The following is a 60948-nucleotide window of genomic DNA, read 5'->3' on the forward strand; positions in this document are numbered from 1 at the left end:
ATATTGTCCCTTGCATTTTATATAAGTTGCCCATCTCAACAATGACATCCACAAAATTTATGTCTACAAGTTTATGAAACCACAGAACTTTTAAGGTGGGATTTGGGGGCTTTTAGACGTTCAAAGTGCTACTTTCTAAGTAAAGAAAATTAGCCTACAATTTAATGGCAGCTAAGTGACTAAGATGACATCTTTAATGGTTTTTATGAAGTCAACTATACATTGCTTTTTAGAGGGTGTTTTTAACATGTTTTTTTAAATAAACAAATGTATATAACAACGATTTGGTCTTTGTGTTTTTATTAACAATCTCTTAATTTGCTCCAGTGTAGAAACTTAGACCCACTGTTTTATTTTTTTTTAGTACAGTTAAAAAATGTTTAACAGCATAGATTCTCAAATGGGGGGATATAAGCACATACTGTGTCTGCTTCTACCTTTCCTTTCACCAGTTGTGCTTGTATTGTAAGGATACACATACATTCCATGTCACTGATCCTATATCAACAGAATGTATATTTATTCTTGGGGGCAAAAGTGGTCATCCTACTATACTGTAGCTGCAAACAATCTTATTATCGCCAATCTATTGCCAGTAATCTATTCGGGCGTTGGATCCTTTTGTTTCAGGTCTCAGGTGACTCCACAAGGTAAGTTTTTAATGTTATCTGTCGCATTAAATCTTCACTTTATCCGGTCCCATTCAGGTGTCCGCCTATCAATATGTGGGGGAAATATTAGCAGCTTTGCATAACAAAAGGTAGTAAGAAAAAAGTAATTAATTTTGAAAGGATGGCAATTAAAGAGTTAAGAGATAACAATCACAATGTTATTAGACAGGCGGAGGAATTATGTCACTCAAAATACCCTAACCTTGCTTTTTAGATTTACCTGATTTGTTTCAGGTAATTGAGAAGGGTTTAACTAATGCCGTGATAACATCTACAAATGGCAGACATTGTAATAGTACATACACCAGCTACACCAATGTTATTATTATTATTTTTTTTTTTTACATAAAGTTTTTGAGTTTAAGTTCTTTAAATTAACATCTTTCAAAATGTATTGATGGGCAATTGCAGCCCTTAGCGGTATGTTATACGCCAGATATAAAAACATGATTTGATTTAAATTTAGCAAAATAGCAAGGGGGGGGCTATATTACCTCCCCTTGTTTTTTTAACCTATATGTGGGTTGGTTTGGGGAGACCTACATTTTTGGAGGTGATTGTTCCCGAGTTTTCTGATCATGCCATTTTCTTTGAGATATAATGATGATGTGCTCTTGGTCTTTTTTAGAATTCCCAAACCCCAATTTTATTGTGTGTGGGGGGGGGGTGAATACCTGTTACATGCCAATTTTGCCATCTTCCACATTTGATGAAATCTATTGCTAAGTGTATATAGCGACACAAAAACACTCGCGTGAACATCTGAAAGCCAAAATATGGAGGTGGTCACAAAAAAAGTTTTAGTTTTCTGGAAAAGAAGGGCATTCAGCTATTGTTGCAACATAACGTTAAGTAAAATGTAATACCATAGTTTATCATTTTTTTTCTTTTCTTCATGTTTTATGTTGGAAGGGGCAATCATGGCACAGACCAGCTGGATGAGGGCTAGTATGGCACAGGCAGAGTGTTTGGGGTTGCACAATACCTAGGTATTAAGTGGAGTACCTCAGGGGGTCTATCCTTGGACCTCTTCTTTTTAATTTGTTTATCAATGTTCTCCCATGCTGCGTTGAGAGCCATGTCTCGGTCTTTGATGAGCCAAAATTAGTAGGGGAATACAGTCTAACCTTGATGTTCTTTCTCTGCAGGAGGATTTAGACAGAGTGGGGGACTGGACAGGGAAGTGGCAAATGAGGTTCAATACAGGAAAAATAACAACAATGCAACATAGATTTTAAATGGTAACTTCTTGGGAAAAAAATACTAAGACCAATTCATTAGACTTATGCATTTAGGCTTATACGAATTGCAAGTTTTTTTGTCAATTCGTACGTATCAAGAACTCCGAATTGTCATCAGAAATTTGCGGACTTTACAAAAATCTATGGGTCTCCTGTTAAACACCACTGAGTTTGCAATAACCGTTACGGATTAGAAATTACTTTTTGAACAATTAGAAACAGGTACAGGCAACTTTGAGAATTGGCGATTATTTCAAGGAAAAAATAGTGAAATGAAAAAAATATGAAAATTTCTATTTCTCTCCTTTTTGCCACTGTTGTTGCCTCCCTATCTCTCTTGGCTTTTTACTCAAGCAGAGAGAGAGTTATTCTGGATATATATATATATATATATATATATATATATAAAGAGAAATAGTTAACACTTAACACTGTTCCTATGATTGTAGTATGGTGGTAATGGCATTTAGTGAAATGCCATTTGGTTTCATTCTGATTTGATGTACATATACAGTATCCTTTTTGGGGTATTAAATATTTTCAATATTATCCATATATATATATATATATATATATATATATATATATATATGTATATATATGTATTTTCAACCTTATTAATCAAATACATTATATTACAATAGATTTACAATCATGAATTCATTATAAACGATATGTTATTATCTGTATTCTATTCATTCACAACTGATTTGCCTGAATGCAGTTATTGTATATACTTTGTTTTGTGTTTGTGTGGTTATTTTGTATTATATTCTAATTTTGTATTCAATACACTGTGTGTTCATTGTATACTTGTTGATAAAGATAGTCTGATTGCACAATCGTGCGAATGCCTTTACGCTACATGACTATGTCACCAGAGCACGATGGGGCAGCCATCCATTTACAATTTCCACTGACTGGCAACAGGTATTTGTTTTTATACAAGGGTTTAGATCTATGTGGTGGTTTAGATCTAAGGGATATGCGATGCAGAACCTTTAACAAAACACTTCAGAAATAAAACGCATAACAGCAAGCTGGATGAAATGAGGCTCTGGTCTTTTATTTAGTTTTAAACCTGGACAACCACCATGAAAGCCAGCAGGCAGTGGCGTAACTACAGGAGGGCGATTTAAAATAGTTTAGAAAGGGCCCTTCCAAGACAGGAACATCCCAGGGTTAAGATGGGTCACTTGACACTGAGGTGAAATCCAGGCTACCGGTGACAGCTGCAGGAGCGGTGAGAGGTAAGTGGGAGTGGACGCTTACAAGCTGTTTAGGGGGGCCCAGGGCTATTATCGCACCAGGGCGGTTTATAGTTACACCCCTGCTAGCAGGCTATACGTATCTTTTAACCAGTTCACCAATCCATCCTTCAACCAAACCACAGCCTGTTTAACCAACAAACCTTATTCAATACACCTACCAAACCTTGCAGCACTTCTTGCGTCTAGTTTTTACACCACGCTACCTTAACCTTTTAAAATTCTTAAAGGACTGGTTTTCTACCTGATACTTTTAAGAAAAAGGAAACCTTTAACAAATACCTGTCTATCAGTGACCTTGACAATTCCTTTATTAAATCCTAAACAAACTCCAAGCCCCTTTCACACATCTAGTACAGCATATGTCCCATTGCTATATACTGAGTCAGACACTGACGGTGGTGCAGCATAACTCCCCCTATCACATCAGTATATTAATATCACATTTTAATTATATGTGCTGGGCCATTGGTGCAAGTTCCCCTAGTTTTTTACAAGTAGCTGTAGGTAAAACGCGTGTCGAATAATTATACATTATTAAGGATCAGTTAAAATTTATAAAAGGACCAGCTAGAAGAAAGGTTGGCCTATCAGAATGTACAATTAAGAATATGGACATTGATTTAACACAGTTGCATACACAGGACCATACCTGGGAACTTCTCACCCGGCAATTTCCGGGTCAAACCCAGAGAGTTCCCAGGTATGCACAGGACTCGCCCAGCACCCAGGTTGTACTTATAGGACTTGCATCCACAGAACTTGTCCCGGCACCAAGATTGCTCTCAGAGAACTTGCCCTTGCACCCCTCCTTTTCTCATTATCTACCTTCACCCCCTCCCTTTTTCGCTATCTACCTCTCCCCTTTCTCACTAGCTATTTCTCCACCCTTGTGGGCAGAAAGAAACAGAAGTTTCTTAAGATATTATTTATTTGTTGTTAACTATTAACTTTTGACCTTTATATTCCCTAACATAATGACCTCTCAATAATATATTTATCCCAACAAGCACATGCTGCCTTGTACCATTTGTACAAGAGCACTTTTAACCCTTGAGGAAGGCATTTTAATAAAACGCGAGGAACCCACATAGGCGGTCAACCTGTCCTGTACTAGTGCAGTTTTTGCCTTGTTTATTTTGGAATTGTGTATATAGTTACTGTTATACACAATAAACAAACATATCACATGTTTTTCTCCTGTTTGGTGTACATGCTTAGAATTCAACATACTTTTGGCATTGTTTGGTGCCTAGATATGTGCAGTTCTAATTTTTTAATTTCTTTTCTTTCACCCACCTGCCTTTCATTCTCCATTTTTCACCTCCTTCTGGATTTCATGTTGTAGGTATACATTAACTAAATAGTTGGAGGCATTCTGACAATAGAATAGCAGATACCTTTTTCCAACTATTGAAAGATCTACCTGGGCAGAATGCCAAATCTCTCTCTTTTACAGAGGTGATGAAGCAGGAGGTATTAGAAGGTGTAAAATTAAATATTTGACTTGGTGGGTGAGATGTTTAACAGATTATTGGAAAGTACACCACATTCCTTTTGAAACTTTTATTTTTACTAAAGGCTCTCAAGTTTTAATGCAGGTAAGCCTACAGTTTAGTTAGCTGCAATTTCATTAACATATTAACCTAACTAACTTAATTTGGAAGAATAATCATACAGAACAAGAAGTGAATATAGCTGTTCCTATAGCATACACATAGGCTGGGTTCCTAATAGATAGAGATAAAGGGAAAATCAAGATCAGATAGGACCCTGAGATAACAAGGATCCAAGGGGCCCCTGCAATTACACACATATATGTAATGTTATTTCCCCCCCCCCCCCCCCTGGAAACTTGGGCATTGATAAATTCATATGGCGGGGGTTCTGCAGCCTCTATGCTTTGCGATTGGGAGAAAACCATAGCTGTGGGAACACTCTGCTATTATATGAATTTAAGGGCATGTGACGGCTAGTGCCAGGAGCGTACCTAGAGTGTTTGGCACCCAGGGTGGCACCCACAAAAAATGAATGTTGGGAATATTTTTTCACAAATTTGTATACTGTATGTGACCTGGAAAAAACTAGAAATCTACTCACTCTTGACTGCTGTATTCAGAATAAAGTCCACATTTCTTAGTATGACATCATAGACCCCGCATCACCCACTTGCTGCCCTGTTCATCACAGAAGCCTAAGATTTATTCACCTCTGGCTGACACAGCACCCCCATCTTCAACCACAGCACTTATATCTCCAATCTCCCTGTATCTCCTGCCCCCAGTCCATTGAGTTGGTTTACTTGCTTCACTTTTATGCAAGCAACACCGACAGGTTACACGTGACATATTTAAACAAAGAAAGAAGAGAGGGAAAGCTTACAGTCAGCGGGAAATGACAACCACACTGTGCAAGCAGTGAAGAAAAGTGATGAAGGAAGGAGGGAGGGAGAAAGTGTAGAAGTGTTTGTGAGCATGCATGCATGTATGTGTGTTTGTGAGCATGGATGTGTATGTGTGGACATGGATGTGTAAGTGTGTGTGACCATGTATGTGTATATAAAAGGGAGAGGTAGGGAGATAGAAAGAGAAGGTGAGAAAGAGGAGGAGAGAAAAGGAGGGGAGATATACAAGATGAAAAAAGAAAGGAAAGAGACAGACAGAACATATAAAGAGAATGAGGAGGAGATATAATGAGAAGGGGCAGATAAAGAAAAAGGAGAGATGAAGAGAAATGAGAGAGGTAGAAAATGGAGAGATAGAGGGAAAGAAGAGAAGAACTAATGAGCAAAAAGAGAACTAATGAGAAGGATCATGGGGAAACCAATGTGAATGCAATGTGAGTGTCGGGTAAGTCCTGCGAATGCAATCCAGGTGCTGGGGAAAGGCCTTATGTACATATTATAAAGTTAAAATTCGATTCTAAAGCAGATTGACTTGGTTGCATATTTCACAATTGTTGTTGCAAATGAAGAAATCAAAATTGTGTTAATTTATAAATGTTTAGGAAATATTGGTGTGTGTATGTATGTATGTATGTTTGTGTATGTACAGTGTGCAAAGTGACTACTCCCAAAGCAGACTCCACTGCTATCAAATCTGCTGCAGATCTTTTGGAGACCTAGCAATGCCCCTGACGTAGGCTTTTCATGGTACAAAACACTTTGACATGTAGCCTCTCGAGTCGGATGCCTATTTATGTAGTATCTGTGTTAGAACAAGTCCACGAGGTCCCAGACAAGGTCACAAAGTTAATAACACTTCAACCTCATGTTTCAAAGGACAGATGGCAAGAGAGACAATGCAAAGGAACCTGAAACCTGCCGGCACTTATCCTAATTACTGCCTCAAGTCATGTATCAGTCACCGGAGGGCATGACTTTTGGTGGCAGGAGGCTTAACCTGTCATCACCCGGGAATCTTTTAAGCTGTCACGTTGGGCAGGTAATGTGGGCAGAGGAGCAGCGCAGCTCAGCGGAACAGGCCTCTACAGAGCTAGGAGGAGGGCTTTAATGTTACAAGGCCTGGGGTTGGTTACAGGGTTTAGTAGGTGGGGTCTTTTTGAGTGCTATAAATGGGCAGACATTTTAGATAACGGTCACATTTAATTTGAGCCTCTTACCTGCTTTTGTCCCAGCCTCCCTCCCTGAATTTTGGTTTTGCTCTGGCTTCGCTTTGTCACAGCGGTGGGGCTGGATTGGTAAGGTGGGGGGTAGAATTGGGATGTTTTGGTTGGTTATGGTAGGTTTTGAGCTGGTCTGTGGCTCAGAACCCATGGGTGTAGGGGTGTCACGGTATGCCCATACTGTTGGTTTGGTAAGGTATGGTGATGTTTGTTGTTATATCAGTTATCTGGGGGGCTCATTGTCTATGTGTTATTGACATGTGGCAAATTTTTTCCAACGTATTGGTGTGGTCTCATTTATTGAGTTGATGGTTGGGGGTTTTTTTTTTTCACGTGACATTCAATTCAGAGACAAAATACATGTGCCAAGCCAAGGGTCATTTCAGAACATATGAGACAATTATAATGCCTTATCAAACTGAGCTGCATGACTACCACATCTTACAGACTTGCAGATACTCCGGGGATCTGTACATATCCCAAAGACAAATATTATTGTATTGCGACATCATCAAATGGGTAACCATAAAAAAAAATAAAAATAAAAAAATACATGGGAACTATCGAAAGGATAGCTTTTTGAATTACCAATGCATTACACTGCATGCGTTTCCCAGATTGCCGTATTCCTGTTGAGAAAGTTGCTTTTGTCGACAGACCAAATACCCCGAGGATCTATTTGGGCAGAGGGTCGGAATATGGCATTGTCTAGCAGCACTATACTCCAAACCTCTCTCCATCCTGCCACCAGTACAATGTATAAATAAGCACACTATAGTTGAAGAAAATATTGGCAAAACAATTTTGGTAAGTTTCTATAAAATAAACCATAAAAAAAATAAGTATGGTTAGCATTATGTTCCAATAAGCTTACTTCATCTGCAAACCCCAAAATTGCCGATGTGATACCATGCAAGCTAGCAGCCATGGAGATCTTTACCCAACGTATTTGTTTGTCTTAGGTAGATATTCTAGTTTTGCCATACTTTTTGAATATTTGTACGAAGTGCTTCGTAAATTGAGGGCTCTATATTTTGGGTAATTCCTCCTGCTGAAACACCACTGCAAGTTGACTTTGTGGCAATGCTATGAAGTCCATACATAGTCATCCAGCCAACCACTGACTAATGAAAGTCTAAGACTGAGCCATTCTAGCGTTTATAACAGGCAGTATAATAAGGGTACTCGTCACAGAAATTGGCGCATTAAAGCATTATATCACACAAAAACTAGAACTATTTCAAGAAAACAGCACAATATTTTGGAAAACAAAACACTAATAATAAAAAAAAAATGGGAGTTTCCTTTTAATGACATCAGAGATTGAAATGACATCAGAATCTGCTTTTTATTTGTAGACTCACCTTCTCCTGTAGGGGTAGGAATGACATGACTTTACGGTGTCTTCCAAAGCACATCAGCGTTTATTTACTGAGCCTCACTCAGCCTTTACCGAGCCTCACATTTTGGACTTTCCTATGTAATACAAAGGGCTGGCCGCAGAGAGATTCTTGATGGATTATATCTGTATAATACAGTTAGTGAAGTCATTTTATATTAACTATGAATTACAGCCGGCCACTTATTCTCTCAGAAACTTTTTTTGTTTTGGCCCTTCGTACATGTTTTTTTTCCCCAAGGTCAGCGAGATGAAAATCAACACGTAGCTTAGTGAATACATCCCGTTACTGCACAAGCTCCTCAGAACAATGAAGACATGGGGAAGGCTTAAAACTGAATTATAGCATATTTAAAAACTCTGAAAAATATATAAACATACTGAAAGTAAGGTTTACAGATGAAAGCCACCTCTCTTCCTGCCCTCTTAAATGCAATCAAGGTACCCATGGCAGGGCATCTGAACTCACTGCCCCTCAACTCAACAAGGGGCAAGGTGCGCATTGGACACATATAAAATTGTCTTGGTTTAACAGTTGTATTTTGTTTATGTTCTCTATTTTGTGCCGATTGCATTTGTTTTACTCTCTTCATTTTCTCTCCACGACAGTGATGGTTCTCTCACATGCCAACCTCTGATGTTTAAAACTAATATATCAGTGTGAGGAGGCTGAATAACCTAAATAAAAGGAGGGTTGCGTTGGAAGCAGCAAGAAGGGGCCAAGGTCTTTCCAGGAAACTCCGACAGGACAAACTGCAATACAATCTATGTATTCCAAACATTACTGAACAAAGACTACACAAACAATAGCCTGATTTAAAATGGCTCAGAAGGCTATCAATCACCTTCTAAGCTTAATCGGTATTGCTGAAATGTCTCGATAGCGAGGCATTCAGCGACACCAAAACCCACACAGTCCCCTCCACTTTACCCAACAGAATTTGGGCAGTTTAGCCCCCCCCCACAAGCTGCCAGTCCTGTCTGTCTTACATGCTGACCACTGACAAGACCAGGGATCTATGTCCCTGTGGGCCCGGCTACTAGTAGCACATTAACCACGCAGAGATCTCAGTAACTTATTAGAAACCTAGGGATTTTCACCTTTCCCCTCAAGAGTATTTTACATTAACAAAGCGGTATCTCTCAGGTTGCTGAGTAACAGCTTCTAACCACGCTAAGCAAACCTAATCTCAGGAGGCTGTTGGTTGATTCCATTCCAGCTTTAGTATACTTATTCAAACAATGTTTTATCAGTGTAATTGCCATGAAAATTAAGACGTTCAGCCATAGACCTTGAACAGCAGAAAAGGCACCACATTTAAAGCAAGGCGATGTGAATAAACTGATCCAAAACCCAAGATCCTGGTCATTTTTCCTTTTCAAAAAACTGCTAACACATTTTAATCTGTAAACAGCATTATACAGCTTTATTTAGTATACAGAGCTGTAAGTAGCATGGAATATATACTTCAGAGGCCACCAATAACCAGCCATCATAGACTAGCTAAACTCTTTTCGAGGTGTCGTGCTTCTCTTGGGTGTGCTCCGTGAATCTTGTGAAAGACGCAGCGAAGCTCAGGTCCGTCGATAGACTGTCGCTCGGCAATCCCCCATGGAATATGCCAGAGCTTTTTCCTCCCCACCCCGGCCGAGGCCTGCAGGAGGGTCGGATCTTCGTGGTTCCCTCCGAAAAGGAGAACCTCTATAGGGAAAAAGGTGGGTAGCCAAAAGACTTCTCCCACCTCTCCCAACAGGCGACTGGAAACCAGTCCTCACTGCGATACAGTGATCCAAAAACGTCAAAACTGAAATCGTATCCAAAGAAAAACCATTTGACAGGCCGTGATCAAAAAAAACTGTGATCCATCCTAATTAATAGGCACAAGTGCACCAACGGAAAGTGCAAATAGTGATAATAAATAAGTGTCCAGCCATTTTCCGTGAGGCCGAAAAATAAAAAATTATCCACACACATGCCCGTATGGGTCTTGGAGTGAAAAGTGCTTCATCTGTAGCATTGGCCTTCAGTGCTCCTCGTGCTCACACATTTCACAACTGCAGTGCAAAGTTGTGAAAGTGACGCCAGAATTTCTCTGGGGCTCAAGTGGACACCTCGGGCTCCATGCTACCTCGGCCCCAAGGCCAGAGGATCAGCATAGTCCCCCCCCCCCCCGAAGGGAACTACACTTGATCTTAGCCAAAAGGCCGAGAAGCGATCATAGACTAGCTAAACTGTCCCTATCTGCATTTACCGAGGCATTTCCCGTCAAGATGTGTTTGGCTGTTATCAGATCAGCAATGCTGGCAGCTTGCTCGTCATGGATATGGACTAAGTATACTTAGACATGTATCGGGTTCTATTTTAAGATAGACATGTCATATTATAGACCATTCATGTCCTAATTTTAAACATTTTACTTTAATACTCTGCCAAACCATCTCAGTATCAGATGACCAAGTTGAACACCGTAATACATCATGGCCTGTATTGATTGTGCTGCAGTTCTTTAATGATCTTTGAAGCAAGCTCAGAACCTAGCTGTCTTCCGCTTTTAAACCCTATGGTCTTTGCGCCTTTTACCTTCATTGAGGCATACTACCATAGCTTCAAATGAACATCTAGCTTTGAGACATGCCAGTGATGGTATAACAGAGGCAACACATCTTTCCACACATTGGCCAAGGACCATGCCTTTGTGCTACTTCCATCAGTCTCCATGTTTGTTTTATATGTAGAAGCAGAGGTGTCAAGGTCCCCCTCCTACCCATACTGCCATCACATAAAAGTTAAGACAAAATTAAGTTGAGATATATTTTATTTCAGGGAAACAAAAGTCCAGCGAGATGCTTGCACCGTTATTGCACCCTGCTTCAACACGTACAATCCCCAGTAGTTTCAGCAGAGAGCAGCTTATCTGGAGAGGAGATAAAGAACATGAGCACAAATTAAACTAAACTCATACCGACTGCCACTTATTCGTCACTACAAGTTAAACTGTATTTGGAGCCTCAGTAAGAATGTGTCCCTCAGATGAAGTTTCAGACAGGGATAACAAATAATCATCGGCTCTAGAAAATTAATTAAACTCCACTTACCAGACTCACTACGCAGATGCCTGGCACACAGCTACTGCCCTGGAGGAACAGGAACAGTGTGTTACTATTACTATTAACAGAATGCAAATAGAAAGACATTAATAAATATGTACAACTCAGAGCAGGAAAGTTCTCATCAGTTATCGCATCTGACGGCACTTCCTATATCCTGAATCTCATCATGTGAAAGTATGGGCTGGGAGCACCCCCAGCAGGTAGTAGCCAAAAATTACAGGAAACAAGCCAGATTTTCAAGCTCTACACAAGTTTAAAACCCCACAATCATGCGATTCTTTAACCCCTTCAGTACCGGGACGTACCTGGTACTTCCTGGTTAACAGTCACCGGTAGACCGGGACGTACCAGGTACATCTCCTCCAAAAAACGCCCCCACATCACCACAATCGCGGTGATCGTGGGGGCGCTGCTGCTGCCCAGGAGTCCTGGGCAGACAGCACAGCCTGTCTAAGCCTGCCCCCAAGCCGACGATCACTCCCACGGAGTGATTCTCTAGGCAGAAACTGCGATTGCAGAAAAATCTGCAATCGTGGTTTCAGCTGCCACAGGCAGCTTCAGGGAAGGGTGGGGGGGTATTGAATGGGTCCCCACACAAGTGTGGGGACCTGATCCAACACCCCCCTGCTGCCTGATCGCTCCATGAGAGCGTCAGTGCAGCGTTAATTCCCGTTTTTTAGGGGGTTCTGCTGCTGGTGGTCTGCCTGGAAGCCCAGGCAGACCAGCAACAGCTAAAACGAGCCCCCAGAAGTCCTCTGATCAGTCCTGTAGGACTGATCAGAGAGACTCCTCCCCTACAATCTCCAGTCTATTGGAGATTGTGTCCCAGCTGCCAGAGGCAGCTTCAGGGACAGGGAGACAGGGTTCTTTGGTCTCCACATGAGTGTGGAGACCAGACCTCCCCCACCCTTCCTCAGTTAACCCCTACCCCCCCCTCTTCCTCAATTAACCCCTTCAATGCTGCGATTGTGTATGACCCCCATCGCAGCATTGCAGGGGTTAATATTAGTCCCCACAAGCTTGTGGGGACTAAATATCAATCAATGCTGTGCTTCAATGGAGCATCAGCATTGAAAGAGTTAAAAAAAAATGTAAAAAATAATAATAATCATTAAAAAATGTTTTTAAAAAATAAATTAAAAAAAAAAAATAAAAAAAAAAAACAACAGCACTGACCTGAAAGTCCAGGGTGCTTCCAGGTCAAATGCTGGGCTGATCAGATCACTCCTGGCCAATAGGAGTGATCGGATCATTATGGCAGCCCATGGATGACCCTGCTCTACAAAGAGAGAGGGGTCATCTAGGGTAATTATGAAAAAACACAAATTATTAATAAATGAAACAATCATAATTATTACCTGATCACTTGTCGGTGACATTTTAAGTCGCTGATTATTGATCGGTCTCCCTGATTGATGTCAGCGGCCTAAACCTGTCACTTACAAGTAATCTGATGAAAAAAATATTTTAAAAAATGTGAATGCGCATGTTCCAGTTTTGCCCTCATACCTTCCTCAAAAAATACATGAACCATGCATGTGAGGCCTTGTTGGAACCTGGGGGTGTTGGTGAACAAAACGTGGTGTTTTTTTTCCAGTGTTACACATATGCTGTGCAAGAAATAAATTGCAACATTGAAATGTATGCGTTAAAAACGCAATAAAATAATTTCCCTGTGAAGTTTGGCAGACATCAGTGAAGAAATGGCTGGCTGAAAACTGTCAAAACTACCCTAGTTGAACACCTTGACTCGTCTACTGTTCATAAATATATACTTTTATGGGGTAATTTACAGTGGGGGGGCTTCCAAAATGTCCCAAATGGGATATGGGCCCAGGAAACCAATTTCTGAAAACTTGCGCATGTTCCAGTTATGGCCTCATGGCTTCCTCAAAAAATGCATGAACCATGCATGTGAGGCCGTGTTGGAACCGGGGGGTGTTGGTGAACAAAATGTGGTGCTTTCTTCCACTGTTGCACATATGCTGTGCAAGAAATAAATGTTAACATTGAAATGTATTTGTTAAACGCAATAAAATAAATTTTCCGTGAACTTTGGCAGACATCAGTGAAGAAAAGGCTAGCTGAAAACTGTCAAAACTACCCTAGTTGAACACCTTGACTTGTCTACTGTTCATAAATATATACTTTTATGGGGTAATTTACAGCAGGGGGCTTCCAAAATGTCCCAAATGGGATATGGGCCCAGGAAACCAATTTCTGAAAATTCCAAATGTGAAAACGAAAATGCGCATGTTCCAGTTTTGCCCTCATAGCTTCCTCAAAAAATGCATGAACCATGCATGCGAGGCCTTGTTGGAACCGGGGGATGTTGGTGAACACAATTTGGTGTTTTGTTCTGCAGTTGCACATATTCTATACAAAATATAATATAAAATCTAAAGCAACATTGCAACATATGCAAAAAAAACCCCCCAAAATATAAAAATACCTCAAAATTTGGCAGCAATTGGCGATAAAATCCCTGTTTGAAAAGTGTCAAAATGACCCTAGTTGTACACCTTGACTTATCTACTTTTCATAAACATAATTTTGGGGGGATAATCAGTATTTGTGACAACTATTGCAGTTATTAGACTACCATGCCAAATTTGAAAAAAATTACATTTCAAAAACGTGATGCATGCCTTGCAATATTTGCCCTATACTGGTCAAAATAGATAAAAATCCTGGCCATGTTGGGTGGTTTCCAAATCAGGACAAGTTAATGAATATATTTGGGATAATTTTCCCATTGGTTTAATGTGTGTACAATTTGTATGTATACAAAACTGTAAAAAAATGCGTTTTTTTTTCATTTTTTTCCCCCAGTTTTTTTCAAACAAAACAATGTACTACCCAGCTTACTATGGTTTCAAATGAAAGCCCTACTTGTGCTGAAAAAAACAATATATGATTTGTGTGGGTGCACCAATTGATAAGAGAAATTACAGTTGAAGAAAGACATGCCAAAAACACAAAAACGGCTCCGGTCCTTTAGCGACAGCCTAGCTTAAAAATCCCGGTCCTGAAGGGGTTAAACTTACATGACAAGCGATCAGTCCGTTATGTCCGCCATTTGCCCCAATACCATCCTAGACAGGAACAATAGAACGTTAGTACATTTGTATGAAGATCAAACACCATGCACATTTTCCAGTAGGTGTGCGTCAGAGAGAACCATCTCACCACCTGCAGTCTGCCGGTAATTCCAGCTCTTTTCAGGTTAATATCATCACCACCACACGTTTGTTGCCAATTAAGATACTGGAAGAGTAACAAATAACTAGGTATTGACACGAATCATAGGAGCTTTATGTTAAGCGAATATTAGTTATTGAATAGGTATCAAGAAGTGTGATCAAGTAGTAAACCAGTGGATTAATAAATGCATGTGCATAACATGCTCATCATGTGCAGAAAAGCCTATCGGGCGTTAACTTACTACAGGCACAGTACAATACACCCTTTATTTCTCTTCCAATATCTATGCCCTCTATTTTTGGCATATATGAAGGTTACTTACCATTAAGAAATTCTTGATCAGCTTTTGCAGCAGATCCTGATGCGTTCCATCATCTAAGATAGATAAAAGCCAGATTGATATGGAGAATGCAAGCAATAACTGTACAAACAGGATTTGAGGGTGCACTCAGATCAACTCTTCTCACCACTTGCAGTCTGCCGGTAATTCCAGCTATTTTGAGTTTAACCTCATCATTGCACACATTCATTGCAAATTAAGACATTGGGAAGCAACAGATCACTAGGTACTTGCTATAATATGAATCATGTGTTTTAAATTAAGCTGCCATTGTGCATCTTTTACTACTTTTTGGGGTAATGTTATTGCCATTGAATAGTTATCAAGAAGTACAATAAAGTAACCTAGTTGACTAATAATGCACTTGTGCATAACATACTCAGCGTGCAGCAATACCCTATCCCATGTTAACGTACTACAGGCACAATACAACCTTTGTTTCACTTCCAATATCTATGCCCTCTATATTTGGCATATATGAAGGTTAATTACCATTAAGAGATCCTTGATCAGCTTTTGCAACAAATTCTGATGCGTTCCATCATCTAAAGTAGAGAACAAAGCCAGATTGATATGGAGAATGCAAGCAATACAAGAATAAACAGGATTTGAGGGTGCACTCAGATCAACGCTTCTCACCACTTGCAGTCTGCCGGTAATTCCAGCTATTTTGTGTTTAATCTCATCATCGTGCACATTCATTGCAGATTTAATACATTGGAAGGTAACATCACTAGGTACTTGCTATAATATGAATCATAGGTGATTTAAATTAAGCTGCCATTGTGCGCATCTGCGTTACTACTTTGAGGTTGGGTTATTCGTGTCATTGAGTAGGTATCGAGAAGTGTGATATAGTAACCTAGCCGACTAATAACACACTAGGCCATAAGCATGTTCTCATGCTGTGCCATAATATCCATTACACTAAGCTTACAGGCATGGTACAATGCAGTTGTGCCAAAATAGGGCACAGATATTGGGGACATGTAGAAAAAAAAAAAAAAAAAAAAGTCTTTACCATTAAATCCTAAATCAGTTTCTGAAACAAATAGAGTCGCCACATCACCTAAAAGAGAACAAGACCAGATTGATACAAAGAATGCAAGCAATAACTGTACAGAGCTACGGAATTTGATGGCGCTACATAAAACAATAAATATTTGCTTTTGCACTCAGATCAACCTTTCTCAACACTTGCAGTCTGCCGGTAATTCCAGCTATTTTATGGTTTACCTCATCATCGTGCAGTCATTCACATGAATTACAGCATAGCGGGTAGTAAGAATGGTTCTCAGCCAAGTCAATGCATTGTATATTTCCAAGCAGTTTACCACACTACTGTATTACATGAGCGCCCGAGGGTTAACAGCACTGCCAGGTAAAAGTGCTCATTAATTACAAATATGAAAACCTTAAATCTCCATTTACGCAAGTTGTACGCAGTGGAGGTTTGACTTCTTGCAAGCGTTAACGATATCGTATGCTTCACAGGCATCTTATGAATGTTTAATATACTGGGCAGTGCCAGGAGCACACAAGCATTCTAGCAAACCTGATGAGTTAGTATCCTGATCAGGCTGCCTTAATGCAAGTCAAACATGTTTAATTATGGAAACTCTGCTCAGAAGTGGCACAGTCTATGTGGTGTAAATAGTTTGCTTTCTCACTAAGAATCACTTACCCCTATAATATACAACAAAAGCAAGGACATGCTTGTGTTAGTTTAGCTTTTTATTTTAAATTGTTTTTATAAATCATACCTCAGTTGATACGTTGGGCGTTCCTTTCACAGCTGTCATTTAACACAAATGTCCTGCAGAGTAAACATATCAGCAATCAGCAAGGAACACAACAGAACTACAGGCTGTGTGCGGCTTTAAAAGACAGATCAAAAACCTCTGTGCAGGTGCACCCAGTTCCTGTGTGAGGTGCAGTTCTGACTTTTGTACACTAGGTGGCAGCAAGCAGGGTTTAACACCTAAAATGGTTTTAAATCATATACCATATAGCCAGCAGAGGCATCTGCAAAGTGGGCATTAGCCACTAACTGATTACATTTTTTAATACAGCACCAAATTTTTCAGGAAAGCAAACCATCTCAGACAGAAGATGCTTTACTTAATACAATATATATATATATATTTAGATTGCAGCACAACAAGTACAATTTACACGTATATTGGTAGCTAGGCCTCTTTAGTGAAACAAAAGCCTCAGATTTTAGAGCGTCTTCATTATCTCAGACAGGGATAACAAATCATCCTCGGCTTTAAGAGTAGATTAAAGAAATTTGCATCTAGCGTTCTAACAGAATTAGTTGAGACATACCTTAGACAAACTGGACATCACGTTCTTGTTGATCCACAATCATGGCGTCACATCAGCTGAATAGACTGTCGCTGCCATTGCTGGACCCAATATACAGTAGCAGGTGACGAAGTGCTCACGACGGCTTACACCATCCATTGCAGCCCTGTAATGCAACAATAAAATAACTTACGATGAGCGCATGTTTCTTAGCATTAAAGGATATTATGACCAAGTACTTAAGACTAAGCAGGGGCTCCATACTTTCAGCATCAATTACTTCCCTTTACTATACACAGGGACAGACTAGCAATGGGGTGGCCATCTGATGACAAGCACCGTTGATGCCTAGATAAGCGCTGCCGCAATGCTACGTTTTAACCTAGAGCACCAAGAACAAGTAGCCAAGTGCTCTCTGCTAGTTACCAGCATGCTTGCCATTCACAGCAGTGATGCAGATTTGTTAAGAGGGAAAACTGCATACAGGAGCCTTCGGCCAAGGCAAAAGTTTAAAAACATTGCCAAGGGATCTAGTTAGATCAGCGGCCTTGCAGCGTGATCACAGCAGTCTTGCAGAGGGTCAAACTATGCTGCAGCTAGGCCCTCACCTACTCTGGATTATTGCTTCACCCTAAACCAAGGCATCTCAGCCATGGCAAAAATAAAGCAAGAGGTTGGCATACCTGTGAAAGTGACTATCCAAACCGTATAGCATATTATGCCATTTAACCGTTTGTGTGCCTACCATGCCCTAAACATAGCCAGGCTACTACATTAGTACTAAGGCAATGCTCATTCATGCAATCAAAACTTTATTAAAAATAAACAAAAGTGTCTGCACCAGATTTACTTTAACTGGATTTTTTCCCAGCGGAAGAATATTTACATTTATATAAACGGTTTAGAAATCCATTGTGTGCAGGTTTACCGTAATAAACAAACAGGTAGCACACAGACCGCTTAAAACTGATATCCTTTGCATCTCACAAACACCGTAAGCGAGCTAACGAAAAAACGCCCTAAATACCCCAATATAGGCCTTCTTCAGAGACGCGGCTGCTACACCATTTAGCACGGGACCGCAGCACATGGCTCACGCGGAAGGATGGCGCTAGATTTTTCCCGACAAAGAACTCACCCTGCATTCACCATCGCAAAGCCGACAAGAGAGAACCAGCCTCCAACGCAAGATTATATATACCCCAGCAAACAACGCCTTTATTCTCGCGACGCATCGGCAAGCATGCTGGGAAAAGTAGTCCATCGGGCAGTAAGCAAACACGCATGCGCAGAAAATGCCTTCTCTACATAAAAAGAAACATAGTATCCTTTACTTAACCCCTTAAGGACCAGGCTATTTTTTTATTTTTTTAACCTTCGTGACCAAGGCTTTTTTTTTAACACTTTTGCGGTGCTCGTGTTTAGCTGTAATTTGCTGCTCCCCCATTTACTGTACCCACTGTATAAGTTATATATTGTGTTTTGTTTTCAGGACAAGTAGGGCTTTCTTCAGATACCATTTCTGATCATATCATCTAATTTCCACAAAAAAAAAACTTTTACTCATCTAAAAAAGCTAATGAAAAAACTGCTAGAAAGATTCTACTATTTGTCATGAGTTTTTTTTTTTGCTTTTTTGTGCAAGTTATTGGCCAACTAGTACAAGTTGCGGTTTGCTATTTCAAAACCATTTTTTCCTCAAATCTGGTAATTCTGCCTCATGTGCTTTTGAAGTCGACCAATGCAATTTACCCACTCAAACCATATGTGTGCATTTGGGTGTCGGTGTGGCAGAGCTTGTCCTGGTGTGTGTTTTTGGGTGTCGGTGTGGCAGAGCCTGTCCTGGTGTGTATTCGATCATCTGTTTCCTGGCACTTTACTTTCTGTAGGAATAAATTGAACTATAGTCACTTTAAAGGACAGAATTTTCTAGGCCCAGAAATCAGTGAGCAGAAAAGGTTTTGTGTTATTTAATCTATTTCAATCTGCATATTTATTAAAAAGGATCAGGAAAAGAAATCAGGAAAAATCAGAAAAAGATGGGCATGTATGGTGGGCTGATTCGGTGGTGCAATGGAACACTTAACTAGACTTGCCCCCCAGGCCGTAGGCAGCCAGCCCTCCCCCGATATGCCACTTTGCCGCCAGATATGCCTTATACCCCCTATATGCCACGCTGCCTCCCAGATATGCCTCTTGATTTCCCTATTAGCCACTCTGCCCCCAGATATGCCTTATACCCCTATATGCCACTCTGCCTCTCTGATATTCCTTTTAAACCCCTATATACCACTCTGCCTCCCTGATATTCCTTTTAACCCCCTATATCCCACTCTGCCTCCCTGATATTCCTTTTAACCCCCTATATGCCACTCTTCCTCCCTAATATTCCTTTTAACCCCTATTTGCCACTCTGCCTACCTGATATTCATTTTAACCCCCCTAAATGCCACTCTGCCTCCCTGATATTCCATTTGACCCCCTATATGCCACTCTGCCTGTGCTTCCCTAGACTTCTCCCCATGTTTCAGATTCCTTGGTGTGTGTAGTGGTGGCAGCCGGTGAAGGTCTGCTTCATGTGCGCAGCATTTTATCTGGACTGGTCAGCAGAATGTAAAAGCTATATGTGTAATGGAAAACATGGCTAATGCAGTCACCCTAACGTGCCCAGACCCTTGTGTATTGCCCACAGCAATCCCACATTGTATATTTATCCCACCGCCCATACCCCCCTTTAGTATTGATTTATGTGATGCCCCCAGCCAGCACCCTCTTGTGAATTAATGCCCCCCCCTTGCACCCAGATTTCACTCACAGGATATGCCCAACACCCAGAATGGAAGCATAGGACTTCCCACCTTTGCCCCCAAACAACCTGCCTGTGGTATCCTCAAACAGCCACCCTGTGCAATGCTTTCCCCCCACTTACACATCCATGCAATCACACACGTATTCATTCATTCATTTATTATTCACATTCATTCATTCACTCATTCATATACTCATTTCCTCATTTACAGATACTAATCATTTACAGATTGTCAGGAACCACTGAGATCAGGTGTGCCTTGTTACCTGGGTTGAGCCCTAGTCCATACATCCAGCTGGGCCCTGTTATCTGGATTACCCTGCCTTTATGAACCTGCCCTGCCCTTCAGTCAGGGCCTTTGTATTGAAGTCTATGGACCTTCCAAGCGGGCTGTCTGCCTTTCGTACCCTTCCAAGCAGGCTGTGTGCCTTCCGTGCCCTTCCAAGCGGGCTCCCTGTCAAAAGACTTATTACCGGTATTTATTTTGCCATACATCTGGTTTCTTGCTTAGACTGTATTACCCTTATTTGCTGGTCCTGTTATACATAAAATACACTGCATTACCTGGATTTCTGCTTGTGGTGTCTTTGTTTGCATAATCATGCACCGTGGGTTACAGACTGAACCCCAAGTATCCCCTGCGCATGGGCTCCTACCCGACCTGATCACCCGAGTCCTGACACAGATACTCATTCATTCACTCATTGACAGATACTCATTCAATTCCTCTATCACACATACTCATTCATACCACCTACCCCACCCCTTACCTGAACTGCAGATCACTCTGTGTCACTCGCAGACTTCTGCAGGAGCCTCTGCACCCCTCTACGTTCTTCTCTTGTACCGCCCCGGAAAGCAGGAAGGGAGCGGAGTCATGTGACGTAAAGTCACGTAACTCCGCTAGTTTACTACCTATCCTGGGTGGCACAAGAGATGCTGCTCGCACAGCGAGCAACGCACAGGTAAGAGGCAGGGCCTCTGTGGAAATGATCGCGGGATTGCGACCCCTGCGATCACGGTTAATGCAGGCTTTTGTCCCGCATTTAAGACGCCCATGGTGGCGGCCTGGGGAGCCGGCCCTGCCCGCCCCTGAGGGAGGCAGATTGGCACATAGGGGGTATAAGGCATTTCTGGGGGACAGAGTGGCATATAGGGGGTATAAGGCATTTCGGGTGGGGAGTGGCATATACAAAAGGGATATAAGGCATAACTGGGGGCAGGTTGGCAAATAAAAGGAAATACAAACAAAAAATGCATTTTTCTCCATAGTTTTTATTAAATGTAAAAATATAGTTTACATGTGAATTAATATTTACTAGTAAAACTTTTTTAATATTCAAATTTTGGGGGGTCGTTGTGACAGGGCCAGGCTAGCTGGCTCATAGGTCATATGAAGTTTAGCCGGGTCATGGAGCACTTTTGTGTCCGGTTCCGTATACCGTGACCCGGTAATGTTTTATGTTGTGTTTATTGTGTAACCGGCCCAGAGACTGATGTGGCTTCAGCCCCAGCCTTCAAAGAGACGATCCTATAATCTGGCTGGGGCTCTTAATCAGCCAGCACAGCCCTGTCTGCCCAGACGGCACCCGCACTACAGGGGGGATAACACAGGTGGGGGAACCCATTGTATTCTGTAATCCCCTCACCTGATACATCCCCTGTATACTGATGGGATTTGTGATGGGATGTGGCTGATGGGATTGGGGGTTGGGTTCGGTACACATTGCATTGAGATTGTATAAAGTTCTGTGTGTTTGTAATAAAGAGAGTTCTTCTTGGTTTACTACGAATGGTGGTCTGGATGATCCGTGGATAGCTGAGTGCGATCCGTACGAGGGACTGACTGGTGATTCCTCAGCCCTCAAACAGGGGTACCCAGCCTTGGGTACGGTGACCCTGTAACATTGGTTGGCAGCGGTGGGAAGAATCCCACGACTTGGGTGAAATCCAAACCACCAACTGGGATTGCAGACGAGAGATACCGAGAGAGCTCCTGGAGGTTTGTAGCAAAGGAAAGGCTACTCTGATTGCGGACTGCAGAGAGATGGACCGGCACCAGGATGCCCCAGAGGAGAGCCTCGGACTGAGTGCTCTACAAAAGAACATTCTATGGCACTTATCCCTGTACCCAGGAGGGGCTACATCGGAGCAAGTGACGGCGGTGATTAAAATGTGTCACCAGGAACTGAGCCAGAGTGGGTCTGTATCTCCCAGACTAGGGGAACAGACCACCAAAATATCATACCAGGATATCCAACCCTTCCGAGAACCAGAGGATGAGACAGACCAGGTTACAGCCGAGGTGTGTGAGCTGGAACACCAGCAATGGCAGTTAGAGTCTGCGCCTGCAGACTGGAGGGATGATTTCTCCCATCCCCACTTTGAATCATACTGGGCACAGTACTGGACAATGTGGGATATACGAGTTCCACTCCTGGGGGAGAACCCGTTGCCGGAGTGGGAAGACGAATTGAGGGGTCTCATATATGCAGAGCTCGACCTCCAGAGCCGCTACCAGGGATTCTCCCAGCAGTTAGCAGGTGAAGACCACAGCGACCCTCTGATGCTGTATAGCCCCGTCGACCCAGGACTGATATATGATGCCTTCCAATTTGACTCGTCCTTCGGAAGCCCCTGCCAGTACCGCAGGGATACAATCTGGGACAACTGTGCAGAAGTCCTGGTTTATGCTATTCCCCCCGAGCTGGAGACTGTTATGGATTGCCTGGTCCAAGAGGAATGGCAGCTCGAGAGGGACTATAAAGAATTGCTGCGGAGAGTGGAGCTCCAGGAGTTACAAGGAGACTGGGAGCATGGTACTACAACTTGCGGGAGTGGGACCGAGGTCCTCTTCACCTACTCCGCGGCCCCTGCCCTGGCGAGAAGAACCGAGGTCCTCGCCAGCAAGAAGAAGCGGAGGAGGAAGCCAAAAGCTCCGACCCAAGTCCTCACCAACAACCCTGGCTGCTCTACCCCGGCAGAAGAGATGACTGTCCCCACCGCCCGAGTAAGTGGCACAATCCCCCTCACCAAACCCCTAGCTATGCCCGTAGAAGCCAGTGCCCCAGACTGTCCCCCTGATTTCCTGAGTGTCCTGGGAGAAGCCCGGGTCACTGCCCCAGAGGTTCCCACTGAAGTCCCCAGTGACCCGGTAGAGGCACCATTCCCTAACCTAGCGAGGACGCCAGAGGGGCTGCCGAGTTCCCTGGGTCCTCTCAGTAGCCTGGCGCAGGCCCTGGTTCCTATCCCTGTGTTCTCCGAAGTGATCCCTGGTTCCCCAAGTGTCCTCCTAGAAGCCCAGGTCACTGTCCCAGAGTGTTCCTCTGACTCTCCCCGTGCCCAGGCAGAGGCACCTGTCCCAGAGAGGAAGATCGAGGGTCTGCTTAACCCTCCCGGTGGTCCAGTATTGGCACCTGTCCCTGCCCCGGAGTATTCCCCTGGGTCCCCTGAGTACCCCGCAGAGCTGCTTAGCTCGCCCAATAACCCTGTAAGGGCACCTGTTCCTGTCCCAGTGTGTCCCCTAGGTTACTCCAGTGTCCCGGTAGAGGCCTCGCTTACTACCTCTACGTGTTTCCCTGGTTCCCCGAGTGCCCCCGGCCCAATCAGCAGGGTTTTCCTTCCATGCAACCACCCTGGCCTGGCAGCTGCCCCAGACTCAGTTCCCAAGACTAGGGAGCAAGAGTCTCCAGGTGCCCCTGTTACCCCGGTGAGGGGGATAGCCATGTGCCCCCAGCTGAGCTGGGACCGTCCTCCAATTCACAGAGGACTACTGACTATCCGTTTGGGCAACCAGGGCCCTGGCCCACCTTCAATGGATGCTTCTGACAAAGGGGGCCATGAACTAAGGCCTGCACCTTTGAACTTTGTCCACTCGGACAGCCTGCAGCAGACCCGTGAGGATCTGCCTGGTCTGTCGGACCGTTGGTCAAGGGGGAGATCTGTGACAGGTCCAGGCTAGCTGGCTCATAGGTCATATGAAGTTTAGCCGGGTCATGGAGCACTTTTGTGTCCGGTTCCGTATACCGTGACCCGGTAATGTTTTATGTTGTGTTTATTGTGTAACCGGCCCAGAGACTGATGTGGCTTCAGCCCCAGCCTTCAAAGAGACGATCCTCTTAATCAGCCAGCACAGCCCTGTCTGCCCAGACGGCACCCGCACTACAGGGGGGATAACACAGGTGGGGGAACCCATTGTATTCTGTAATCCCCTCACCTGATACATCCCCTGTATACTGATGGGATTTGTGATGGGATGTGGCTGATGGGATTGGGGGTTGGGTTCGGTACACATTGCATTGAGATTGTATAAAGTTCTGTGTGTTTGTAATAAAGAGAGTTCTTCTTGGTTTACTACGAATGGTGGTCTGGATGATCCGTGGATAGCTGAGTGCGATCCGTACGAGGGACTGACTGGTGATTCCTCAGCCCTCAAACAGGGGTACCCAGCCTTGGGTACGGTGACCCTGTAACAGTCGTCTTATAATCAGGGTTGTCTTATAATCGAGCGTAGTTTTGAAACTTAGACACCCCAAGATGTCAATTGCTGGTATGTCACTGCCAAACAACACCCCAATATTTGTTCAGCCACGTCTCCTGAGTATAGTGATTCTCCTCATGCATGGGTTTGTGGGGTTGTTTGGGTGGTAAAATGCCACCATTTTTAACTTAGAACTTTGACATCTGCTCCTTCTGCCACCATGTCCTATTTGGAAGCTATCTGAAGCTGGTGAAGTTTAATGTACCCCATCAAAACATATATTTTTTAAAACTAGACACCGCAGGGTATTTCAAATGCCGGTATTTTAAACCTTTCCTTGCACTAATTTTACCAGCAGCCTTTGTCAAAATTTGTGGTGGCATTTTTTTTTTTGTGTGTGTGTGGTTTTTTTCGTACTTCAGGTATGAATTTACCACTCCTGCTATACGTCACTGTCAAACACCCCAATATGTGTTCAGCAACATCTCTTGAGGACAGTGATACCATGCATGGTTGTTTGGGGGCTAAAAGGCCACATTTGCGAAGTGCGTTTTTTTTCCCCATTTTGGTCAGTCTGTGCCTACCACCCCTTGGAATGCCACTGGCAGGTGGGCCCCCCAAAAATATTATATTTTTCATGAAAATTTTGTCAAACTACTGCGGAAGCCGGTAATGTCAAATTGCAGCCATTAGGGGGTAGGATTGCATTATGAATGCTTTCTGTCATACATGAAGAACTCAATAATTATTATTATTATTATTATTTCATGTTTGGCAAAGCATTGAGAACATTTATTATCTTTTATTTTTTTTCTAGCACCAACAATTTACACATCGCTTTTTACAGTACATTAATTCAATGACAACTAGAATTGGCAGACTAAAACTTTAATAGGTAAAGAAGGCTCTGTTTGCAAACTTACCATCTAGAGGATTAACATTAAATAAGTGTTTCTTTAGTGTAAGCTCAGAACTACACAACTTGTATAATCATCTGCGGTTTTATACTGTAGTGCTGTGCAGAAAATGTCAGTATAGACTTATTTTGGCACCATATGCTAAAATGCTGATCCTCTGAAACGGAGAGTTAATGAGTTTGGAGACTTTGCATATCAATGGACCATTAAGCAAACACTGAATTAGAAATAAATGGAAGATTAAACTCACATTTGGAGATAAAGACATAATCAAGACAGAATTTCTTAAATCTTTTACTGTTCCATTCCTTTATTTGTTCCCATTTTCATGCACAGGCCAGAGAGTGTGTGGGTGTGCATTATAAAACATTATTTTTTTTCTCCAATTTTGCTCTATTTAACCCTTATGTTAAACATTACATCTGCAGGGAAGGGGAACCTGTCAATTAGGTCCTATAATGTATCTAGATAATTACAAGCATTGCTTGACCCCTTAGATCCCTGAGTATATGGCAGGAACTTGATGTCAACTTGGATGCCCATAGTTCCTCAACAATATGGCTTAGCATAGTCTCTATTAAAAATGCCATTGGCTCAGCTATACTAGACACGTCTCATGCGACCTAGTAAAAATATCCCAGACATGATCTTCTAAAAGAGGCACCAGGTAACCAAACCTTCTGCTGTCTCCTTGTGTTTTGTAGATTTAGGCTCTCTGGGAAGGACATTTTTTTTTGTGCTGCCATTCAGGGAAGGTTTATCCACTAGAGGTGTTTGCAGTAGAGTTGCCACTTTAACTTACTGACTCCACAATGTATTATCAAGAGAAATTTGTCCTGCAAATGGACGAGTTGGCCCTGAATAAGGCATAGTACAATGAGATGACTTTCAAGAAATCTCATTGTGTCAGCTATACATTGTCCATGGCAAACCAAGCTCTTCTTGCATGGGAAGCTCATCAGGGAAATGTTCACCTCTTCTCCAAACTCCTGCTTTAGCGAGTAAACCCACTAATATCCTTCAGCTTGGGTTCCAATGCGGATACAAGCCCTCCATAGACACCCTTCCTAAAACCCTCACAAAGGTAAATTCATCTGGCATGGCTTGACTACATAAAGTGTCCTCTGAAGTTTGGCACGCGGGGGTTTGTGAAGTAATTTATGTCATACCTTTCCTATACTATGGAATAGCCCATATATTTATTTGCTCTTAAACATTTATGCTTGTTCCATGACATGATCTCTTATCACCTCTTCCCTCTCTGCCTTTCGGATCTCTGGACATGACCAGCCTTGTATTTTTAGCTCCTTGAGATATGAGATATGCTTCTACCACCTTCCTATAGCAAAGAACCTCCTACTAGTTTATCACCATAGGCCTAGTTTGCATATATGGCTTTGGAACACACTATGTAATGTCTTTCTCTCCTCCTCTCAATTTCAGTTCCTTTAAAATCACCTTTGCAGAGAAAAACATTTATTTTAACTTGAACCCTGATGTTACCTATACCTTGAAACTGCCCCTTTCTGAATGGACAGTCTGTCTTTGGGCAAAAAGTCCCTCTGTCTCTCTTTGGGCAAATGTTCCTCAGAATGTTTGCTGGGTATGAGGGTATCATAGTGTGCTACAGTCCTAAAACCCACAAGAATGAGTATGGAAAGAGCAGGGATTTGGTTTCCACAATTAATACCTCATTCTAGGACCAGAAAAAATCACTTCACACGTAGTACCTCTCTGACATTATTTCTGGCAAAGTTATTGCAATTCCAGTGAAAATCGCTATTTTAAATAAACGGACGTTTCAAATTAAACTGGAAAGAAACCACTATGATCTGAGAAATAACAAGGAACAGCTGGATGGGAGTGGGTGCAGAGGGTCAGGAGATAACAGGAAGAGAGGTTGAGCAAGAAGAGAAAAAATAAATTGGGGGGGAAAGAGGGAAGGAGATGAGGGACAGAAATTACTAACAGGAAGAACATAATGTACTTCATGTTTGTCTAATTAGAGGCCTACTTGCTGGATATGGCCCCCAAGTATTTTCTGTACAGACTTATTATTTACCCTACTTTGGGCCTCTCCTAGGCTGTCTGTAAAACAATACCATAGATTGACCACATTTGATATTTGGAATTCTGGAGCATGAAATCATGTCTGTGAAGTACACATTTGTGCACTAACTTTTCAATCTGCCTTTTCGCATACCCTAGAACTTTGCTTAGGGGCATTATACAAATACCTAGGAACTGTCCCAGGACTCCGTGGAGCTCTCCTGCTTCTTATAAAACACAGGAGGGGCCAAGATGAAGAGCCAAACCAATTTCATATAGGATAAAGAATGGGTGTGAAGTAGGCTAGGCCAAACACCACTCCCCACCCCGAGATTATACCCTTTGACCCCTGTAATCTGATTTCCAGAGGGTGATGCCCTTGGAGATTGGAGTATCCACATCTAAACCGCCCACTGCATCTAGTATCTCACACTTACACGCACACATATCTTCTTCACATATAAAAACACGCAAACACACGCTGTTCTACACACTGCAGGGGTATAGTCAGTGTTATGCTTTTTTCATTTCAGGACTATTTTCTGGTCCCAGGAGACTGCCGGGGTTGTGAGAGAGATCTTGAGATTCCTATTCTGTCTCAGACAATTTGAAAGTCTCCTCATCCTAGCTGTGTAGTAACTCTAACCTCAATGCTTGTGCATGATCCAAATCATTTTAGAATAGCCTATAAATTAAATTTTATTTATCATGTCTACCATTAATTTCATGTCCAGCCTAAAGTTCACCTTCATTGGGAAGTCTGACAATTCCACGGTACTCAGAATTCTAAAATGAATAGGGTAATTGGATTGTTAATGGGAAGAGTATTGAAAACAGGGATTACAGATTTGATATATGCAAGGCACTGTGATTATTAAAAAAATAAGGGATTATTATCAGGAAATGGGCCTTGGGTACAGAGACTACTTATAGAAAGGAGATATATATTAAGTTGTTTAGTAATTGGAGGTACCCTGAGTTCCAGGATCATGTAAAAGGAAGTGGATTGAGGTTTGGGGATCAGTAAAAAGAGTAATTTGAGTTTAAGGTGAAGATGTTTATTAAAAGTAGACTTGTGCATTCGTCTTCGGGCTAACATGAAAACGAACACGAAGAGTGCGTTTTTATGTTCGTCCCGAAGAAGCAAGATAGCGGCAGTAAAACGTACACGAAGACGAAGACACACAACACGAAGAATCTTCGTCTTCGTCTACTAATCTCCCTGGTCCCTTCCCCATCTAGCCTACCTTATCTCCTGAGCATCGCAGGGGTTGACGGAAGCGGAAATCCGTAGGTTCACAGTCAGTGGTTATGGGGCTTAACGAACGACTCTATTGGTTGCCTGCAGGGTCCTCCTCCAATTGGTTGATGCCAGCCAAACCCCAGCTGGCGACCAACAGGGTCGCTCGTACAGACTTTTAAAATCCTGGCCCAGCAACTTGGCAGACAAAGACCACTGGTCTCTCTGGTATAACAGTTAAAGGTCTGTACAAGCGACTTTATTGGTCGTTTGTACGGACTTTTAACTGTTGTTACCTGTATTTCATTGGTTGATGGCAGAGGAGCCCCCTGCTGGCGACCAATAGGGTCGCTCGTACGGACATTTAAACTCCTGGCGCCAAAGCTGCTGCGTAGTCGGTACCGCGTTAACCCCGTATTAACCCCTTCTAAAAAAAACCAGAAAAAAACAAAGACAAAAACGAACACGAAGAATGCACACGAATATTCGCCCGAACCGAAGACAGGAACAGACGAATATTCGCGGAATACGAAGATTTTTTTCCCCATGAAGACGGACATGAAGAGTTGGCTGGCGCCCAAGTCTAATTAAAAGGAACACATTATGAGTTGAAGGCAGGAACGGGATTGAAATAGAAAAAAGGAGATACAAAGGACAAGTACTAGCAATTAGCAATGGGAGATAGCAGATAGGGAGAGGTACACAGATATAGAGAGATGTAGAGATATATGAGACACCTCTGTAACATAGTATATTAAATTGGAAAGTAGACATTTAGCACTAAAAATATGTCCCATAACATACAGAGAAGTCAGGAATCTTCCAATAACACTAAGCTCCTGGTGCCAATGTAACTTACATCTAATACTGATGATAGCTCATCATTGCTTATGCTATACCTTATTACAAACAAGTTTACTCAATCCATTCCTATATTGTAGGTTCTTTTGATAATAAACTGAGCTTGAGAAAAAGCCAACGAACATGTTATGTAAAATTGTCAAAATGGAAAAAATACATGATCCTGTTGGAAAACATGTGTAGTTGAGAGGAAATGGGGGTACTGAATGGGGAGACCCTCTGACCTCTTAAGTGGGACAATGTCAGGCTAGAGGACTCCCTCATGTTGATCTTATGTCTCCAGATGTTTAATTTTCTTGGCTCATACCATTTGCTTTCTTGTTCTCAGAATTATGCAATGTTCTGCAAGGAATTTTTCTAGTGGCTGTGCATTCTGGTGGTTTTTCATTGCATGTTCTGCTCTGTGAATCATTATATCAAAAGCCTTTGGGGGAAATGCTGGAGCCACTATATTCATCCCTGTGCCAAATGTTCTATACACCAGCGCACATTGTGCTTTCCATGTGTAATAATCTGCAGCATCCCAGTATATCGCATTAAGTACTTCTCATAGAACCCTATGCAGGACCCTTTGCTGTAGGGCAAACTAACATGTGCATGCAGTGCTTTAGCTTCTATACGTTTACCTATATAAAGTTCTGTATGTGTGGTATAGTTCCCGTGTAGTGCTGTTTAAGTTGCTATATCATGCAAAGTGCTTACACGTCTTATGTTTCTCATCTGCACCGCTTTGGGGGCCTAATGAATCTGCTTTGGAAGTTCATGTCTGTCCATGGTTTATCATTCTATTAAAGATATCCTTCTATAATGCTGTATCAGTCTTGTGCTCAGGGCCGCCACCAGAGGAGTACAACCCCGGACTTCTCGATCTGTCGCAGTACCCCTCATCAGCACTTACAGACCTGGGGCTGTCCTGTCTGGACTCTTGCCGGCTTTTGGGCAAAGATGGCCCCATTTCTGGACTTTAGAGGAGCTGTGGGCTGTGGGAGTAAGGGTAGGGGAAACCTGAGTTTAGCTTTGTACTGCGCCCAGGCCCGGACTGGCCATCGGGCACACCGGGCCGGATTGACGTAGGGGCTGATGGAGCTGCAGTTCCAGGGCCCTACCTTTAAAATAGGCTCAGTCAGGACCGGACTGACTGGGCCTATGCGGCCGCATTAACGCAGGGCATAAGGGGCACCTTCCCCTTAAGCCCGCAGCAACTGCGACCGGGTCCGCCACTCTAGGGGGCCGGGCAGCCCCCACCAAGGCCGGCCTTAGGGGTGCGCGGCCGCACAGGGCTTAAATTAAAACATCGGGGGGGGGGGTTGTTTACTTTATTTAACATCCTTCATGTTAAAGTTTGTTTAACTTTATTTAACATGGAAGATGTTAAATAAAGTTTTAAAAAAACAACAAAAAACCCCCGATGTTTTAATTTAAGCCCTGTGCGGCCGCAGACCCCTAAGGTCGGCCCTGGTGGGGGCTGCCCGGCCCCCTAGAGTGGCGGACCTGGTCGCAGTTGCTGCTTACTCCGGCAGCAAGGTAAGTAGGGTAAGGGAGGGGGGTTAGATAGAAAGGGGTAGAGGGGGATAGATATTGAGTACATATTGAGAAATGGGGAAGGGGGTACATAGTGATAAGGGGCAGATAAGAAGGGGATGGGGAGAGGGGGTAGTGTGAATGCGTACAAGAATGAATGAAAAAATGTGTGGATGAATTGTGTGAATGCGTATGAGAATGAATGAATTCATGTGTGGATGAATTTCTTGAATGATTTGTGAGACTGCATTAATGAATGTGTGTTAATGATTTGTGTGAATGAGTGAGTAAGTGTTTGTGTCTATCATGAATGTTTAAGTGATTTGGGGAAAGGGAAAGATGGCACATGAAGGGTGGGCTTTAACAATAAATAAATAAAAATGGGCTGCTCAGTCTTAAATGCCCGGGCCTATTTTTTGTCCCAGTCCGGGCCTGACTGCGCCCCTAGATTTCTGATGGCTGGCTTGTTTTTGCCCATAGGCAACGTTTTACAGACGCTGTGTATCGGTGTGTACCCTCTAGTGAAGATCTGTGAAGTATAACGCACGTTACGTCTACTCCCCTGTTCGTTGGTAAACAGAGCCAGAATCTACCTGCAGTGATTTGCAGGATTCATATACTTTGATTTATATGATTTATAGGGTTCAGTAGATCATCTTCCAAAAACATGCACCCCATCGTATCTCCTGTTACATAAATCTGCAGAGGTTGGCCCAATGTATTCCCCACAAGGTGGTTCTGTATTTCAGTGCTCCTCTGAAACTGCATATTTTGCAGTTCAGTGCTCTGCAAATCATAGTAATTTTCCCATTTAACTCTCCGCATGGGATTTTTGTTGTACGGAGCCCTGCAGATCTTGTGTGTATTGCCGGCAAAAGCTTTTCAGGCTGTAAAGAACTGGTTCTGCAATGTTTCGCAGCTGGTTTTGGTGCAATTTAATGGTTTCCGCTGGCTTTAGTATATGTCTGTGCGGTGTTATATTGACTTTCTATTATAGGATTTACAGTGCTTTATGGATCTAATGTAATTGACGGAATAATGCTCTGCAATTTAAAAGGGGAATATTCTGCAGATCTCTCACGGTCCCATCCTTCCTCCCAGCTGTTCCCATAGCTGGTTCCCTGCTCTTCCATCCATGTGAAGGAGGAAGGGGGGGGGGGCGGGTGAGTCCTGTTTTGTGACCTCTTCTCTCTGGAACTGGGGATGTGACAGCTCACACAGATGCTCCTTGTCACCTATGGTTCTGCATGGTTCCACCAGCTGACACCCACGCATTCAGCACAGGATGTGAAGCTTTAACCCGTTGCCTGCCAGAAGACTCATCCAATAGCTCTAACGTGGGTACCTTTTATTTATTGCCAGTAAGAGTTGGAGGAAATAGGGATCGATACACAACAGCAGAACAAAAAATTTATAACAAGACCTTATGCTGGCATGGGTTAACTGCAACGTTCTAATCCTTAATCATGTATTTCCTAGTTCCAGCAACCCAAAAGGATCTTCAGTGGCCATCACAGAACAGCTGTCTGTCGGAATGTGATTGACGGTTTACTCGAACAGGCTTCAGGTAGAGACACTCCTGTCTGAGGCTGATATATGCGGTCAAAGCTGGTGTTAGATTAATTGAAATATAAGGACATCGATAATGCAAGCAGATAAGAACCGAGTTGGTTGTCTGGGCTCCCTGTCATAATAATATAAAACGTCTTAAAAAAGTGATTGTATCTTTCATCCATACAAACAGAATAGGTGTGAAGAGGTTGTCCATGATCATTTTTTCCAGGATAAGTAAAGAAAGCAGTGTTTGCTCCTCTAATTCCTTCATTCTTCTCGGCGTGCAGGATTCTGCTTTTCAGTTACATACCTACCAACATTTACATTTTTTAGGGGGTTAGGCCATGGTAGCATTGATCTTTCAATATTATTTTGCCTTTTGACCCGTGGAACATGTTGATATATTCATAACCACTGAGTGCTTTTAGCTTTTAGAAAATAGGGACATCAGGAGAGGAGTAAAGGGCAGATGTTTCTGGTCCCAAAAAAGGGATTGTCCCTTCAAAGGGACTTAGTACGCAGTTGCTTTCCTGTCAGGTAGCACCATTTTTTGTGCTCACATGTTCTCCTGAAGATGTTTTTAGAAGTGTCCACAACAGCGACCCGTCCATGCCATTGGCACACTCCATTGCCAGACAGACTAGCATGCCAGAACATGCCTCACAAGGTTTCTCCTGAGCTACTTTTAAGCCTAAAGGTACATTGTATTTCAAAAGTAACTAGGTCTACCATAATTAACATCATGATAACAGTTCTCTCCAGACAACTTATTTTATAAATCACACTTTAAAAATGCATCAATAATACAGAAACTAGTGTCAACTGTTCTAATTATGTCAAAGTTCTAATAAACCTTTAAGATATTGTTGGGTTCTTTTGTAGACATTATTGTAGCATTCTGTTAGATGTTACAAACTTATTTCAGAAGGCAACAGTCACAGATTCATAAGTAGATCCCATCTACTGAGTTTGTGTAATAATGTGTAATAACATGGCAAACATGTATTTTTGACAGTTTCCTTTAATCAGCAGAGTTGAAGAATAAAAAAGACTAAATGACTGAGGATGAAATTAGATTGTAAATTCAACTGAGCAGGGCCCTCATCACCTGTAATGTAATTACTACTTGTAATGTCTACCCATTGTACAATGCTACATATTATTATTATTATTGAGCTACATAAAACAATAAATAATAAAAAATAAAACTTCTGTGTGACTAGGAGAGACATTCGAAATATTAACAGCCATCATTACTTGGGGGGCCGCTGCTCTGGAATATTTATTTGTTCTTCAACATAACCTTATGTACATTCTTGACATTTTAAAATTCTCAACTATTTCCTATTCAAAAGAGCTTTTGGAAATTAGCCAAATGTGTCACGTCTCCTTATTCTGGTACTCCTTTTATAAATATAAAAATAAAAAAACTGTTTCTTTGTTGACATTAAATAAATTCTCTAATTTATTTACGTAGTCTTATTTCTGCCCTATATTGGGTACAGTAATATTAAAATCCCAACTTCAGCATAACATGGCACATGGTTCTGAGTAAGGTTAATCCCATACTCCCGTACGGCTATATCATATACTTGATTAGGTTATATTTGTGTATTTTAATCCTACTATTTCTATCTACTCTTTTATAACCTTGGGCACCCAGACACAAATAAACCGCGACAGCTCCAATAGTATTCCTTTATTTATAGATCACAGTAAAACAGAACATTATAAGGACAGACAGAATTATGACACAACATCTCACAGCCCAGGGGTGTATACAGCTGGGTCTATTCCAAAATCCTCTCGCCCACCCGCAACTTAATTCCATTCCTACCACCCACGATATGTAAATGTGCCAATCTTATACTCTTAATGAGCCCTTCATCCAGTATTGTTGCTTCATATTCGTCATTTTATTGCAAGAGGGCAAAGATTTGTTTTTAGCATATATTCCAGCTAACAGATATGACATTAATTTGACACAGAAAACTTATGTCCAACCCTCTCTTGTAATAAATCACTTTTCTCCTCTCTCCCTTATAAGTGCCTGTGACGGAAGCCTCCATCACTGGGGCCACTGGAGAAGCCTGACTGCCAGCCTCCTCCCTATTGACTATGGGCCCTGGGTTTGTAGAGACTTCTGTGGCTACCCCCAGCAGTATCATCTCATCACTGGCTGAGGGGATTATCTCCGGCAGACAGCCAGGATCTGCCACCAGGGAGTGACCACCATTCTTTGATGTTTAATGTTGTATAAATCAGTCTCCCCCCTATTGTATTGTTAATCCCGTTACTGCCCCTGTTGTCTCTGAGAGGCAGATTAAGGGGGAGGTTTGTGTCCCAATATCTTGTTTTATGTTAATGTGTGTTTTGCTGGATATATCCAGCTCTGTGTGTCTAAAATAAATCAGTCTTCGTTTGGTTTTACCCTACACTGAGTCTCGGCTAGTGACTGGGGAACCGGGGAAAGTGTGGTGTCCCAGGCTAAGGGAGCACAAGACAGCGGAGGTAGTCGGTCGGACTAGCCAGCTCCGTGACATTGGTGGCAAGCGGTGGGATTTCTTCTTAGTCTGAGGGACACTTACTTTCTACCGGGATTGACCGACAGGACGGCAGACTTCGGTCGCCTTGACAAGGACATGGATGTGGTATCCAAATTCCAGGGACTGCTGCGGGTCATCCTCTCCTGCTACACCACTGCTTTGCCTACAGAACAATACCAGAACCTGAGGCAAGTGGTTCGACGGTCAGTATGGCAGAGGGCTGTTATACGCCGGGGTCGGTGTCTTCCAAGCTCCGAACAAAAGATTAGAGACCAGCGGGAACTACGGATGTCTTTCCTGGGACAGCAACCCCAGGAGCAATGGGTATCCGAATTGGACAAGCTGGTCCAACAGGAGGTAGAGCTGGAAGATCACTATAGGGCTCTGCAGTGGTATACAGAGCAAGCATATTGGGGAACTGCGAAAGATTGTTCTCCAGAGGGCTATGACTTTGGTGGCCCTGGATTATTATGGGATAGTCTTCAGGAGGATCCGGACTTCGGCAGTACAGCGGAGTGGCGGATTGAGGACATCCGGGATTTCAGGGAGTGGGACCTCCCAGATGCACTAGGACTTAAAAGTGATTTAGACTTTTTAATTACGCAGGAGTGGGAACTGGAGAAGGCGTATAAAAAACTGTTTGACCGCGTTCAACAGAATGCCCCAGTGTCCAGGGATTGTATGGATTTTGTGGATGTGATTGAGTGGTCAGCTGAGGGTGTTGACCCAGGCGGGGTGGATGGGACTGCGGTCTCCACCCCTGAGTCAGAGGGATACTGGGCAGCTAATCCAGATCCGATACTGGAGCTGTGCGACTGTGCTCCACAACCAGATCCAGAGATTGTGGATCTAACTGATTTTACATCTGATGATGTTAACCCAAGAGGGGTGGATAACACTGCAGTCTCCACACCGGGGGCCTCAGAATGCTGGGCAGTCTGCCCAGATCTCTTAGTCCCATCTGAAGAGCTGGCAACAGGGCAGAGCGCTGCTGGCTTCTGCCCCACATCTGCAATGACTACAGGGATCCAGGGAGATGTGGCAGCCAGCCCTTCTCCCCAGCGGCAGCTCACATGTCCGGGAGCGGAGGAACTTGTTTTTCCTCCCCAGCGGCAGTGGGAGGAACCGAGAGATGTGACAGCAGGTCCATCTTCCCAGCGGCAGCTCACATGTCCGGGAGCAGAGGAACCGGCCCTCCCTCCCCAGCGGCAGGCCGACCCACAAGATTCCCTAACCCCAGCTGAAGTGCTGGCAACCAGGCAGAGCATCGCTGGCCTCTGCCCAGCACCTACCAAAGCTGCAGGAGTTCAGGGAGATACAGCGGCCGACCCGCCCCCCCAGCAGCAGAACCTAATTCCAGGACCGGATCAACCGGAACTCTCTCCTCAACGGCAACAGGAGCACCAGGGAGGGGATGCAGGCGGCATCACTCCCCAGCGGTACCCGGGAGATGGCGCAGCCGGCCCATCTCCCCAGCAGCAGCAGGAGCACCAATTTTGGGAGGGAATTAATGGGCCAAATAAACTGACTGACTACGGATTCAACCCGTTTGGGGTCTCATCCTATGTCAGTCCAATTCGAAGGGGGGAGAATTGTGACGGAAGCCTCCATCACTGGGGCCACTGGAGAAGCCTGACTGCCAGCCTCCTCCCTATTGACTATGGGCCCTGGGTTTGTAGAGACTTCTGTGGCTACCCCCAGCAGTATCATCTCATCACTGGTTGAGGGGATTATCTCCGGCAGACAGCCAGGATCTGCCACCAGGGAGTGACCACCATTCTTTGATGTTTAATGTTGTATAAATCAGTCTCCCCCCTATTGTATTGTTAATCCCGTTACTGCCCCTGTTGTCTCTGAGAGGCAGATTAAGGGGGAGGTTTGTGTCCCAATATCTTGTTTTATGTTAATGTGTGTTTTGCTGGATATATCCAGCTCTGTGTGTCTAAAATAAATCAGTCTTTGTTTGGTTTTACCCTACACTGAGTCTCGGCTAGTGACTGGGGAACCGGGGAAAGTGTGGTGTCCCAGGCTAAGGGAGCACAAGACAGCGGAGGTAGTCGGTCGGACTAGCCAGCTCCGTGACAGTGCCTTTCTTGTTTGATAGCCTCTAAATTTGGTCCCGCTAAAATCCCCTACTGGCATGGGACGAAACAAGATGGCAGAACAGTGTGAATAAAACCTTTTCTATACCAGTATGACAATTGCTTTCCTTTATTGAGGTGTTGCCAGACAAGTCATGAGCTAGCTTGACTGGGATATGACCTCCATGTTTTCCTGCATGCCAAGTACAAGAGTGTGGGATTGTTGGGTGGGATTGTGTCCATATTGGAATGATTATTAAGTTCTTAATTTTTAAGGGCTAGGATTTGGATTCTGTAAAGTATCATGTTTTTCTCGTGCTTGAAAATGTGGGACAGAAAAGAGCTTGGCAGGATCAGTTTGAAAAGTACTTGCCTTAACATGATAGATATTTCCTCCCTATATAAATGTTCTAAAATCAGTACATGGCTGAGGTTGCAAAATGTTTTGGCATCACAGCCTCTGTCTTCAATCCTTTACATCCCACCCACAGTCTCCATTCCATTGTGTTTTGGCTAAGTATTTGTTCGGCTATGCCAAATCCACCATGCTTATCTACCATTTTGAAAAGACCCACCCAGCACTGGTTTTAGCAACAATTCCACACCAAACCCCTATGCTGCCCCAATGTGCTACAGTCCAGTCATGCAGCAAAGGGGTTAAATGCCCTCCCACCCATTGCCCACCCACCCCTTCCCACCTGTGTACCCCAACTGCCCCAGGTCTGGGTGATCTGAGACAGTCAGGGTGTGAAGTCCTTGGCTGGGGCATCTCTGGGGGATTAGTGTGCTCACACAGAGTTAGTAGGATATTGTGTCCAGCCCACCTCCTTGTATGTTGCCTGTATCTGAGTGTATAAGTTGTTCCGTAGTTTGTTCCAAGCTAGCTGTACCTCTGGGGTGAATTCTTTGGCATACTCTTCTGCAATGACCTCCAGTATCACCCCAGTCAGGATCTAATGGGAAGAAAAGACAGAAGAATTTTGTATTAGCATTAATAATTAATGTTGTGTATAGGACTGTACCTGTGTTACTATTTTACGATTATTATTATTTATTTTCACTTCACAAGATCGGTAGTATATATCCAACAATACATAATGTCATTTTGATATCTCCTAAGCTGACATGTATGCGGTTGTTTATAAAGTCCTATCCATTAATGGAATGACCTCCCAACGTAGCTGCTAGAGACTGATACAAGAAGTTGAAAGTCAAGAACAAAGAAGTGAATCATCAAAGAGAGGGTCAAGAATATAAAGAAAAAAATGTCTCAACGGATAAAAAAAAATTGTTTCCATACCTTGAAATACACAGGATCCACATTGTGTTTCAGCGCATGGCTTTTCCCCACAATTGATATGACCGTAGTCACTTTGTCTGGATCACCAATGTTCTCCACAATGCTGTTGACTGCCCCCATCACGCGCCGGCCATGCTTGCGTAATTGCACACTGCCCTCCATCTCCAGGGGGTCTTCCATATGCTTGAATTGGCTGAAATGCTGCTTGGCAGAGGGGAAGTTGACGAAGAACCTTTTGTTTGGAATGGTAGAGGAGAGGAGGTGTCCAGGTTAGAAATAATTGGAGAAGAAGTGGGTTAGAGGGAGATAATACATCACAGACTGAACAATGAGATCCACATTTGGCACAGAATCAAGTATGCCCAGGTCCAAAGCTGTTCACAGAACAGGAGGTGGGCATTTTTACTGTGTAATGACCACCCACATGTATGTTTTTACCCCATAGATGTTTTACATTAGCCAAGTAGGGACCAACAACATACACTTCTTCAATTATTGCCACAAGCTGCAATATTCTCTACATAAATCTATATAGAAATTAGGAGCCAGGCAGGAACTTTACTAGCCACCTTTAGCCAAAGTTAGGAACCAGCAAAACAAGATCCATGACTATTGTGACTTTGCCCTCAAAAGTCCAGTGGTTGACTGACTGAGGTGTATGGGATTTATGGCCAAACAATATCTGTGGCCTGAGTTTTCTATAACTGTGTTAACTGGTGTTTAGGAGAATGCAATCAAACCATCGTCCTTCTGTAAGGTCCTGTCAATGCTATGCAAGGCTTTGGATTGTTACTATGGTATAGGGTAATATCTATGAACTGTTTCTTCATTATATAGAAGTATTACTGTGTTATAAGTACTATAAACTGTGTTTGCATATCAGTATACACGTTTGTTATCTGCTCTTAAATGCATATCTTATAAATGCAAATACTTATATGTAAAATCGTATCTGAATTAAAAGAAGAACTGGGGTCTCATTCAGTGACTTGTCCAAAATCTCGACTTCTCCTGAAAATAAAGACTGAACGCTTAAATCATTCGCACAAGTAAGTATAAGAAGCTATCACTATAGAATAACTGAGAATTGGGTATGGAAATAAAAAAAGGCGTATAGCCTCTAATTCTTCTCATATAATTTGGATTATGGATCAGTCCAAGTGTGGACATTAAAAGGGGTTAAATTGTCACTGGTAAAGCACGTTAAATTGTAAAAAGTTTTTTAATGGTCTGTAATGTAAGAAAATGTATGGATTTTATGCGAATTTATTTTTTATTATTGTCACGGAGCTGGCTAGTCCGACCGACTACCTCCGCTGTCTTGTGCTCCCTTAGCCTGGGACAACACACTTTCCCCGGTTCCCCAGTCACTAGCCGAGACTCAGTGTAGGGTAAAACCAAACAAAGACTGATTTATTTTAGACACACAGAGCTGGATATATCCAGCAAAACACACATTAACATAAAACAAGATATTGGGACACAAACCGCCCCTTAATCTGCCTCTCAGAGACAACAGGGGCAGTAACGGGATTAACAATACAATAGGGGGGGAGACTGATTTGTACAACATTAAACATCAAAGAATGGTGCTCACTCCCTGGTGGCAGATCCTGGCTGTCTGCTGGAGATAATCCCCTCAGCCAGTGATGAGATGATACTGCTGGGGGTAGCCACAGAAGCCTTTACAAACCCAGGGCCCATAGTCAATAGGGAGGAGGCTGGCAGTCAGGCTTCTCCAGTGGCCCCAGTGATGGAGGCTTCCGTCACAATTATGTTTCCCGATGTCGTGATGGAGTTCTGCACATCTGGAACCCCCATGCAAACCACGCATTTTACAACCGCTGCTGACAGTAATTAAAGTTTACACGTGTCATTGCGAAATGCATTTTGGGATTTTTCATCGTCCTGGAGTTAGCGTAATCATCCCTTTTCTTGTCTCCTATTCAAGATATTCAAAAAATATATATTTTGTTCACTGACCCCCCTGCTGATAAGTAATCCCCTGTTTCAGGGGACATTATGGTTTGTTTATTTTAGGTCTTTAAATCATATATTTCTTATTCTGGACACTTAAACAATATTTTTTTCTTATAATAATAATATTATTATTATTATTATGCGCTGTGCATTTTCAATGGGACAGTTAACACACATAACAAATATACATTAATACACAACAGGACTTGAGAACCCTGGCCGTGAGTTTGCCATATATCAGATTTTTTAAAGGATTATCAAATAAAAGTTTTGCTTGAATTTATTAGTAAGATATTTAGTTAATATATTTATAAATATTGGATTCATTTCCTTGGGACCCCGCACAGTCCGTGTCTGTCTTTAGGACAGTATCAGATTTAAAGCAAGTTTGAAAAAATTATTGTGCCTTTTTTCATTTTTTTTTTAAAACAGTTCTAGTTTTTCCATAATAAAAGGTTTTCCAGCTGCTCCTTATTAGCCTTTGTATGCGTCAAGCTCTGTTATTTTAGCCTAGTCTACTAGACAAACATCCTGACTCCTTATCATAATGCTTTGCAGTGAACAATAGAATGTCTTGGTCTTAATTACCTAGCTGGACATCTGTGTGGTCCATGAGCAGGGAAAGTCACTCAAAATATCATGACCAACAACAATGGCAGCCTCCATGGAGTTTATTAGAACAAAATGAGATAAAACTAAGTTTTTGTCAATGCTGACCTACGGTATTGTATACTGCAATGGATTTCTTCTCTCAAGGGGGGGGGAGTCAGCTACTCTTCTCCTTTAAGTACTGACCATTTTTGTATCTGATACTGGCATGGATAGCAGGTCGCTTACAAGAATTACCAAAACCTTGCCTATTATAACGAGTCATCAAGGTAATTTAGGTGAAGCTGGATGATGACCATCTCATTGCAAACCATAGACAAAAAAAAACAACTATGGTTACCTATCTATTCAAACATAATCATGGAGGCTTCTGTTCTTTCAACCCTTCGGATAGAATCCGCCGTTGCATTTAGTGAATACAGACTGATATTATCCACCTCCCTTTGCAGAAAACACACAATGTTATCACAACAGGGTATTGACTTTTCATTTTAACTTTTATCTTTGCGTGTCTGGACTTAGTGACGTGGAAAGATTGGTCATACTCTTCTGGATTTATTACTAACGTGGCCATATCTCTATGTCGTCTCGTCAGTAGGCTTTAGGGGCTGTTCCTGTTAGCTTGGCCCTTTACTTAAGGTAGAAATATAAAAAGCCTGGTGTGGAAAAGGGAATCAACATTATAAAGGATAGATGTATAAAGGTAGATGCTTATAGAGTGAAGGAGTTTTAGCAAGCATGGGATAGACATAAGGCTATCCTAGATATATGAGAAGATCAGGGACTAAGGAAAGTATTCAGAAATTGGGCAGACCAGGTTGGCCCAATGGTTTTTATCTCACAACACATTCTATGTTTCTATGAATTGGCATTTCATGTAAATCGGGCTGTTTCTAATTATTTCCCAACATATTGAAGGAGTTACCTCATCAAAGGCATACTTAGAAGAAAATGGCTTCCTTCTTTCTTGTGATTTTGTGATGATTGCCTCTGTGCACAGAATGTCAGTGAACGCTAATAGTTATTTTTTTTTAACAATGTTACAATAATTCAAAAGCACAGAAACTTAAATAATTTCACGTCTAGATCTATGTTTGTTAATATTTTTCTGAATGTTTTTGTACATTTGAGTTTAGGTCGGTGCATGAATTGCCCTATGAGTAAATCTTCATTTTCTGGCAATAAGACAATTCAAGAATGGGGGTAATTGTTACTTAGAGCTGGGCAGGTTAAAAGACAGCGAAAGGTTTTGCATGAATACCCACAAGTATATATGTTATATAAACACATTATATATTAATATGCACACACAGTGCCCGGGCCTGTCCCCTCACAGCCGGCATGTAATTCCAATTTAATGAGCAGACGCTAATTAACTATGTAATTATAACAGCCGCCCTCGGCTAATTCACAAATGGTCCAGGAGATGCCAGGGAAGCAGCAGGAGGCAGCTAGAGAAGAGGAGGAGGAAGATAGAGAGAGAGAGCAAGAGATAGAAGGATAGAGAGGGAAGAATGCGTGGGAGGAGGGAACAGGTATACTTGGAAGGAGAGGGGTAGTGAAAGTGGGACAACAGGTGACAACAGCCAACCCAGGAGACCACTGTGTCCTGAGCATGCCATCCTCGCTGTGGAACAAATATGTGGCTATTTAAAACCAGTGCTGTCATTGTTCTATACTGGTCCTCAACCTCCCCGCACAACCTCAACCTCTTCTCAAACAAATACGGGGAACATGACACCAAGAGACCAAAGGAACTTATGTGCGTGTCGCAGCGGGAGAAAGTTCCTTTTACGTATGGCAGAATTCTGAGAACCTACTTTTTGTGGTTGTTAAACAAAGAGAATTCTGCGAACTGAAATGTTATGACATCATAACATTGTAGAGAAGGCCTTGTCAGTGTCACATATACCACCCCTGCTGTAATAAGTCCCGTCGCCTATGATACTTTCTGTTAGTGCCGCTGTCACTGAGATATAATGCTGTGCCCATTTTTTTTAGATTATTGTTATCTTTATCAGTTTAGCAAGTGCCAACACATAATACTGTACAATGTTCTACAAGGAAGCACCAACGCCTCTGTATGTACGTCTGGTAGTGTTTTTGTGTGTGACATTGACTTGGTATGACCCAAATGAGGTTCCCTCTTTTTCTGTTTGATAGCATGGGAACCTTAATGTGAGCAGATCCCAATCATTCTGCACTTGTATGTGATTGACCCTTTAAGGCCTGATATATGATATTTTGTGGGACCTCAATGTCACCTAGTGATAGAGAAACCAGGTTAACCTTTCAATCTATGGGACTTTGTGAATGTTTGTGTGGCATACAATGACAGGGCACAGAGATTCCATAAGACAATGGTGTCCATATACCATGAGATGGGCATCATAGTAATCGCAAACCTCTGTGAATTAATGTAGCAAAATCTACTATTATGATTCTGTGAGTTGACACGGGTTGTTTCCTGCTTCTATGTGAAATACGTGTTAAATACTCTCTTGGGACACGCACAAAACAAAGTAGCGCGAATAGACCTCTGTACTAAAAACTCTGGCTTGCCCGGCAATGTGTGATACCGTCACATACAGATAGAAGCTCTCTCATTATGTCAGTCAAGCTAGGTTTCCCATAATGCAACTGGCCTGCGCACCAATGGGTGTTTAGCAGGCAGTTAAGGTTTTAAGACTTTATGGCTCAATTATTTAACACTGAAAATGTGTACGTTTCTATGGAACAACAAAAATATTGCCATTCATTTTTTCAAGATCAATCAATACAGAATTTCACGAACCGTTCGGCCCATCGAGTCTGCCTGTTTTTCCTGCTTTAAAGACTTAAACCTTAATTGGTTGTTGGCCTTGTGTTATATTCAGGAGCCATATCCCTATCCCGTGCATGTTAACCACTTCTGCTGGGAGGCTGTTCCACTGATCTACCAGCCTCTCAGTAAAGTAAAAAAAAAAACATTGACTGCGATATTTAGTATTCGGTTCATCTGCGATAAGCTAAAAGTGTATGTCCAAGTTCAGAGCAGAAAGGGCTTTGTCCTCAAAGTTCCTAGACCTTTGTACATTGACTGAGTGGCACGGGTGATTCGCAGAAGCCTCCACCCCTGGTTTGTATTATGCCAACTTTTACACAAGAGAAGGAAAGAAACCATATTTAACATAAACAATCTACTTTTCAAATACCCCAATTTAACTCTAATTCATCGTTCTGCGAACTTTCGTATATTAAAAGTATTTGCCCAAAGGTTTAAATCTCAATGTGTGCCACCGAGACTCTAAAGCAATCCTTCTTTCTGTGAAACAGTGAAACCTTAAGAAAGTGATCTTATAGGCAATCTTGTTATAGGGATAAATGCCGAAAAGGGCACTACCGTTAAATGGGTGCAATTACATAGTTGGGAAACCCAGTGTTATGTGTGACACCAGCAGACTAAAAAGAGAAACCATGCTCTTGTAGACGGAAATAGTCCATCATGTGTGATAGACTGGTGAGCACTTTGTACCTGAGATCGTTACACTTTCAGGCTACAGTATTCCCTAGCGCCTGTGTGTACCTGGCAGGCGGAGGGAGCCTCTCTCTCTCTCTCTGAGTCTCTCATATAATGACAGATTGAGGCTGTTTCTCTTGTATGTGTGTAACAGATTGAGAGAGACCTTCTGCATGTGTGTGCGTATGTGTGCTAGAGACAGACTGTGGAGAGCCTGATGCTCCATTTGCTTGCTTAGACGTTACCTGATCAGTATAGAGACACCAACGTCTTCACAGTTGGCATACACGCGTGCCCAGGTCTCCTTGATTATATCTCTTTCGCTCTCCGTAATCTCCTCCAGCCTATCCCACCTCTCCATGTTGTTCTCTTCTTGGACTTTCTCCATTGACCCGTCACGATGAAATGACCACAGTCCCCAAACCAGGAATGAGAGCCCCCTGAGCTCACGAAGATGGGGGTGTAGTGAGGATATCTGGGCAGGTTGCTGTCTAATTGTCAGACCTCCCAGCTATGTCCATAGCTCCTGTGTGTGCCTGTGTGTGTTTCTCAGCCCTGAAATAAACTGATCAAAAGTAAGATATTTGAAGGCATTGTCAGAATGCTGAGGCAGGGAGCAAACATCTCATCTCCCCGTCCCTCCTCCTCCCCCTCCTCTTCTCTCCTTCTCTCTCTTTCAGTCCCTGCCTTCTTCCCTCCCCTTTTCACCTTCTTCTCTTTCTTAACTCTTTCTTTCTGTCCATTCTTTGACTCCTGGGTTCCTCTAGACCCTACCCCCTTACATTCCCTGTTGTATATCACACTTGTTTATCTCTTTTATTTCTCCCTTGTATCACTATCACTCTTTCTGTGCTGAATTTCTCCCAATCTCCCATCTGTTCTCCTCACTCTTCTGTCCAGCCTTTCTTTCTCCCACCCCTTCCCCAGGGTTCTATATAATGTATCTCTTTTATATCCTTAGACTATTATATACTGAGATCTTTTTTGTTCAGCCCTTCATTCATTTTCTTTCTGTGATTGTTCATTCTGTCCCACTCTTGTAATTCCATCACTGGTCTTAGACTCAATTCTCCTTTTGCTTTCCCTGGCCTCTCTGTCCTTCTGTCTTCTGCTGTCATTTGGGGGGATGCATTAATTTCCTGCTTTTCTCCCACAACCTTTTCTCTTTTTTTCTATGCACTCTCCCTTTTTAATCCCTTCCCCCATTGGCTTGTCGCTCATTCTCCTTCAGCCATGACCTTGCTCTCTGTTGCCTGCTCATAAAGTGTCCTCTTTCTTCAGATCTATTCCTCTCTCTTCCTATCGTGTTGATATCTCTGTAGTCTGGAGGCTGCTGTCCCAGAATACCTTGCCAATCCAGTGACTGGCAGCACAAGACATAAAGTAACTTCATTGGCCCTAGGATCAATATGGCTACACATCATTTAAAGATCCTACAAGGACTAACTCTGTATTAATTCACAATTAGTGCACTATCTTTTTCTTCTATCCGGTTTTTATAGATGCCTTTTTTGTATGCTTGCTTAGATGTTTCTCTTTTAATTTGTGTTTTTATCTTGTTCCACCTTTTAGTAGCCTTTTACTTTGTTTTACACCTTTATGGGACAACCTATTCTCCCCACAGTAACAGATTTATACAATTTGTTTGCATATCTCCTCGTGCAAGTGACAGCATTAGAAAGGTCACAAGTGTTGTGAACGCTTTACTCATACCCTTCCCTCTCTATTTAGAATTAATAGGCACCTGTCTTTTCCACAAAACTTTAGTGATCTATTTCTTTCCCTCTAGCTCTATTTGTCTTCCCTTTTATCAGTCTCACTCCCTTATTAATAATATTTACTTGTGCACCTAGCCCTGTCTGTCTCTGTATACTCTCTCCCACACTACCTCACCCACTTTCCTCCGTAGCTCCCTCTCACTAGATCCAGATCTGTAAATATGTAATGAAAACCCTACTCATGTTTATACTATGTGGAACGGTTGCTTTCTACTGCCCCAAACAACCTTATCACTGATGAATGCGTATTAAAGTACACTGGGGTCTTTTTATATCCTCTGGAGGTCTCATATAAGCAGGTGCTGGAGCTGGCTGGACATGGTTTTCCTCATTTGTGCATTGCTGAGCAGGGATCTAGTGTACAGCCCAGGGGTGAGCCTAGGGTTACTTAGTACAGGATTTCTTTGGTGCCCCCCGTCAAGTGCACAACATACACCTACACACAGACTAACACATACTAAAATGCAAACTCACACTAACACTATACATTAACACACAGACTTACTTTAACTTCATATACTTAGACCAAACAGTAACACACTCTCCCACACTAACACCTTATTTTACCAATCTCTAACACCATACTCTAACATGCACAGTCTCACTCTGATAACATATGCTAACTCACCCCTACACACTCCTAACACCACACACTTGCTCACACTCTCACCTTGCACACAGTCTATCACTCTCTGGGCAAGCTGCCGCGCTACTAAAACAGGGTCACACACCGTTGTGTTACATGACTCAGGTGAGCATCTCCGTTATAGTAGTGCCGGTGTGGGGTGCGTCTGATCTTGTAGGACCTAAACAGAAGAATTTACACATTAGTACCACTGTCTTAAAAAAAACAGACTGATAAGGTACAATTTATTGTAATCTAAAGTGGTGATACATTCAAATTAGGTCTATATGAGAAGAATGTGTTGGGGAAGGAAGGGATGGTGAGAGTGCTACATAAACGGCTTAATCGAGAAAGAACCCACACAAGCATTCAAAAAGAAAACATGTAATACTAGACAAATAGAAGAAGAAAAAAATATCCCCTGTTATTGAGTTATTGGTAATTGTAGAAAATATTACGTAAACTTGTAGCCAGGAATCCTAAATCAATATCTAATCTAGATAAAATGCCACTGAATTGACATGGCTATCCTCAACAACAAAATAATAATTCTATGTACTAAACATATGGCCCATGCAATACTGTTAACAGGCAAGTAAATTAATGACCAACATTTTATTTAAAAAGTTAATACTTTAAGATATGCTGGAAAAGCTCTATCTATCTCTCTGTATACACACATACACAGTCTTTATGTTATATATTTGTCATACCTTTGAATGTATATTGTAAGAAAGGGTGTGTGCATTGTTGGCGCTATGTAAATAGAAGATAACAATTATAATATTAATATATAATAATTTATCACCATACCAGCGTTTGGTTTGAACCTTCACTTTTGTATTACTATTAGAATGATTCAGTCACCATACTGATGAAGCCATTATACGAGTAATAAGTATTTCCAAAATATTTTAAGACAGATCAAACTTTCGACTTGTGTTGTCTAGCCTAGACGCTAAGGGACCCTTCTTTTAAGTATCTCCATACTACATGAATATGACAGAATGATAGAGGGTGTCTTCTTAATATGTGATAAAGACAGGGATAGGCATCAACATTGCTCATGGTGGGCATTTACTGGGGTCTGTGGTGGACAAATTCATGATGTTCTATGGACCTTCACAAACTATGCCAAGCACTCTAGTGTCCTTTAACGGACACTTGGCCTATCCCTCGATATAGACAGGGTAAGAACTCCCTGTCAGACTCAGGGCTTGTTCTGAGTGTATGACATGCAATGATAGACTCTCTTGGTTGTATGACACATACAGAGTGAGCGCTTCTTCTGAATGTGAGACACAGACAGCATTTTTGAGTTTGGAATGTACACAGTAAGTGTTTCTCACGAGTGTGCGACAGAATGAGCGCTACTCCTGAAGCTGGGACATAAAAGTACTTCAGAGTTTGTAACGCACAGAATGAGTGCTGCTTCTCAGCATGTGAGAGGTAATTGAGTGAGCTCTTGACTTATTTGTGTCAAACAGTAACAGCCACTGACTATAAAAGCCATACTCTTGTGTGTTGAAATGCCCTTGACCTTTTAATGCCTTGATTCCAAGGTGTACGAAATGTACCTATATTTTCAAGTGTTTTTTTTAAAAAAAGAGAAGGTTAAAAGAAGTTTATAGCCAAGATAATATTCGGACAACATTCCATGCATAGTTCCCTAGTTTATATTTCACTAATCTATGGGAATATTACCCACCCAGGAGAAATATGTTGAAAATACATGTTAGTTGAAATTTGCCATGGGTTAAATGATATATAATAAGAGGCACCCCAGAGAAAATACATTTCAAAAAATGTTTCTGCATTCTGTCAAAAATATAAGACCACCTGATACTGACCCACCACAATGTTATTTTAATTTTTTTTAAAACACGCAATTTCCCAAGTGTAATCTATACTTTTCACCAGTTTTAGAGCCATTTATAATAATTTATCTACATTGAATATGCAGGAAGTAGAAAATAATACATTATAATAGACTTAAAAACTAACAAAAAGAAAATGGTGAAAGAATTTACCGCCCAATGAGTATGATCCATAAATATTGTTGGGAAATGTATTACGTTGCCCTAAGGACATTTTTTTTTTTTTTGTCATTTCATCTTTATGTGCAAAGACCAAAGTTCTTTCATTGTGCATGACTCCGCAGGTTATAGTATTTGGCGTTGTTAAGTTGATATCCAACACCCTTTGAACAAATACACAACTTTGTATCAGAAGATCATACAGCAAGAAATGTGTTTATACATGAGATGTATCAGATTTTCTTTGTCTTCCAAGAATGAGCAGGGCGTAAAAAAATGAATTAAATTAAAGAGCCAGCCTGAAGGGATCAGCCACTAAATGCACATTATAGTCGAATGGTCCATTTAATTATTTATTTAATCCTCCCTGTGAATGCAGAACCCCCCCAATATGTGTTTGCTTCCTTCGCTGACACCCCTTAGCTCCGAGGGTTCCTGGAGATGTGATTTACATCTCCTGCTGCCTGTACCCACATGGAGTACTTGCCGTTAGTTGGTTCCTGTGCTGGCTGTTGTTAGATCTCCATGATTGACACTGGAGTGCCCATTTATTTTTGTTTTAGCTAAAAAGTAAACAAAAAGGAGACTAACAACATTAACAAAACACATAAAGTGTTGGAACTTTCCAATATGTTTGCATCACACTGAGCCTGTGTTGAGAAATAGAAATTGGACACAGTTTGATAATATTAGTCATGCAATATTTTCTGCATTATATTATTATTTTTTAACTATTATTAAAAATGTTGTCAGTCTGGATCATTTTTATGATGGAAAATTTTAGAAACTAATAGTAAACTACTGTGAATAAATACACAGTGCTTTATAGTTTGTTGGATGTTGCATTCCATGTTTTTATATGGCATGTAACCTCATGTGCATTATATTTGTTTAACGCACCCATTAACTAAATATCTGAGCAGGACTAACAAACATATTTGGAGCTATAAGGATACACAGCTTTACAAAGGATACAAAGCTTTACAATGACATCCACATTCAACTTTGCACAGGAAAGGAGTTAGAGAGCACTCTGTATAAAATGCCCCATCTGGTCTCCGCAGTTCCAGCTACCATTGGCTGCTCAAAGCATCCAATCATAAGTGCGAAAGACATCCATCCTTTTTTTTTTTGTAAGTATTAACTGAATCTACCAAAAGCACTAAATTTGGCAATGCATTCCACATCTCAATTGCTCTGACTGTATAAAAATATTATTGTTACCATTACTTTTTTAAGTGCAAAAGTCATCCAACTGTTTTTTTTTAAATATTAACTGAATCATTATGTCGCTATATGGACAGGATTGACACCTAAAAGAACACTCCAACCTATATAAACACTGTAATGCATATGCTGGCTGGAAGGTCTCTTTAAATTTACATGGTAATCCTTTTGCAAACGCATGGGGGATTCCTCAAGCACCTTTAGACGAATACATCTCCCTGCACGTGATATATTTACTGGCAGTCAGCTTCAGCGCTGGGCTGGCAGGTGTCTGTTCAGACCCCCTGTGCACATGCACAGAAAACGCTCCCATTGATTCATCAGCCAATCAGGGACAAGTATCGTCGGACCACTGAGGGCAGTTGCAGATTATTTTTCTTCCCTTTCGGAAGAATAAATATTAGAGTACTCACAGAATACATTGCTCCTTAGTGGGACTGTCAGTGACATTAAACTGTCCCTTCGAGTTTAAAAAGTACTATGAAACATCAAATAAAACCTTAATTAAAGGGACACTGTAGACCACAGCATTATTTTTATGTAATCTCCCATTATACAGAACTATGATTTGTAGCTCTGCTTTGGCATAATACTCTCTATGAACTCCCTAGAGTGGTTCATCTGAAGCTCTTCCTGTCCTGCTTGGGCCATGTTTAAACGTGAAGGGGCCCTGTGACGGAGACCCGTACTCGGACTGAGAAGATCTATTGCCACATGTGTATAAAATCAACCTCCTCGCCATGCAGTGGTGTTTACAAACATTTGTGAACAAAATGAGTCGTTCTGAAGAGTTCCGTGAATTCAACTGTGATAGGATGCCACCTTTGCAATTAGTCAGTTCATGAAATGTCATCCCTGTTAGATATTCCACGGTCAACTGGAAGTGTTATTATTGGAAAGTGGAAGCGCTTAGGAACAGCAGCAACTCAGCCACGAAGACCACGTAAAATCACAGAGCGGGGTCACCCAGTGCAGAGGCACATGGTGCGTAAAAGTCACCAACGCTCTGCTGATTCCATAGCTGAAGAATTTCAAACTTCCACTGGCATCAAATATCAGCTCGAAAACTGTGCGTCGGGAGCTTCATGGAATGCCCAACGGCATTGTGCCAACTGTAAAGTTTGTTGCAGGAGGGATATTTGTATGGGGTGTTTTTCAGGGGTTGGGCCCCTTAGTTCCAGTGTAGGGAAGCTTTCATGCTTCAGCAGAGCAAGACATTTTGGACAGTGTTATGCTTCCAACTTTGTGTGAGCAGTTTGGACGCGGCCCTTTTCTATTCCAGCATGACTGTGCTCCAGCGCACAAAGCAAGCTCCATAAAGACATGGTTGGATGAGTTTGGTGCGGAAGAACATACTTAAGACAGTACAGCCATACTTAAGAACATAGGGTCAGACAGCACCTTAATTGCGTGAGCAGAGTTCCACCCAACACCCTCAAATGTAGTAAAGAGTCACGAGGTGCTCAACAATGTGAGTAAATCAGTACAGTTTTATGTCCACATGAGTGGCGACGTTTAAACCCATGGTTTGAAACGTCGCCACTCGTGTGGAAATACAACTGTACTGGCGTGGAAGACCTTGACCGGCGGCACACAGCCCTGTCTAAATACTATTTAGATTTTTATACAACTTGTTTTCACATTTAGATCACATATGGTATTGAGAAATGCCTCAATATGTTTCTGATTTGGGAACTATTTACTGCTTAGAAAATAAATGATTTGTATGGTTATAAGAACTTTTATACACCAAACTTGAAACTATATTTTTTTTAAATCTCTCCTCAAAATGAGTTGTTGCCCTAGTGAACATCCTTCTATGTTTAATTCATCTATACATTACGTTACATAATGAAGAACAACATTTACAGTTGTTACAATTGTAACTATAACAGGGCTAAGCTTCCACGACCACATTTGTAGTATGGGGGCATGTCCCATTACGTGACCCTGCAGGCAGCTCCTGGGACTTGGATTGAGTCTCCATTCACCCCACATAAGTGGTAAATTACCAGACTGGGCCCAGCACTGGCTGCCTGCCATTACATTTTCCTGAATCTGAGTAGACGGCCTAGTTTTGCTAAATGCCCACTTTATAGATACACACGTAGTGAAGGGTATCTAAACTTGCTGATTGTTGTTGATTGGTTCAGACAGCCTTTGTAGGAATTAGGAGAGGAGAAAAGACAGAATTTTAGGTCATGGAATTGATCCGGTGATCCTGGTTCTGCTGTAGGCTGCCCTATCAGCTTCCCAAAGGTGATAAACAATTATTTTCCCCCATTAGGGCCAGCTATATGATCAAAAGCAGCAACCCCACTTTAAAGCATCATTACATAAAATTTCTCATTCCCTATAAATTTTGTATAGCAAACTTGTGTTCTTTATTCTTTTTCTCATTAGGGCCTGATAGTACGCTGTTTCCACTTCTCCGAAGCATTACAGCTTACTTAAATGTAAGAATGTATGTCTTTGTTTGATAAATGAACTGCTTCTCTTGGTACTTGTGGTCTGTGGGTCTGAGAAATAGTGTGTGTTATGGTGCTATCGTGGTCCCCAGCATGGATCTCCTTTGAGCACACAGATTGCTTGTAAATGGAGTCACACTATATATATGTTGTATTTTATATATTGCCATGTATGACAACCGTTATAAAAAGACTGCATCATATAAACGTAGTTGTATTGCTTTATTGGGTTTTTGTGTTATATGCGGTATTTTCTCCTTATTTTGCTTATAGTACATTGTACATGAAGTCTATATAGATAAAGTAAACTATAGACTAGAAAAGGCTAGTGGGCTAAAATCCAGTGCAGTTCCACTGATTCAGGTTCGTGGTAAACAATAAAAAAGCTTGCCAAACTTGGGGTACTTTGATGTAGCGGCAGACTAAGCGACATATGGACATATTGTGTGATGGAATCCCCAATATTTATGCCCCTAATTAGTACATTAAGTTTAACTTTTTGAGCAAATTGAGAATTTGCCATGGATATTTAATATTATCACAATGAGATATTCCCTGGACGATGTACTGAGGCTTCCGTAGCAGTCGTAAGAATATTTATAGAGTATGTTGAGTAGCTAATACAGCTTTAAGGTGTTGGAGTCTATTAATATATTTTTGTAGAATCTGCCTGTGACAGGGCCAGGCTAGCTGGCTCATGTGTCATATGAAGTTTAGCCGGGTCACGGAGCACTTTTGTGTCCGGTTCTGTATACTGTGACCCGGTAATATATTATATTGTGTTTATTGTGTAACCGGCCCAGAGACTGATGTGGATTCAGCCCCAGCCTTCAAAGAGACGATCCTATAATCTGGCTGGGGCTCTTAATCAGCCAACACAGCCCTGTCTGCCCAGACGGCACCCGCACTACAGGGGGGATAACACAGGTGGGGGAACCCCTTGTATTCTGTAATCCCCTCACCTGATACATCCCCTGTATACTGATGGGATTTGTGATGGGATGTGGCTGATGGGATTGGGGGTTGGGTTCGGTACACATTGCATTGAGATTGTATATAAATTCTGTGTGTTTGTAATAAAGAGAGTTCTTCTTGGTTTACTGCGAATGGTGGTCTGGATGATCCGTGGATAGCTGAGTGCTATCCGTATGAGGGACTGACTGGTGATTCCTCAGCCCTCAAACAGGGGTACCCAGCCTTGGGTACGGTGACCCTGTAACACTGCCCTTGTGGTATCGTATTCCTTAAATTCAGTACATGATTAAATGTGTGGGTTTTTCGATTTTCTTGTGTGGTACCATATCTTTATGTGCCTCTATAAATCAACAAAAATTCTACATATTACAGTAAAATTCCACAGACCAAAAAATCAATACAGAACAAAATATAAAATACAAATCACCTTGACAAACTGTGGGAAACATTGACCTTTACTCGTAAGACATAAAGAAGCCATATCAGGGACAATTACAAGCAGATGGCCTTTAAACATTTACAATGCAGCCAACAATAAAATTGACCATACTTTCTTGTCAGGAGACAAGGGGGCGGGGGGGTAATTGTAACTCATTCCTTTTGTTGAGTTTATATATTCCACATACTGGGTAGCTTTTAACCTATGTAAAAATGATATGTGTCCTGGAAAACATGGGCTACGTGGTCAGCCTACTCACGGCGCACATAAAATATAACTAGTGTTCTCACTTTTCAATGGCCCCACCCAGAATCCCTTGTGGTTGTGGCAGCGCCATGAGATTTCTGAGGTAAAAACAAGCCTTCTGGTGTCTGTAAATGTGTGTTTAATAATACTTCTACTGCACGTTTCAATGGAAATCAATAAGGAAAAGGTTGGCATCATGCGGCCAAGGAGGCAACTCCAACCATGTGGCCAAGTAATCCACCGACAGAACACATTTGGCAGGCAACATGTTTTAAACATGACAATGGAGTGAGGCCTGTTTCTGACAGGAAACCATGTTATGCGTGTTTCACAAGCAGTACGATTTATCAAAACGTACGTGAAACACAATGGATAGACCAGACCAGGTGCATTATGTAAGGCCGTGCAGTGTACAGAAGCAGATATTAGGTAGCTCCTAGATCTTCTTACTACACACGGAATATACACCGATCAGCCATAACATTATGATCACTGACAGGTGAAGTGAATAACACCGATAATCTTGTTATCATGGCACCTGTGAGTGGGTGGAATATATTAGGCATCAAGTGAACATTTCATCCTCAAAGTTGATAGAAGCACGAAAAATGGGCAAGCGCAAGGATTGTGATGGCTAGACGACCAAGGAAGGTAAAGCGGTGAACCGGCAAAAAGGTCATGAGTGGCCAAGGCTCAATGATACATGTTGGGGGGGGGGTCCAATCCAACAGACGAGCTACTGTAGCTCAAACTGCTGAAAAAGTTAATGCTGGATCTGATAGAAAGGTGTCATAACACACAGTGCATCGCAGTTTGTTGCATTATGGGGCTACAAAGCTGCAGACCAGTCAGGGTGCCCATGCTGACCACTGTCCACTGCTGAAAGCTCCTACAATGGGTACGTGAGAATAAGAACTGGAGTCCGGAAATGGAAGAAGCTGGCCTGGTCTTGATGAATCATGTTTTCTTGGATTGCCGGGTGCATGTGCGTCCATTACCTGGAGAACACATGGCACCAGGATGCATCCATTGACGCCGCACCTCGCAACTTATAGGACTTAAAGGATCTGCTGCTAACGTCTTGGTGCCGGATACCACAGCACACCTTCGGAGGTCTAGTGGTGTCCGTACCTTAACGGGTCAGGGCTGTTTTGGCGGCAAAAGGGGGACCTACACAATATCAGGCAGGTGGTCATAATGTTATGTCTGACTCCACTCTGGGCTGAACAGATGCCAGGACTATGGTTGCCATGACTTGTTAAAATGTACGGCTGCACTCAACTATTTATACCGTAGTACATAAATGCAGATTTCTCAAACTTTGATAATGTTAATGAGGTTATTTATAAAGGTGTAAATCTGCATCCACGCTATAATGATATGGAATTGACATGCTTTATGTGTTTGCCATGGATGTGATACCGTGACTTTCCAATGTAGTGGTTAATTTGTCTGGTTTTTTGGCAGTAGAAAAACAATAAATATTTACATACCACTTTTTATGATGTAATTGTGTGCTTTTTTTGTTCAATGATTTACATAATTCTGGAACATTTTGTCACAAAACAATTTACAAATCAGCGCAGTAGTGATTTTGTGAACTTTTATAGCATCTTGATAAATCAGCCTAATGTCTTTTTTTTGGATCCTCATTAGGGTAAAATAACGAAGGCGAGCCACCTCAACAAACGCTTGCTGGAAGACAGACATTTTTTGTTAAACCACTGTCTATCTAGGTGTCCGACTGAAGCATGGAAGATGTTCCTGTATGTGATCCTCAAGACTGATGAACAACTTACTACGTGCGTGGTTTTGTGACGCTGACGGATGTACAAACCTTTATCCTGTACTATAAAACATACCAAAGTACCATTAGAACCATATGTTCAGAGTTGGCCCCTTTTCACAATTGAAAGAATTCCAAAAGAATTTCATGCAAAATGTTTTCATAGCCGCGAAAATATTTCTGGAATCTAAATGGAAAACATAACAACTGGGCTGTAGTAAGATTGTCAACAAAATTAATCACCTATATATACTTGAGCAACACCACATTCTCAATTGTTTAGCTGTGACTATCCAGCAGATATGTAAACATATCCGTTTCAAAGTTTGAATATCTTTATTTAAACACAGGTGGTTCAGTTCTGCCCGTACCCCACCCTCGCGCTTATCTCAAATCCTATTTCTTCATTATATGTTTTGATATTTGACATAACTGGGATTTTTCGGGCTGTTGCGTGAGTGGTTGGTTACGATAAATGTTTGCTTTTATTCTTTGGCATATACTTTTTTATACTTAATCACAATTCAATATTTGCTTTTGTTTTATGTACCATTGCATACATGCAATTGACTATTTAAAAAGCTAGTTTGTAACACTAAAAAAACGGAGGGAATTTTGCTCTTATGTGAGTCACACATACAGTCGTACCTTGTAAGGCTGGCATATCGGCCCTTTTTGTCTGGACACATCCTTTGCTTGCTGCCAACCATCACCTGTGAAGTGTCATTTGTTTATACCAGAAAAACACATCTTAAAGGGGATTTGATGTTATACAAATACATATGGCACAATACCAGCAGCTCTCCGATGGCCCTGTTTATTAAGAAATTAGTTCAAGGAGGAATTTGAGACACGGTTAAAAATCGCGTTAATGTAGGGATGTCTTCTTCCCATCGGCTCCTTTAAGCAGGGACATATATAAAATCTATATTGTGGGACTGCATTAACGTTAGTATTGTCCTATATCTACAGTTGTATGAATCTCTGAAAATATCAATGACATGTATGCAGCTATTCTATTGTTGCAATCAGAGCCGGCCTTAGGCGTTGTGGCGCCCTGTGCGGACTACTCCTCTGGCGCCCCCCCTCACTACCCCCCCTCTCTGCCCCTTCAAACTACCCGCCCTCTCTGCCCCTTCAAACTACCCCCCCATGCCCCTTCAAACTATCCCTTCAAACTACACCCCCCCTCTGCCCCTTCAAACTACACCCCCCCCTCTGCCCCTTCAAACTACACCCCCCCTCTGCCCCTTCAAACTACACCCCCCCTCTGCCCCTTCAAACTACACCCCCCCTCTGCCCCTTCAAACTACACCCCCCCTGCCCCTTCAAACTACACCCCCCCCCTCTGCCCCTTCAAACTACACCCCCCCACACTTACCTTGTTGCCGGAGTCCTGCGGTGAGAGCGGGAGGCATCCGTCTTCTCTCTCTGCCGCGGTGCCGGCATTTCATGTTGAGAGCCGGAATAGTCCGGCGCTCAACATGAGATGCCGGCACAGCGACGGAGTCACGGAGAGTAAGGGGCGCCGAGCGGTTGCCAAGAACTTCACGAGCAACCGCTCGGCGCCCCTGACCAGGACTTAGATTTAAGCATCGTTTTTTTTTTAAACTTTATTTAACATGGATGATGTTAAATAAAGTTTTTAAAAAAAACACACAAAAAAACCCCGATGCTTTAATCTAAGTCCCGGTTAGGCGCCCCTGCAACCATGGCGCCCTGTGCGGTCGCACAGGTCGCACACCCCTAAGGCCGGCCCTGGTTGCAATCTATAGCTAACATTTTCATACTGACACATTGCAGGTACTTTCCTCCAACCCCAAGAGAAACCATGTAAGAGGTATCTAGTTTACATCTGTGAGAGACTGCTACTGTTTATTCATAGTGTCATTTATTTAAGCTGTCTATTACACAGTACACAGGGTTTGAAACAATCAACTCAAAGCAGACAGATACACTATATGACCAAACTTATGTGGATCCCTGACCATCACACCTATGGTCAACTATAACAGAATCTACTCTTCTGGGAAGGCTTCCCACAAGATTTTCCACAAGATTTTGGGAATTTTTGCCCATTGATCCAGTAGAGCATTTGTAAGGTCAGGCACTGATGTTGGACGAGAAGACCTGGCTCGCAATCTCTGTTATTGGTTTATATGTTGTTTTTGCTCCCAATAGTAGAACACCCAAAAGTTGTCACAATTATATATATATATATATATATATATATATATATATATATATATATATATATATATATATATATATATATATATACATCATGCATTGATATTGGACGAGAAGGCCTGGCTCGCAATCTCCGTTGCAGTTCATCCTAAAGGTGTTCGATGGTGTTGGGGTCAGAGGCACAGTCATGCTGGAATAGAAAGGGGCCCCAAACTGATTGGACACATTGCATTGTCTTAAAGATCTTTGTATACTGAAGCATTAACATTACCGTTTATTGGAACTAAGGGACCTAGTCAAAAACCTTAAAAAAAACAAAATCCAGACCATTATCCCTCCTCCACTAAGCTTTACAGTAGGCATTATGCATTCTGGTAGGTAGTGTTCTCCTGACATCCGCCCAACCCAGATTCCTGTTAGCAATGGCTGTAACATATAAACCCATTAATTAGGAGGGTCGTCCACATACTTTTGGTTATACCGTTTATGTAAAATGAAGTGCGCCCCGCTTGCAATCTAAAGGTTGACTAGAGTCTTTGGCCGATGGTACACATGAGTGCTATCTAAGGTTTAGAGAGCCAACATTACACCAGAATGGTAATAATGGTAAAATTAAGGCTGTGTATTACAGAGCCAAATGTTATGTATCCTCCTGTAAATATGATGGGTTTACAGCCTTCAAGGACTGGAGCTGATTTATATATAGAATTAAGACCAAATGCCACCTGATGTCTGTGTTCATTTTTCAATGATCCGCTGCGTGCCTTTGGACACCTAGGACAATATAATGAAAAATATTCCATCAGCAGTATCTGCTCCTAGATCAGCTCTTGGGAGATGGAAACTATTTTTTTAAATTAAATAGCAAATCATCTTTGGAGAATGAATCGATCAGGAGGATTGCGACAGTGTCATAACATACAGCAACAGATGCTCTGGTGCTGTAGATTACAAATAACGTTTCTACATAATAGAGATGATTTATCAGGCTCTAGCAATTCTATCAGGATTCCATCAAGTCCCCTTGTGAAAGTCTGCAAGTGGCCAAGAGGAAACCACATTTTTCCTAATGCAAAAATCCCCTTTGAGATAAAGTTGTTATAATTATGTGTTCATCATATATATGCTTAAGGGACACTAGACCTACATATGTGCTTCTGACAGACTGAACAAGTTTGTCTCCTATATACATAACGCTAATAGATTGAAAGAACCATTGACTTATGTGTGGAGGTCGCTAAGGAGTGAATTGTTGACCTGTGTCACTGATCCATTGTGTATGCAGACTACTAGAGAGCTTGCTTCTTACATGATCATTGCTATGACATGAATTGTAGGGATACTATGCACAATGAGAACACTTATGAGGTCTAAAAGGGTGCAGCACATTGGTTCACTCTGGCAGGAGGGTTGTGTTTCTGGGTATCTATTGTGAAGCGATGTCCTTGCACGAGAGAGCAGTTTGTATCAAAGGCCTTCTGAAGACCTAATAACATTGAGGGATCCAAAACTACTTTAGGGCCTATTTCATATGTGTCTTTTATGTCACGTGTATGGTGCTTGCCCTGGTGTTTGTATAGTGCTATCCTGGTCTATTAAATATATTTAAATCTAATTCCCGGCCAAAATGACTCATGGGAAACTCAGATATGTTTGGTACACTAACTGGGAAGAACGCATTGAGCAATTTGGGTGTGGAAGAGCATCAGCTGCCAGTGGTACACTTTCTGTGACAGAACCAGACGGAGAAAGCTCTGCTCTATGTGTAATACTGGCGTTGCCAACTCCACTAATATCATGTATTATGATGTATTATATACAGGCCACAAACGCTCAGCTCTGTATACAGTAAGGGTGCACCCCTTTATCTGTGTGTACCCTGTGCAATAGCTTTAGTAGACAAAAATAAGCATCCATCATAATCCTGTGGTGCTAATATAGAGAGTAAGGAACTCTCACATTCAGAATATTACATATCATAAGAACTGCTCGCTGTGTGTAATTAATACAGAGTCGAGGAACCAGCATGTGTGTGACAATGAGCCCTCTTCCTGTGTTTGTATGACTCCGGAAGGCTGAGGTGAGTGTGTGACTCCAACACGCTTGTGAAGGTCCTGTTCTGCGTGTTTATCAAACTGATAGCAGGGCTGATTTAGACTAAAGGGAGCCAAAGGCAAAACATTAGAAGTACCACCCATTCCGACTTAGGTAAAAAATAATCAGCCTTCTGTGAATATAAATACAGCTCATTATCTCAATATCCCATTATCTGCTCCATTCCACTGCTTGTCAATCAATTCACTACAATCACATCTTCTACTGTACATACCACAACCCTAATTCTGGAACCGAATACCATACACTTCAATGAAATGAACCTTTAATCTATACCTCCATAACCTTTGTGCCCATTTCATATTTTTCATTCCCAGCTCAATATCCCAGCCTTCATTGCACATCTCTGTATCAAATCCTGCATATTTATGTATGATGTAATGTTGGTTCCTTCAATATTGCGACTCTATGTCACTTTAATCGGCACATTCCCCATCACTGATACCAAA

The 60948-nt window shown here is 42.1% G+C and overlaps 1 protein-coding gene, 7 non-coding genes and 1 pseudogene across 8 annotated transcripts; all 9 read right to left on the bottom strand.

Annotated features, from left to right (window-relative positions):
• Positions 1–10239: 10239 nt before the first annotated feature.
• Positions 10240–10420, bottom strand: LOC149278811 (U2 spliceosomal RNA; annotated as a pseudogene).
• A 785-nt stretch (positions 10421–11205) lies between these two features.
• On the bottom strand, positions 11206–11275 carry LOC149278812 (small nucleolar RNA R38). The gene has a single exon (XR_016278624.1). It is a non-coding gene; the product is annotated as a small nucleolar RNA R38 (small nucleolar RNA).
• A 138-nt stretch (positions 11276–11413) lies between these two features.
• LOC149278813 (small nucleolar RNA SNORD49) lies at positions 11414–11486 on the bottom strand. Its single transcript, XR_016278625.1, has one exon. It is a non-coding gene; the product is annotated as a small nucleolar RNA SNORD49 (small nucleolar RNA).
• Positions 11487–14482: 2996 nt separating this feature from the next.
• On the bottom strand, positions 14483–14555 carry LOC149278814 (small nucleolar RNA SNORD65). Its single transcript, XR_016278621.1, has one exon. It is a non-coding gene; the product is annotated as a small nucleolar RNA SNORD65 (small nucleolar RNA).
• A 409-nt stretch (positions 14556–14964) lies between these two features.
• On the bottom strand, positions 14965–15037 carry LOC149278815 (small nucleolar RNA SNORD65). The gene has a single exon (XR_016278619.1). It is a non-coding gene; the product is annotated as a small nucleolar RNA SNORD65 (small nucleolar RNA).
• A 439-nt stretch (positions 15038–15476) lies between these two features.
• Positions 15477–15549, bottom strand: LOC149278816 (small nucleolar RNA SNORD65). Its single transcript, XR_016278620.1, has one exon. It is a non-coding gene; the product is annotated as a small nucleolar RNA SNORD65 (small nucleolar RNA).
• Positions 15550–16031: 482 nt separating this feature from the next.
• LOC149278817 (small nucleolar RNA SNORD65) lies at positions 16032–16104 on the bottom strand. Its single transcript, XR_016278622.1, has one exon. It is a non-coding gene; the product is annotated as a small nucleolar RNA SNORD65 (small nucleolar RNA).
• A 963-nt stretch (positions 16105–17067) lies between these two features.
• Positions 17068–17133, bottom strand: LOC149278818 (small nucleolar RNA R38). Its single transcript, XR_016278623.1, has one exon. It is a non-coding gene; the product is annotated as a small nucleolar RNA R38 (small nucleolar RNA).
• Positions 17134–38014: 20881 nt separating this feature from the next.
• LOC149278819 (cytoglobin-like) lies at positions 38015–45002 on the bottom strand. Its single transcript, XM_089501699.1, has 3 exons — positions 44860–45002; positions 38527–38758; positions 38015–38179 (listed from the first exon to the last, which is right to left on the bottom strand). The coding sequence occupies exons 1-3, from the start codon at positions 45000–45002 to the stop codon at positions 38015–38017; spliced, it is 540 nt and encodes a 179-aa protein (XP_089357825.1).
• Between the last annotated feature and the right edge of the window lie 15946 nt (positions 45003–60948).

The sequence above is a fragment of the Sceloporus occidentalis genome, unplaced genomic scaffold, assembly GCF_023333645.1.
Source record: "Sceloporus occidentalis isolate IW3139 unplaced genomic scaffold, rSceOcc1.0.p SCAF_179, whole genome shotgun sequence".
Lineage (NCBI taxonomy): Eukaryota > Metazoa > Chordata > Lepidosauria > Squamata > Phrynosomatidae > Sceloporus > Sceloporus occidentalis.

What these genes read in the sequence shown, in the direction of transcription:
- LOC149278819 (XM_089501699.1), bottom strand. Translation starts at nt 45,002, where the DNA reads ATGGAGAAAGTCCAAGAAGAGAACAACATGGAGAGGTGGGATAGGCTG. An exon ending in GGTGTCTCTATACTGATCAG is followed by an intron (nt 38,759 to 44,859) that starts GTAACGTCTAAG and finishes TCCAAACAAAAG; the next exon opens with GTTCTTCGTCAACTTCCCCT. An exon ending in TGGATCCTGTGTATTTCAAG is followed by an intron (nt 38,180 to 38,526) that starts GTATGGAAACAA and finishes TCTTCCCATTAG; the next exon opens with ATCCTGACTGGGGTGATACT.